Source organism: Gopherus evgoodei, chromosome 2, assembly GCF_007399415.2.
Source record: "Gopherus evgoodei ecotype Sinaloan lineage chromosome 2, rGopEvg1_v1.p, whole genome shotgun sequence".
NCBI classification, from domain to species: domain Eukaryota; kingdom Metazoa; phylum Chordata; order Testudines; family Testudinidae; genus Gopherus; species Gopherus evgoodei.
Window position 1 is genome coordinate 212,794,137 of NC_044323.1, and position 60,948 is coordinate 212,855,084.

Genomic DNA, 60,948 nt, shown 5'->3' on the forward strand with positions numbered 1-60,948 from the left:
ATTATTATATGATTAAAGTGAACTAGAAGAACAACAACTATATCCTTCATTGATAAACAGGGATTGCATTAACATGCAAATGTTAAAAGTTGTATACAATTAATATTTTGGAGATTGTGTTTTATTTTAATGTGTATTTCTGCTGAAGTTTAAAAGTCAAGTGTGACACTGTCAGTTTTAAACAAAACAACACAATGAACTAGTCTCAGATGTAAATTTGTTTTCCCTCACACATTTTGATGAAGACCCCTATGCTTTCTTCCTCCCTCTAAAATTACTACACTATATACTACATAACTAAGACTTTTCTTTTTTGTTATGGCACTGAACAAACCACTCTTTAAAAACACTGAAAATGAGAAAAAATAAGCCAGTCAGTTACAAAAAGTATTGGTTTATGATCAGTGAAAATCATACCTATTTTTTCCTTACAAAGAACCTATATCAAAGACCGATCAAATTCTATTATTGTACAACCAAAAGTTGGGTTTTAAGGCCCCCATTCAGCCCTGCTGAAGTAAAGGGGATTATCTGTATGTCTAAAATTAGTCACCTGAGACCTAAACAGGCAATAATTGAGAATGTTGCAAGTAAGTGTTAGATATAAATCACATCTCTGAACAGTTTAATATTCTGGCATTTCTGAACATATTCTGTCTATATATCTGTTATTTTGTAATCCCACCCAGAGAGGCAAATTTCATGCTTTAGGAAAGAGAGAGACTTCAGGCTTGTGTCCTTAGTATATATTTTTAGCAGATTAAGGACTATTTATTTCTTAGTAATGCTTTAATATTACAAAAGTGCAGGTAGTGGTAATGTCTGCTTTAACAGGTTCAATTTTTTAATTGGTTCTGCTGCAGTGTTGTGTGGTCCTTCAAACTAGGACAATTTGCGTTCTTTTGCTCCACTTCACATTTTTAAATTCTTTGGTTCAATAGTTTTTGCTCTACTTTTTCTTTAGTAGAAATAGCTATTTGTATTTTAGTTTACCAATTTATTTTTAATTATTTAAAATATATCTCTCACTGTATCAGTTATTGATGGAGCTAGCTCATCAGTGATTTGTGGAAAAGTTCTTTCCCTATCTTTAATTTTAGTCAGTGCTTTGAAAAAATATCCGTATCTCATTACATAAGTGTAATGCATTCATATGTAAACTCACACAGAAAAATCTGCCAGATAGAATCTCACTAGTGAGGATAAGTGAGTGTATCATTTGCATAAACTGAGGATTAGTTTATATGCAAAGGCAAATTTACTTCTCTTCCTCTCCACTTTCCTTCATAAATGAAGCTCCTCTTTGTATTTGAGAAACCAAATACAGCCTATTTTAAAAAAAAAACTGAAATGTTGGAGGACTCAGTTTAAACAATATAGATTCAACAATAATCAGTCTAGCATCACTTTTTAATGCCAAAAATTCAATGAAAGTGTGAAATGATTAGTGATTACAAAGTTACAGAAACAACACTATATAAGGATAACTACATTTAAGACAAGTTCATAACATTTAAGAGGTGGGACAGCTCATTCAAAAATATTTACTGTAGAGGTTATGTTAACATTTCAAAATGCAGGCTTATGACACATAGAAGTTTGAGAAATACACAGTTGGCAACATTAAAAGGAAAGTACTTACGATGATCAGCTGTTTGTCATCTTTTCCTGCTTCTCTTAGTTTTTGAATATGCTGCTCTGATGACAGGAAGCTACCGCACCTTGATGCTAATGAATGGTTTGGCAAAGGAACCCTTTAAACAAACATATTTCCTGTCAATAAGGCCCTTCTGACTAGGTATTTTCAAAAATGAATCTATAAATGTAAATCCATTTTAAATAAATTTAAATCTCAAAACAAGGACTAAAAGCATACATGGTTTAGTTTACAATTTTGATATAGTTCAAAACTATACCCAAGATGAACAAAAAAGTGCACTATTTATGATTATCATAAATTATTGTAGCTAGTGGGAAGACATAATTATGAATGACTGGGCAATTTACTTATCACATAACATAACCATTCAATGTAGTATAGACATAGTGGTCTATTTCATCTACAATTCAGAGAGTGAGTGAGTGTGTGTGTGTGTGTGCACGCGCTCTCTCAAGACAGTTACAGTAATTTTCCCTCTGACTTTCACTTTACAAACAAATTATGGTCAGACGTAGCAGCAGTCCAATATCACCAGAAGAGGAGCAGAACAGTTTCAGTCTAGACCACACCATTCCAGTCCCTTAAGGAAGATAATTCCTATCCCCCCACCTTTGAAAAGGACCTGTGCACAGGCTATGTATACACATCCTGTGGCTCTTCTTCTCTCATAAAATGTTTTTAAAGGGGACTTTCCCACTGCATGGAAAAGAGAAGCCAACCTGTCACTGACTATGTCAGAGGCAGATCAAAAGTTCTTCCTAAAAGTTGGCTAAAAGTTCTTCCTGCTCCCACTTTCCTGTTAGTTGTGTTATTTGAGGGAAGCAGAAAAGGGATTGTTACCAACCAACCGACCCACCCTTCCCCACAAAGCTCTAGGGAACTTTTTCCAAAAGGAGACAGCAGGAGAATTTAGAATGAGAGGCTCCTAGAGGTCATTAAACTTTCTCATGCAATAAAAATGTAAATTAAAAAAAACACAACCTCCACACACAGACACATCACAAGCACATCTATTTGGCAATTACTAATCCTAACCTTTTTTGCAAAGCAGAGATCAGACAGAGCAACATAGTTCTCATTAACAAGATGCTAACAGTTGCCACAGTCTATTGCAGTAGATACATTATAAGCTTTTACATACGTTGACTTTTTGCTCTACAAGTTATATCTAAAGAAGTGTTGGCATGCCAGACTTAAGACATGAATTCATGTCTCTTTCACTCGATTCACTATTTCTTCTGACTTGTTAATTACTGGAAATAATTATGTTTAAAAGAGTGATCTTTCCTATTACATCTTTTCTTCTTGGGCCTTCAGTGAAATGACACCAAGTGTGACATCATTTTTGTGTCAATCAGGTCTCAAATAGGATTAGAGGAGCAGTATCTGGGACATGTGTTAAGAAAGCACTTATGAAAACAAAAAGTATCTAAAATAGCAAAGGGAGCACAAATTTATTAGCCAAGAAGTCTTTTTTCAAGCTCGCAACAATATGAACATCCTCTATTTCCAGACAGAAAACTTAGCTAGGTGAAGCTGAAGATAAGACCACACTCATATCAGTAACTAAGAGCAACAATCTTTATTAAAACTCTCTAAACTAAACAAAAGAAAAAAAAAAGTTCAAGATTAAATCTGCAAGAAACTCAAACATTTAGAAGTATTCAGTCAAGATATTTAAACTTACATCTGACTGTATTTTTATGGGGTTTTTTGACAGTGGTATTATTTTTAGATCAAGAAAATTTTCTAAAAAAAAGTTAGTAAGTCCTCAACCTCTGGTTAATTTTGAAAAGCCATTGTATTTGTCCAGCTTGTAGGTGAAAACTGAAAATCTGAACTACAGAGCAGTGTTTTATAATTGGTTTCATGTCTCCATTGAGAACATTTTACTTTATGTCTAATGACACTAAGATCACTGGTTAGGATATGGAATAAGTGTCCATTACTTTGACTCTGTACATTGCCATCTGACACTTAATGAGGTCTGAGTAGACAAGTAACACATTGAAAACAATCAGGAAAGTGCGTATGACAGAGTGGCCAAAACTGGCACAGCCACTATATCATTAAAAGTGAAGCATCCTACTTTGTGTGGTTGCAAATGAGGAAAAAAGTCATGGATAAGAGAGCCTAAATTTCTGATTTTCTCAGGGCCTCACTGTGTAGCTAGATTTAAGGTAGATTGGGGCACAAAATTCAGTGTGCAGGGGACTGGGGTACCACAAAAAACCTAAAACATTTCCATTAAAAAGTCTACTAACTGAAAAACTACAGGAACCTTCCTCTTCTGAATAGGTGAGCCAAATAAACAATTTTAGTCATCATCAATTTTTGAGTCTCAGGTTAGGATCTGGCAAAAAAAAGCAATGCAAAGTGTTAAGTATTTTTTAGCTCTGCTAATTACCACTTTTCAAAAAGGTGTGACTCACATAGCAGCCAGGCTGTATGATCATTTTTTCATCAAAGCTGAAATTAGTGCTTTTTCCATTGACAACCTCCTTAGGTAAACTGGATTACACAGAACTCAGTCTCTTATGGAAAGGATGAGACACCGATTTCCATGTTAAAAAAAGTTTAGGATGGCAGTGGAAAAGAGGGACAAAAAAAATTGGTCTTATAATGGTAACTTTACCTAAGGAGGGGCTACTGTCATTCCATAAATATATTAAAGAATAAAAAGGTACTATACCTCTTCTCACTAGTCTCAGATGTCTGATTTGTGAATAAAGTGCGCACCAACTGCTTGGGAGCCGGACCTGCAGTTAATCAGGTTAATAATGTAATTTCATTATAAAATTTCTCTTAATAGAAAAAGTAAACTTGGCAAAACATGTTAACTTTCACTACAACAAAGAGATATGCAAGACCATGTTATACACACTGTACTTTATTTGTTAAAAACAATATTTAAAAAAAAAGTTATGTAATGAAATGGTGCAAATTCAGTTCAGGATTCAGATATTTCTCTACACTAAATTTTTAAACTTACCTTACATGAAAATTATACATATCAACTGTTGCTGAACATGATTCTCTCACCCAATAGCCAGGGGGAGCAGCAGACAATCTGAATTTTAGTTTCAACCTACTCATGCTGACATCAATTGGATACTGCTGTGTACAGCAGCAGAGCCATAAACAGCCATAAATACGATCTCTGACTTGCTCAGTATTAGGGTAGGGGAAAGAGAGACAGTTAAGAAATGCAATTGCAGGGTGAGGGAGGAATGTTTTTCCTAACCGCCAGCAACAGTAAAGGATCCTAACAATACTGTTACTGCATGTGGCACTTCAAAAAGCTGGAGCTGCACTGAAAAGAAGAATTGCACAAGTATCATATTTTAGTAAACGGCTAGACTTGCTGATGAAACATTGCATAGGGCACAAGGCCAGGCACTATCATAAGGAGATGGAGAGAAGGCAAGAGCCTGGCATGCCATCAGAGAGGAGTAAGATGTATCAGTGATCTAGTAAGGATACTTATTAGTTTAGGACAGAGTTTGATTCTTTGCTTCTTGAACTATGAGAGGCGAGGGGGAGATTTTCACATTACACTGACCAAGACTTGACTACTGAACAGTGCTGACAGGTTCCTGAGAGAGATGAATGCAGCCCTCTTCACACAGATGAACGGTTGCAAATTTGTGGAAATTTGGTGGAGAAGGGGAGGTAAAAAGTAGTAACTCTAGATATGGAGAGTAGGGGAACCCTTTCAGCAACCAGAAGACTCAGATACAAAAAGAGAACACAGAGAATGCAGCTCCTCTTCCAGCAGCCAGAGAAGGCGGAGTTTCAAGTTTATCAGATATCTACTAGCCAGAAGCTGACAGGAAAGATGGAACCATTGAAGAGAGCACAGGGATCAGCATACTAGAAGAAATTCAAGCACCCTTCCTTTTCTTAGCTGCTGCAGGGGAGCAACACTTTTCACCTGAACATTGCTCCACTTTTTGTATCACTTCATGATCAAGTGAATAAGTCTCCTTACTATTAGGTAGCTGGTAAAAATTCCAAGTCCTGTGTGTAGATGAAGGAGAGTGGGAGAGAAAGAATGGGTGATGAGATAAATAAGGAGAATAATGTTGAGAGAGTATATGGAGGGAGAAGTAGTTAAAAGAAAGTAGAGAATACATAGAGAAAAGAAAAGAAAACAGACACTAATGACAACTCACAAGCCATGATCAGTTACTGGAAAAAAAGAGTTGAGTGAATACAGGAAGGAAAAGAAGGTAAAAACAAAAAGCAAAAGATGAAATAAGTCAATTTGATAGACTAGTACTCAATTAACATCTGATTTTACTGACATCATATATTATATCTGATTAATATTTTTTGGTATTCAACTGGCTCTTGTAACTGGCCAAATACTATTCTAATATACTTGATTAATTCCACCAGTAATAATCTAATATAGCCCAAAAAATTAGGTATCAACAAGTGCTGTTGTTATATTACTTTTAAACTGAGCACATAACTTTTATTCTTTTAAATTACTGGGGATGTGGCTCTGGAGGGCATGGTTGCCAGATACCATATTTTTCACTTTGATAGTAGGCTTCGTTCTAGGATTGCAAGGTAAGTTTTCATGCCCTGCTGACACCAATAAATTTTGTAACATTCCTATTTGAAAAGCAAGAAGAGGATTCCTTCATCACCACCATAAACAGACCTCTCAGAGTACACAGAATTTACAGTTTAGATTTTTTACCTTGAGAGTCACTCTCTATCTCCTTTTTGGCTTGCTTAGGTGGTGGTGGTGCTGCTGCAGTACTTTTCACTGGAGTGCTTTCTGGACTTGTATCCAAATGCAAGCTAAAACTCTGAACAACACAACAGAACAGATGATAGATCAAAGTCAAATTGCTCCAAGTTCTGTCCCTATTTCATTAAATATTTTATGAGTAAAACCATTATTGAGTTCCTACAAGATCAGTTTAACACTTTTCGAAATTCTCTTTAAGACTTCGCTTAATAAACTGATAAGCAACCCCATGTATATATCTGTGGCACTATCTAATGTGGCAAAATTTTGTTACATTACACATTCAGTGCATATGGATGCTTATTTGGAAAGAATATGGTTATTATATGTACTCCTATGTTCTTAGAACATTACATTTAAACAAACCTAATCATGAGCATAAGTAGTACTTTGCTCTCCCATTCCCCTTAATGTACATTTTCTGCAAAAGATAGATACGGTATTTTAAATTAATCAGCTATGACATTTTGATTTGTTGTGCTATGCACTTGAGTTACTGGAGAATTTTATTTTTTTTAAACTATTGCCCTTAGTAATACATAACAGATTTGTTTTCCTATTTGACTTAGAGAAGAATCACAAGTCAACTCAATAGCAGATTAAGGTTCCTGTACTGAAATGTTTTAGTTGCACAAAATGTTACTGATAAAGCTACTTACACAAGCACAGACAGCACTGTTAGGTACTAGAATAAATTTAGGGAAGTATCCTCCCACCACATTCCATAAATAAAAAGAATTACCTCATCTAGTGTTGGCTCCGGAACATGTTTTGTCCGATTATCCAACAAGCCGTTTTCAGCAACTTTTTTTGTGGGTTGCTTTGTTTCCGATGTCACATCTTTAGCTCTGACTCTTTCAGAAGAAACTGCTCCCAATTTCTCCTGTACATGAATTGCACTTTTATTTTCACATGGCTTTGTCATTGACAATTTACCTTGGGACTTTGAAAGCTGTATTTCCGCACCCATGGCTTGACTTGATTCTGGAACTTTAATTTTAGTTTCTAACAAATCCAGCTTGGGAACACTTGCAGAGTTAAATTTATTTTGATGTATATTATTAGCTTTCACTAGTTTAATTCTGGTCCACTTAGAGTTTTTGTTTGCAGGACTATTTCTGCCATTCAGAACACATTTGACAGGTATTCCTTTTTTGCTGGGGAAAAAACGCTTGCACTGAGTGCTCTGATTTGGTTCCTTCTGAGTAAGGATTACAGTCTGTGACAGCTGTGTTTCTGCACGTTTTTCTTCTCCTTTTCTATATTCAGTGTTGGGAGAATCTCTTTTCACCTCTACTGTATCTGACTCAATTTCACCTGCAATTTCTTCACAGAGTTCAAGAATGCTTACCCGTTTGGACTTCACAACGTTCTCAGGCTGATTGGCTAGATCTTTTTCATTTACAGGTGGCTGCAAAACTCTCTTTGCTTTTACACTGCTTTTCACATTCTGATGCAGTGGTTGTTTTTCCTTATTTATTGTCACAGAAGTTGGTTGAAGAGAACTTACCATTTCTACTTTTTTATGAACAAGAAATAATCTTGAGCCTTGCAGGCTATGCTGAGAACTGTTGGAATCATTGGTTTTACGGTCCATTTTACATTTTTTCTCTGGAAGAGAGCTGGTTATTCCTACAGTTATTTCTTCATCTCCACTTATAAAATTAGATTTTGTTTTCTTATTTTTCTTTTCTGTTTTCTGCTTAAGAGGTTTAACTGTTTCAATTCTAGTACCCTGAATACATCCTTTTGTTTGAGTGCCCTGTTGCACTTCTGAAGCTTTTCCTTCTTTAATTTCTCTATTACGAAGGGATCTTGCTGATGTATCTGATAACTGCTGCAATCTATGTGATCGCCTGGTTAGCTGCTCATCTGGGATAATGATGTGTCTTGGCGTAGGAATGTCTCGTACTGACTTTTTCTGGCACACTTCCTTATTTTTTGTGGCTTTTGGTTGCTGTTGTGTGTCTTTGACAGCTATTTTAGTGTTTGTGCCTGATGATCTTGTCATCATGTGCATTCCTAATTCAGGTTCACATTTGTTGTCACCGAAAGATTTAATCAATGGTTGTTCAGCATCTTGAGAAGTTGACTTTTTTGCAAGATTCTTTTTAGGATTCTGAACTTGTATCCCTAAATTTTTATCAGTCATTTTTACAGCTCTAGTACTTGTAGAAGAATTACCTTCTGCAGAATTTCCCTTAACAGATTTCATATCCACGTGTATGTTCCTAGTTTCATTTAAAGTTTTTACAGACTGCAAGACAGATTGCCTAATACTTTGAGGTTTCAATGAACTCTTTTTAATATCTAAAGTTGACTTTAATTGCTGTCTCCTGCTTTCAACTGAAACTTTGGTTTGTAAAGCACATTTGTCCTTCCCTTCAGGATCTGTTTTGGAGGAAGCCTTTGTAGATTTCAAGAAAGTAGTATGGTTTATTTTTGGAGATCTGGAGGGTGTTTTTGTAGTAGATACTTTACCTAATGATTTCAGGGAAGATTTTTTCATAGGTACTGTTTTACTGGATCTTTCCTTTAATTGAAGTTCACACTGCTTTGAACATTTCTGCACTAGTTTAGAACGGGAGGACTGCCTAGCACAATTATTGATGTCTTTATTTACCACTGACCTGTTAGGTTTGACCAAGATTTTAAGCATTGCTTTCTTCTGCATTGCACTTTTATTTGGCTTTGATTTATTTATGACATGTTTTGTGGCTGACACCTCTTTTTCTTTCTTTGTTGATGATTTGCTGTTCCTATCTAGCTTCCGACGTTTAGCAGAAGATTCTGCTATTGCTGACTTCCTTTTTTGGGCTGCCATTTCTGCAAAACAACAATTGAACCAAATTTCTACAAATTTTTTCAGCTACTTCTATTGTTAATGTACATTATTAGCCATATTATATAAAAGGAGACATATTGGATTATTAATTTTGTCTATTTACTATCAGTGTGTACTAGTCACAATCAGAAAGCAAAATCTGTTAAGCCATTTTAAGTTTAGTATACTACATTTATTTTACTTACACGTATTTTATAAGAAGCGATCGATGTTTCAGAAAAAGTAACTTATCAAGCTGTGCCAAAAGCATTCCTTACAAATTTGGTTGTAGACAAGGCATTACATGTCACCTATAAAGAATAAAACATTTATGGAGATATTTAGATCCAGTATGTTTGTTTTGTTAACTTTTCCCTTGTATTTCTCAGTCTCTGAATTCAAGCATATAGCTCCTGACCACCTATATTTCATTTTTTCATTCTTTCAAATAATAATTAGCTTTAAAAGTATGAGACTCTCAGGCAAAAGCGACGTGGACTTTATGCAACCCTCCATATTCTGTCTTCGTGACAGAATTTTAAAACAGGACCCTTCATTTGCAGTTGTAGCTCTGCATTCCGTTACCCAAAGCCCCAAGGAGCAGAGGACAGAACAGGGCACTTTTTGGAGCTCCATCAGTACAATATTTAGATGTCACTGTTATGCAACACTATATGCTCTCATATGTATCCCTCACAGAGACTAAGGATGCACTTTTGTACTCCCAACCTCTGAAATGTTATAGCATCAGGCAAATGTTATAGCATCAGACTGTTAGCACTTCTCCCAACTAACTCCATAATTAAAAAAATCAAGTAGCCTCTGAGGACACAGAAGCAGTTATGTGGATAACCTTTACCTCCAAGCCTTTCATCTTTCCCCACATTAATCAGTAGGGAAACAACGATTTCTGCTAGTAAGAAATTTGACTATCAAGTGCCATAGCACACAAACCTACATATAGATACTTGCATTAGCTTGTAAAAAACTATTCTGTTTGCTAACAGATGTAATTTATAGGCCTGATACACCATCTCAAAGTGTTCAAATGTTGATCCTCTTAAGATGAGCGGTATGCCCTGTTCACTGTCTGTGGCAGTTTTAAAGGCTAGTCACAGCAGTCTTGATTTTTTTCCCCTAGCAAAACACAGAGCAGAAAAGAGCTGCCCCCCAGATGAGTTACATGGAGGACAGGTTTGTCAGTGAAACAAAGAGGATCCAACTCATGTGCCACCCTCTTCCACACACACAGATGCTGCAGTTTAACTCCTCCCTTCGTTCTCACTTAAGTCTAGCAGCACTAGGAGCTTCCTGGACATGCAGGCAGGGCCCAGTCTTTGCCCCGAGGAGGTTGCAGTCTAAGGCTGCCCAGAGGTTGGAGGAAGTGGGAGAGTGGATGGGGACTGCCCGTTATAAGTTGATCAACGATCCTGGCTTAGGAAAGTGACGGAAAATACCAGCCTCCCTCACAGTTGGCTCCGAGCTGTAGGGGGATTCAGCGGGACCGGGGACCAAGCTACGAGCGGGCATCACCCGCGCGCTGACACAGAAATGCTTTGCGGCCTGTAGACTTTGCACTCCGCCCCCACGGGGGTGGGGGATGCAAAGCCTGGTCCAAGGGCCCGAGCCTGAGCCTCTCAGTAACAACCAAAACGGGGGTGAGGGCGTCTCCTCATGGACCTCAGGGCGCGGAGACCCGCCGCGGGGGAGTGGCCGTTTGGGGCCGAGGGCAGCGTTCAGGATCGAGAGGGTCGCGCTCCAGGGTCATCTTCCTCCCCCACCAGTCACTGCGCCTGGGAACCAGAAGAGGCGGCAACCGGGACTGGGGGAAGCTGCTCGATCACGAGGGAAGGGCCTGCGGCCGCTCAGCCTCTGGCGGCGGAGGGGGGCCGGGCTGGCGCCCCGCGGTCACTTACCTCAGCGAGTCTCCTCCGGTGCGCGCCCGCAGCGCGAGCCGCGGTTCTGGGGAGCGGGGGCACGTGGCGCGAGTTGGGGGAGGGGCAGGGGCTCGCGTTAGCCGGGTGAGTGGCGCGAGGTCACTGGCGCTCGTGCACCTTTCCCATGTCGCCCAGAAGTCTGCAGCCTCGCTAGAAAGCAGAAGCAAGTGGATGGAATCTCTTCACATCCGGGCACACAGACAATCCTGCTACTGCCCCGCCCCGATTTATGACGGTTACCAGTCTGCGACGCTTGTTGTTGTTGCTCTCTGATCCCGAATCCGGAAACCGCTTCCCGGCACAGCGTAACTTCCGTCGGTGGCTGTTAGACGAGAGCCCTGCTACTGCTAATGAAACGGCTCGGGAGCTGGAAAGAGGAAGGGAGGCCTGGGTGTAGTCAGAGCGGCCCCTGGCGGCCGGAACGGGGGCGATCCAGCCCCCTGTTTGGTTTGGGGCTGTCTGAGAGAGGGCTTTGTCTTATAGGGGCACAGATTACCCCCTACCCTCTGTCCCAATTTTTCACACTTGCCGTCTGGTCACCCTAGTGCCAGTTGCCCTTCTCATAACAGAAAAGGACAGAGCCAAGGATGTTGAAAGGCAGCAATACTAATTCACATCTCAACTCCTTTTCCGTTTACAGGGGCAGAAGTCCGTCCCGCCCCCGTCCACCATGCATGGCCATGCTTTCCAGACCGTGGCACCCACTTGTAGCTCTGGGACTTCCAGTCCTGTCCTCATCACACTTCTTTTGAAAAGTCTTTCCATCCCATCTTGGGTCCCCCTCTCCCTTTCTTGCTGTCCTCTTTAGGGTTGAATTGGTTGGATGTATTCCTGGAGATTTCATCACATGACATAATCTTTAATTAAAGATTACTTTTTAATTCCTGGAACCTCTGGGCCAATCTGGGAGGGTTGGCAATTCTAGTCTTCTTCCTCCTGTGCTTTCTCTCCTGGGCATTCTCCAGTTCTTATCATATAGGCAGCCTGCCTCAAAAATGCCATCTGCAGTCTATCACTGACAGCCCCACCATCTTCCCCCTAATATTTTACCATGTGCATTCTGTCTCCTCTCTGCTTCTCTGCCATTCTCCTTAGTGTGTTATTTTCTTCCACCTTCCATCTCTATAAGACTCAACAATAAGGCAACAGTAATATTTTGTTTTAATTTATTTCTAGTAATAAAGTACTTTCCAAACAGAAGAGATGGCACAAGTCTTGCCCCAAGGAATTCATAATCTAAAGACAGTTGAAAAAGGTGGGTAGGGAGGAAAAGGGACAATATACACACAATTAGATGATATTTATTTCAATTATATGTACTACACATGACATGTAAATTATTCCCAAATTACTATTCTAGTTTGTCATTGCCATTCAGCAAATTTTCTACCAGCAAAGTAATAAGAAGAAAACAAATCAAAGGATACATTTTATTTAATATACATACAGCACGTGATTAACATCTGGAGCTCATAAATGTGATATCACTAGGGTCAAGGGTTTACTAGTGTAACCCTTCTGCCCCTCTGAGTTGGCAGCAACAAGGGCCGGGTTCAGTATCCAGGGGTTCTGTTTCAGTAACACAATGCATAACCGGCTCAAGCCCCCAACCAGTGACCTGGGACACTCACATACCACACCCCCCTGGGCGCCTCTAGGAGGCAATACTTCCCCTCTCGCAAGCACGGAGTCTGAGTGTAGCAAAATCTTTTTAATTAAGGAATCAATGCGGCATCCCATTGGAGAAACACCACAAACAGGGTTATAACACAAACCATAAACAAAAACCCACCTCCAAGTACGTTTGGCACTGTCCTTTTTCCCCTTAGGGTTTTAAGTCCAATCACCCCAAAGTCCAACAACCCAAAAGTCTCTGGTCAATGCCACCCCAGAGTTCAAGAGTTTATCTGTAGAGGTTCCTCCCCCTAGCCTGGGTAGAAAGGGGCACCTTATGTGGTCCGGGGCCAACTGCCCTGCCTCTCCGTGGGTTCTGCTTCCGCCTTCTCCACGAACTGCTCCGCTTTACCAGCCGCTCCTCTCTGCTCCTCCAGCTGTCCTCAGAAACTGCTCCGCTCCACCAGCTGCTCTGCTCCATGAGCTGCTCTAGTTCTCCCTGCAAACTGCTCGGCTCCGCTCGCTCTGTGATCCGCTCCAGCCATCCCCACAACTGCTCCACTCCGCCAGCTGCTCTGTTCCACAGTATAGCTTCAGGCTCCCCTACTAGTTAGCACAGTACTCAGTGCTCTCAGCTCAGTAATTTCAGCTCTTTAGTGATTTCAACTCTTAGTAGGGGAGCCCCAGTGCTAGTGCACCATTAGCCCAAAGTGAGTTCAGCTCAGTAACCTGTATTTAGATTCTTGAGGGAATAAAAAAAAATCAACTCTGACATTCCACAGTGGAGAAAGGAGAGGGTGGAACTGATGCTTCTGGCTCCACAAGGAGACTGCACCACCAGGCACAGATACCTGTCCCCACTCTCTCTCATTTCACTGGGTTTTGGAACCCATGTCCCTTGTCTAGCAAGTACCACCCAACTGAGGTTGAGTCATTTGTCACAAAGCAGTCCCACAGCTCGGCAGTCTGGGATAGGGTAGGCGTGACTATGCAAATACACTCTCTGAAATTCTTTCCACCAGATGTCAGCGTAGAGCTTATCCTGACTCTGCTTACATTAGGATAAAATAAAGATTAGCTGTATAAATATATAATAAGAACATCTACAATACATTAGAAGGAAATGAAAAAGTTAGAAAAGAGATAAACCCTCATGTTCCAGGACTTGTGCCAATCTATATCTTCTCTTAAGGGTAGGCTATGATAGAAGTTGTTCATTTATGACTTTATGCCATTTTCTGTTGAAGTATCTTGTTTTGGATGCTGCAATGGAGACTAAACTAGTGATTTCATGTATCTTTCCCAAACTTTCAGCACTTAGTCTCTATGTATAGAATGGAATTTCTGAGCATTTCCATATAAATCTGTCAGTTTATTAGTAATATTTTTTAAAGTGGGCATTTTGAGAATGTTTTAATTAAATTGTTTAATCCCCTCTAATAAATGGCTTTCTATAATATTTCAACCTCAGGATATTCTATAGTTTATCTATATTCCTCAGCCCTTGCATTTGTACAGTATACTGTTTGGGAAGAAAATTGCTGAATAGAGTTAGCAGTATAGTGATGTTTTACTCTGCTTCTAAATCCTAATTTGTCATTTAGTGACATTGAAATGAAGAATCTACCTTATTTTGTAAGATCCTCTTTCCATGCACGCTTCAGTGAAACACAATTTGTCCTGGACTGATGGAAATTTTCAGTAGCGGCAGCTTTGTAAAATAGCTGATGGCAGGAAATGTTATTTATAACTCCCTATAGAGCTTCTCCTTTAACTCACCGTAATCCAGTATGACTTTACAACTAATGTACCAACATGTGCTCTGCTTCTGTGTTACAATAACCTACAAAATAGCTTCCAGAAGCAGGATACCATAATCATCTGGGAGCTTGTAAACCTCCTGGAAAATGTTAGAAGCATCTCTGCATACTTCATGTTAAAAATGTAAATTCACAGATACATTTTCCCTTCTTTTTATTGTTAACATGAAGTATGCAGAGACGGTAACATCATCTGGGTGAATGTAAGATAACAAACTTTTTTACCTTATGATGGGAAGCCCTAAAGAATGTACCATTGCTATTATATATTAAATCCAAAAGTTTGAATAAAGCTATCAAGGCTGAATCCCGACTCTGGCACTTCAGGTGCAGAGGTGAAGGCCCTCAATGATTTTAAAAATTAATACTTGCCACTCCTGACTTGTATTACACTCCCAAGGTTACAACTTTTCTCTGACCTTGGCTTGGTAAACGCTGCCACCACTCAAATGCAAAAAACTTGAACACAGGAAGGAACACTTGTGAATTCCTCTCTGTGGGGTACCCTCAAGCCCTTTCAGACACACCCCTCCGGGGAAGATCTGAGAAAGAAAACAAAGGAGATTAGCTGTTGCCACCAGTTAATTGAACAACATATACACAAACCTTTTAGGACACCAAAAATCCAATCCTGTTCTTAAAAAAGGTACATTTTATTAAAAAACAGAAAGAAAGAAAGAAAGAAAGAAAGAAAATACATCTGGCACCTAGGCTTTTGCTAGATTTTAAAAGAGCAATTCCAAAAATCAAGCACCCAAAATAGCTTGATGAAGGAGAAAGAGAATAGATTCCTGGCAAACCTGTAGCTCCAAAATGTCTCACCACTATTTCAATCTAAATTTAGTGAAAAATCAAATAAGACTCTGCTTTGATGAGTGGAGGGCAGATACCAGAGGTCAGTGTCCTGGGTCGCTTGTGGAAGTGTTACCCAGGTCAGTGGCATTTTTTAATTAACTATATGGAAGGCTACAGAGTGGTTAAGTGTTGAAATTAGGCTTCTATTCATAACCACATCATCCATCAGTGCTACTATAGCCATTCTCATGCCATGTTGCTTTGGGAAAGGTTCAGGATAGCGATACAGCTCAGGTTGTTAAAGCTGGTTGCCACTAGTCTGCTCCAGTCAATTTCATAATCCTTATGAAAAAGAAATGACTGCCCAAAAGTTCAGTATTTTTAAAGGTACGGAAGGGTCTTCGGGAAATGTGTGAATGTAGATATATTTAGGTTAAGGTTTAATTCCTGCACAGGCTTACACATATGCTTAACTTTAAACATGTGAGTTGTCACATTGATTTCAAACAACTAAAGGATCAGGGCCTAAGTGATATGAGGCAAAGAAAGGAAGGATAATAAATCTGCCATTGATTATGTGATTTACAGTTGCACTATAAGAAGTTTCCTTAGCAAATGTCTTTTAAAGAGGTTTAACACAGAGCTATGAACAACACAATTATGTAAATATAACATGAAGAGCGTTGATTCCATAATTTATTTATTGGTTAAGTGACATGTCGGAGCCTGCTTGTATGTGCACAAATCTTTTGTTCTGAAAATGGATATGAGCACACATAAGGCTTCTAAAAATCATTCATGTATTAACATGTGCAGTTTCATTTGGCTTTTACATTTCATTTTTCTTGTGTTGGCTCTACAAGGGCAGAGTTAAGGTTATATCTGTTATTTGGTTGAGATTCAATGCCTTGTTTAAAAAGTTAAACCTTAAAAAGAGACACACATTTTTTTTAATTGACTAATGTCAATTTTCTGTCAGAGCATCCTTTTTATAGCATGTCCTGAAATTTATTTTATATATTTGCTTACTTGATGAGATGTAGAAGGCTCTTTGTAGCAAGCTAACAGCAATAACACCAAACATGCTCAGGTGTATCGTTTGCTTTGTGCTCTCTTTTCCAATGCCTGTTCAGGCAGGTGGTGAAGCCAGCTTTACAGCCCTTGTGCCAGAAGAACTGCGGACCATTATAGCTCCAAGTATTTGTCAGAGCATCAACAAAACAAGGAAGCATACAAAGTGCTGTCATGTGCACAAAGCAAGAAAACTTAAAAAAACAGATTTCCCTCCCCCACCATTTCTTTCAGTTACTTGTTTTAAGTATTACTTGGGACAATAGCAGAGACAACTTGTTCAGATGAAAATGGGGTTTTAAGGTTGATAGAGTCATAATCTCCTGACTTTCTAATGTATTATTTTTTAAAACTCGTATGTTCTTGAAGGGTAATATAAACTTAAATTATATAATTATGCAATTTGTTATTTGCCACCTTTATATGGAATAGGTATTACATATATAACACTACACAGGATGACATAAATTAGGAAGTACAAAGTGTGTTGAATTTAAAATTACAGTTTATTACAGTATTATATTTCAACAGAACTTTTGGTAATATATAAATACTACAAATTAGCTAACAATGTTAAAAATAAACATGTAAGACAAATATGGTATTGGCATTATAAATAAATAATAATTAATTGATAATAAAAAAACAGCCCTAAATCTGAATATTTTCTTCACAAGGTAAAACAGTAAATGAAATGATCAGTCTAATACTGCAGCAGTCCATGCTTAAACCTAAAGATTACTTTGACGAATCAGTCCTGTTTTATGTTCCTTCTATTTTCATATTTCAGTATTTTTCTCATCAATGCCCTTAGAAATGGATCAACTTGTAATATGCTTTAAAATATAATACATGTAATTTTGAGAGTTAGTTACTAAAACTGTTATATTACAAGTCATCTAAATTGAGTCTCCTAAAAATGAACTGTCTCAAATTAAACCCCTGTTTGCTTAATGGTTTTAGTTAAGTGCAATTTCATATATATAGAGTGTTGTTTTATTTAAGGTCATTCTTGATAAGGCATATTAAAAAACTACAAAAGTGACAACATAATATTTATTTCTTGCTACAAAATTTTAGGCAAAAACTATTTTTTGCACATAGCAATGGATTTCATCCAACTGCTGACTTATTTGCTGTATACACAGTAATTAAAATTTGTGCATTAGGCTGAGCTGCTCTTGTCCGATCATGCCACTCTGCTGAAACAATGGGCTGGACAAGATGCCTCAGAAGAGCTACATGCTGCAGATTTTGTTTCCATGCTCAAACACAGCCTGCACAAACTGCTTGAAGACTCTGTCCATGTAAGTACACTTCCTTGGCCACATCCCTTCTAGAAAACCAATGTGGCCTCCACAAGAAGTAAGAACCAAAGCAACATTTGGATTTTGTTTGGCACTTTCTATGGGTATAGCTGAAAAGAAAAGAAAAGTATAGTAAGTCTCCCATCTCATTATTTATCTCTAACAAATACCATGCATCCTAATCATACAACAGAAATACAGAAGAGGGCACTGCAAAATTGGGATCTTAAGATGTCAAAAGATATCTCACTTTGAATCATTAACTCACCTCATTTGTGCAAATTTCTAGATGATGCACTGATTGATCCTATTCTCACTCACACTGATGTAAATTAAGTGTAACTCCACTGAAGCCAATGCAGATTTACAATGGTGTTAAAACAGCATAAGTGAGAGGAGAATCAGGTCCATAGTGTAACATAAGTGCTTCAATATTTGGCAACCGATAAATGATAGATTGGCAATGAATAGTCCTGTTCTTGTTAGACTACAGTCATTTTAACATTTTGTATTTAATATATTTCTGTAAATAGCCTTGTAAGAATTTGTTTACTTTAGGAATCTGAGTTCAATGCTTATCACAGTGAAAGGCTAGCAGCCATAAAGAGTGAGATGTTCAATGTGCTTATACAACTATGTCAATGCTCAGCATCAGTACAGGGTTATTAGTATCATCATTATTATGTATTATATGTATTACAATAGCACCTAAAGGCCTCAACCAAGATTTGGGCCCCAGCCAAGATTTGGAATCCATTGTACTGTGATCTCAATGGGAATTAGGTGCCTAAATACCTTTTGTCTAGCAAGAGACAGTGTCTGCACAAAAGAGCTTACAGTGTAGACAGGCAAAGAGTGGGAAGGGAAAGAGGCACACAAGAGTGACTTCCCCAAGGTCACACAGCAGGTTAGTGGCCCTCTCTAGGTTAGAGACTGCTAGTAAATGAGTTACTCAGAATTAGATCAGTTGTCTAAAATTAGACTCTAAACTGCAATGATTTGGGCATATGCATACATAGAGATTACAATGAATAATTTTGTCTTTTGATTTCAGTGAATTCAGATGGCCAAAAGTATTTAGAGGTGAATGGCTAGAACATTGATCCACTGGGTAACCTACAAAAGAACCCTTGATAAAAGAAAAATAAAGGTAAATTAAATTCATTTTAACAATATAGAAAGCACATGTATTCACAAAATGACAGATCAATGCAACTGTCTAACTATTCTCACATGGAATAACTATCTGACATGACATGATGTTACTGCAACTTAATGGAATTGTTCATGCTCAGGGTATAGTGCAGGGGTAGGCAAGCTATGACATGTGTGCCGAAGGTAGCACATTAGCTGATTTTCAGTGGCACTCACACTGCCCAGGTCCTGACCACTGCTCTGGGGGGGGCTCTGCATTTTAATTTAATTTTAAATGAAGCTTCTTAAACATTTTGAAACCTTATTTACTTTACATACAACAATAGTTTAGCTATATATTATAGACTTATAGAAAGAGATCTTCTAAAAAGGTTTAAATGTATTACTGGCACGCGAAACCTTCAATTAGAGTGAATAAATGAAGACTCGGCACACCACTTCTGAAAGGTTGCTGACCCCTGATGTAGTGATTAGTTATTTAAAGGAGCTGCGATTGAAAAATGAGTAACTGAGGTTTAATGTGTGTTAAATGTATTTATTTTTTACATAGCAAAAGGCCCTAATTTACAAGGCTTGTGCCTTTAATGTATAACTTCAGTTTTCAAATATGCTTTTTTGCAGGAATGGAAATAATAAAACTACAAAAAATTGTGATTAGGTTCTACAGAAAAATTACATTATATTTTAACAGAAATAAACACATAGGTCTTCTGCCAGACAAAGTATATCTCTTCACCTATCCCTGTCTCGGATGTAAATTAAGCACTGTAAAACAATGGAAGCCCTATTTGCATGTAGAGCTAACAGGAAAAACAGGTTGATTAGGGGATGTGAAACCAACTGGGTGTGGAGCACGTTGGAGAACAAACAACAGGGAAAAGAGTCTTATCTAGGGATGCGCTTCAAAAGGGGCATGTCAAAGATTTACTGGACTATATGAGGAAGGAAAAAGGTGCCCTTTCTGATCCTTCACTGAGAGAGCAAAAAAGACATCACTTTTCACATTCATGAAAATTGGATCCTGGCCATGTGGACTAGTGATGCTGGGAGGTTGCTTTAGGGGAGAAATTGCTTTAGACAAGGATTTAGCCTGTTAGAGTTAACTTTGGACTCTAAGAATCACGTTATCCCTTTTGTTTTACATGTAACTTCTTGTCCTTGCTCACTATGTCTTACATCTTAATCTTTGTAAATAGATTCCAGTGCTTTTGTAAGGGACCTTATCCTGAGTTGTGTCAGTTACCAGAGACAATATATTTCTGGGAGTGTCCAGTGACAGGGGACGGATACTACAGAGTGGGATGCTGGCAGAGGCAGGGACTTGAGAGATGGTGTGCCTCTGTCACTAGCCTGCACAAGAGACCATGAGGTCTGTGGAGACCTGGAAGTCAGTGCTTGTCTGTTGCCAGAGGCTGTTGGTTTCAGGGGGCTGAGCTATAGCAGGCATCAGGCAAGACAGCTTCACACTAAGGACAGTTGTGGTGAGGTGCCTAACAATGCTGAGTACCACTGGGGAGCATCACAGTGCAACCTTTGTTCGAAAGCTATTCTATTCTTATGTCTTCCATCCCTGACAAATTAAGAAAACAAAACGAACCACACACCCTAAAGCACAGAGCAGCATGAATTTTGCTAATTGCCTACTCTCATGTTTTCCATCCCCTTCTTTTGACTCATTTCTCTATTGTCTATCCATGAATCCCTTACTCCCATTTTCTGACTCTTCCCCACTCCCTAATCTTTTTATCCTCTTTTTTTCTTTGGTCTCTCCTGACTTGTTCATTCCATTGAATTGTCTGCAAAAAGGAATGCAAAGTGAAATTGAACAATGATGTCATGTTGTAAGTTTAAACCCCAAAAAAACCAGAGTGAAGAGAGAAAGATAGTTTAGTAAAATTTACACTGTGGTCTGAAGAGGGCACAGATATTAATGGAGTGGAATGGTAAGGACATGCTGACAGGGCACTGAACTGCAAGGTCAAGTCTCAGATGTGGGATAGTACTCTCTCTACCAGCACCTGGCAGACCATTAGAATGAAGAAATTTAGGTCACACTGCATAATATGCCACTGAAAGGCAGTGATCAAAGAAAATGATAATTCAACTAGAGAGTCAAATATGACACTATGATGACTGGCACTACTAGTGTCTGTTTTGTTTTGTTTTGGGACAGATGAAGGTTTTTTGGGCAATTCAAAATAAAAAATAAAATTGGCTATATCATGCCTTTCCTCATACAATGAATTGTCTGGATTACTCTGGGTGAGAAAAACAGCTTGGGGTTGAAAATACTTGATGCAAATTACACTTGCTTTTATTAGTTATATACTCTGAGAACAGTCAAGATTTGTATATATTATTGTATTTTCATACAGCTGCATCAGCCATGCCTGCACTAGGTACTTTAAACTGAAACTGCCATCATGAGGCATGCCTGGAAATAAGAGATACAGCTTCATGTTGTATCAAGATCCCTGTGTACATTTTTCTGATTATGGATCAAGTCCATGGTGTCTTCCACCGTTATGTTTATAAGTGCAAAAGATATCAAAAACTGCATTTACAGATGATGTAAGAGCAAATGGCTGTGCAATTAAAGGAAACAGATGCAGTGTCTGCATTTGTTATGGTCAATCAGCCTTGAACAACTGAAAATGGGGATAAAACCTTCTAAACTGTAATTAGAATGTTAAATGACACAGACTCACGTCTGGTGGATTTGCACCTCATCTAGCAGACAGGTGTAGCCAGCTTCATACAGGGAGTTGTCTGGATACAAGAATAATCCTGGAGTAGCTCTTCTCGCTCTCTGCTAGGCTGAGGTGGTGTTTCTGAGTGGCAGCATTCTAAATTTGATCCTGTCTGGAATTGTGGAGTTCTAAATTTCTGCTACTAATGGGGAGCTGAAGCTTGCATGAAAGGTTGAGAGGAAACCACAGATTTACTGGAAGAAGTGTGAGGAGGCATGCAAAAGAAGCCAATTCCTAAAATCAGTGAAAGCTTGGAGTCCTCCTGCTCAGAGTCGTTCCCAGCTCAGCACAGGTCCCCACAGTCTAGTAGGGGATTAAGCTTCAGAGAGGGAAAAGGGGTAAATAGGTTTTTTATCTCTGCCTTGAAAAACTTCTGCTATCCAATACATCATCACTTTCTAGTAGTCAAGTAAATGACAGCTAAGATACTAAATGCATCAAAATGAGTGTCTGAACAGATTCCTCGCCAGTGGTTTTTATCCCCTCCAATAATATTTCTCTATTTTCTATGCTGTATGAAACATTACCGACCTTTGACAGTAGGAGGAGCAAGGACCAAACAAATGCCCGAACATCCAAGAACTTTACTTAACGGAGAAATGCAGGTTAGAATCAGATTTTAAGGGGAAACACAATCACTACAAAAAATTGTAATGTTCTACAGTATCTTTCAGTTCTGTACAATACCCCCACACCAGGATATGTTTAAGTCTCTATTATTGTTTGTTTAGCACCAACAATGGCTGCCAGACTGCAGGACGTATATAAAAAAAAAAAATCCTTGTGCAGCCCACAGTTCAGTGTGCATTGTGTCCCCCTTCGTGCCAGATTCATAGAGGATATGAACGTGTTACAACTGGCAGTTTTAGCTTACGCTGTAAAAGCTTGTGCTTTAATTCTGGGGGTCTTGGGTTCAGTTCCAAGATGACTCTTGAGTCTGAGACCTCATCTTTAACTGTAGTGGGACGGAGGAAGGAGGTGGTATAGCCCTTACTAGAGGCCCTTGGAAGCATTATGCTGGCAGGAACCAGAAGGAGTAATGAATAGATCATACTACACCAGGGGCACGGGGAAAAAATGATCTCAGTGGTGGTTCCCCCAATACCCATATAACAAATATAGCCTGTGCTTCAAACCACACAGCCCCACAATCAATAGGCAGTGCAAGGGTTTCAGGTCTATGGTCACACCCACATACTCCCAATCAAGAGTGGTGTGTGTTGCTTACCAAAAGTGGTAGCTGCCTGGTCTCCACTTCTTTACACTACCAGTGCAGGAGTTCTAAGAGGGTCAAAAGAAGTCTCTCCTTCCTGAGTATACCTGTACTGAAGCAGCCATAGCTGATTTGCCACAACTTGTTGTGTGATCCTACTTAACATTAAATTCGTGTAACTTTTAACATATTCATGACACACATAATCTCCCTTCAGTTTCTTTAAACTTCGGTTCAGTACTCTAATCTATTTGCACGATCTCCACGGTGTCCTAGATTTTCTTATGAAGATCCAGGTCAATTTACAATGGCAATAGCAAGTTTCCCTGCATCAAATCAACATTTTGTACTTCCAGATGTCAGCAGTCCACTGCAGAAGATTATGTCATTAATTAGCTCTTAGCCCTGGCCAGTTTCTCTTTTACAACTTTACTTTTATTCACTTTCACTCCACGGAAAATATAGCCATCAAGAAGACCACAGGACCAAAGAAATCTTTAACCATGTTGTTAACTGACTTAAGAGGGTCAACAGTAAAAGCCTGATTGCTCTATCCAGTGATCAGGATGAACTATTTTTAAAAATATATTGTGTTTTTACAGCTTAACTGTTATTGGCTGACATTGCTGCCTGTTGGGCAGCTTCATCCTACAGTCAGATTTCTACTAATATTGATATGGGACTTCCTGTATAAGATCACATCATCTGTGTCCCTTCCGCTGTTCTGGACCAATAACAAAGCCATGTCAGCACTTTGGCCCAGGTACCAAATGAGATTTAAGGATTCTGAACTTCCTTCTTATCTTTAATCATCAGAGGGAATCAAATGATATTTGCATTAGGTATTGGACTTCTATATCACAGAAGTCATTGGCAGGGATGGCTATAGAGGAGTTCAAGTACCCTGAAACACGAGCAAATCACAGTATGATGTGTTTTATAGGAGCTGGCTTATAAGAATGCTGGTCAACAAAAGAACTAAGGATTTTTCACCTTGTATTAGTTAGGCCTCTCCAATACCTTCAAAGTTTATCAGAGTGGCAAATGGGAACTAAAAATATCAGTATTGATGTACAGTAGTACTTAAATATATCTCACTCAAATACAGCCTGTTCTTAGATCTATGCAGTTTTCCATCTTACTGATTGCATACATACATACATACATACATACATACATACATACATACATACATACCGGTATAAAGAAAAACATAAAAAAGCCTCAACTTACCATGACCTGGTGAAAAAACATCATCCAGAGAGTTTAGACATAACACTGGAATTCCTATTGACTTCAGCTTGTGACATGGACTAGCATCTACATAGTAATCATCAATTGTACGGTAGCCAAACATGACTGAGGTGAATTGCTTATCAAACTCCCTAATGGTTTTAGCCTGAAATACAGAATTCAAATCAGGAACAACATCAGTATTTGGAAACCAAAACATGAAATCAAAAAGAGAAAACATCTATCCATATACCTTCATGACAAGATTCATATCAAATAATTTCTCTAACATTTGTCGATGTCTGGAAAAAAAAATGAGGGGAGGGGGAAGAAAAAATGATTTTACAGATGTAGAAGTCATCTGCCTTATAAATATATACTCAAATAAATATCATCATAGAGAAAGAACACATTTGTTTTATTTCTCAGACTTATAAATCCATCTGTCCAGGACACTAAGCAATGTGCACTTACTTACAAATACAACCAGAAACTAGAGCTGTCAATTAATCGCAGCTAACTCACGCAATTAACTCAAAAAAAGTAATCGCAATTTAAAAAATTAATTGCAATTAATCACAGTTTTAATCGCATTGTTAAATAATAGACTATCAATTGAAATTTATTTAAATATTTTGGATTTTTTTACATTTTCAAATATTTGATTTCAACACAGAATACAAAGTGTATAGTGCTCACTTTATGTTTATTTTTTATTACAAATATTTGCACTGTAAAAAAGAAACAAAAGAAATAATATTTTTCAATTCATCTCATACAAGTATAGTAGTGCAATCTCTTTATCAGGAAAGTGCAACTTAGGAATGTAGATTTTTTTGTTACATAATTGCACTCAAAAACAAAATGTAAAACTTCAGAGCCTACTCAAGTCCATGCAGTCCGACTTCTTGTTCAGCCAATCATGAAGAAAAACAAGTTTTTTTACATTTATGGGAGTTAATGCTGCCCACTTCTTATTTACAGTGTCACCTGAAAATGAGAACAAGGTGTTCGCATGGCACCTCAGCATTGCTATGTATTTACATGCCAGGTATATTAAACAGTCGTATGCCCCTTCATGCTTTGGCCACCATTCCAGAGGACACGCTTCCATGCTGATGATGCTCGTTAAAAAAATAATGCATTAACTGATTTTGTGACTGAACTCCTTGGGGGAGAATTGTTTGCCTCCTGTTCTCTTTTACCTACATTCTGCCATATCTTTCATGTGATGGCAATCTCAGATGATGACCCAGTATATGTTGTTCATTTTAAGAACACTTTTACTGCAGTTTTGACAAAACGCAAAGAAGGTACCAATGTGAGGTTTCTAAAAGTAGCTACAGCACTCAACCCAAGGTTTAAGAATCTGAAGTGCCTTCCAAAATCTGAAAGGGAAGAGGTATAGAGCATGCTTTCAGAAGTTTTAAAAGAGCAACAGTCCAATGTGGAAACTACAGAACTTGAACAACCAAAAAAGAAAATCAACCTTCTTGGTGGCATCCAACTCAGATGATGAAAATGAACATGCGTCAGTCTGCACTGCTTTGGATTGTTATCACGCAGAACCCAGCATCAGCATGGAAGCATATCCTCTGGAATGGTAGGCGAAGCATGAAGGTGAATTGAAAAATACCATTTCTTTTGTTTCTTTTTTACAGTGCAAATATTTGTAATAAAAAATAAATATAAAGTGAGCACTGTACACTTTGTATTCTGTGTTCTAACTGAAATCAATATATTTGAAAATGTAGAAAACATCCACAAATATTTAAATAAATGGTATTTTATTATTGTTTAACAAAGCGATTAATTATGCGATTAATCACAATTATTTTTTAATCGCACGATTAATCTCGTTTAATTTTTTTAATCGCTTGACAGCCCTACCAGAAACATGGATGAAATCTGCATTAGTCTTTAGAAAGCTGACAAGGATAAAAAGGTGAACTTTGATTTTAGGAACAAAAAAATCAATTCTTTAAGATTACATGTGAGCTACTCTTTCCCCTCCTTTTTGTTTTCAGAGTTGATTTTTTTTAACAAATTCATATCTATGTAGCCATCAAACTAAATGTGTTAATGTTGGTTAGTTTATAAAGAAAATCAAATTGGTGCCATCCATCGAAATCATGAGTAACCTTACAATAATCATTGTGTGCATAATCATCAGTCCCGTAGAAAGGGCCAGCACAAAGCTTATACACCATTTTAAGGGCTTGGCTACACTAGTGCTTTACAGTGCTGCAACTTTCTCGCTCGGGGTGTGAAAAAAACACACACCCCCGAGCACTGCAAGATACAGCACTGTAAAGCATCAGTGTAAACAGTGCCGCAGCACTGGGAGCCACACTCCCAGCGCTGGAAGCTAATCCCCATGAGGAACTGCGACCACACTCGCACTTCAAAGCGTTCCGCGCTCGGGGGGGTGTTTTTTTCACACCCCTGAGCGAGAAAGTTGCAGCACTGTAAAGTGCCAGTGTAGCCAAGGCCTTAGTCCCACTTCAGATTTATTTTGAAGACTGCAATGGTACATAAGCTGGCTCTCTGTACAAGAGTGAATTCCATCCATGAAGAAAATCTTTCAAGTAAGGAGACATTTCCATTTCAGAATCTCCCGAGATTACACACACAAAGGAAAGTATTATGCGAAATGCAGTAATAGCATTCCTTTCCCAGGAGGCCATATATCTGGCTTATATTCCATACTAACATCTTCAACCTTTCTAAATATTTCAGAAGGTGACTCACCTACTAATAGAGGACTGTAAACAAGTAGTCAAGTAGTAGTTAAAGAGAAGCCAATTTAGTGGTTTCTCCAATGATTCTGCAGACTCAAAAACATTCCAACCGGCTGACAAAATTACTGCTGCCATCAAAGGGGTTTCTCGGCCAGTTTGGCCCAGGTAGTTTAAAAGAAGCATGCTACAAAGAATAAAAATAATAATAAAAAAAAATCAAATGGTCAGATCACTCATTTACATATAATCACATGTATAACAATCTGCCAACTTTAAGCCTACACTATTGCAAATTGGTTGTTGCACTACCCTCATCGCCATGGTATCAGCCTTCCAATAGTGCCTTAAGTGATGTTACTAACATCTGTCATGTGTTTCATTTTCTCTCTCATCCTGTCCCCAGGAGGATGAGGGTATGTAGGGTTTGTGTTTTGTTTTGTTTTGTTTTGTTTTGTTTTGTATTGGGTGGGGGCGTATTTTTAATATGTACAAACTGCTAATTGTTTACATTAGAAAAAGGCAAGGTCAATTAAGTGTGCCTTGCTCTGGGAACAGAAAGTTTTGCTCTTGGAGCAGAAAGTGGCAAGTTTTACAATATTTCATTTTTCTTAAAACTCTTGAAAACTGCAATCTACCCAGTGAGACATGTGTGGGCTGGCGACAGTATTTTAGCCTCCACCATTACGTTACACTTGGGAGCATGTATGGTGGGCACAGTTCTTGAATATAAAGGAGATGAAGAGTTATTTAAAATTAGGAAAAAATATAGCCCAGAACCCCCGGCCTAACTAAAGTCTTGCCTTCCTGACTACTGCTACTTAAAGTCTCCATTGCTGCTGTATGCCTGAGATGAAGGAGAGCTCACCGATACCTGACACTGCAGATGCAGAAAGATTAAAAATAAATCAGGAGGATCGGTAGGATAGTACAGGAGAAAAATAGAAGATGGCCTGAAAGCTAGAAAGTCAAAAGTTTCACATTCCTTTGCTGTCTAAGGGCAGATTGTGGCCCACCCTGCCTGCTTTCACAGGGGACTATTGGAGTATAAGGCATCCCTTTCCTCCCCTGCACCAGCTAGTGATGGGTACCAGTGCAGAAGGGAGAACAGTTTCCAGAGGCTGGTACATCCCAACCCTACACATGTTGGCAGGGAGCAAACAGGAAAGAATGAGGAACAAGCAACATGCTGGCACAGCTGTACTGTCCAGCATACCAGAGGATGTAAGCTGTGACTGGGATAAAGCTGATACAGGGTTTGTATCCCCACATCCTTGAAGCAGTGGGAAACTGGGAGGCAACACAGGTACATGCTGCCCCATACACAGAGCTTATGGAAAAACCCACAACTGATTTCTAAGCCAGTAAAAATGTTGATGTGGTAGAACAAGCCACAAATGGAAGTTGGAGAATTTATGTGGTGGGAAAGATATTGAAAAGCTTCATGCTAGAGAAGCAGTGCCCCTTCCAAAACAATACAGACGGAAAGTCAAAGAGAAGTGTACTTTAATTTAAATGTACATCACAGGGAAGTAAAGTTAATGTTTTATTTCCTTCTTAATCAGCCAAAATTAAGTTTCTTCTAGCCCTGCAATCTTCTTATGAAATGTTGTGGGTCGTGTTGCATTTTTAAAAATGTCTGTCAGGATTCTACTTGTATTTTGTTTTTGATTTAGAGCGTTTTTAAAATTATTAAAATAATTAAAAAAGTTCTTTGAGATGAGTATTTTGAATAGCTGCTTCTTATAAGGTCCTGATACTGCAAAGACCTATGCATGTGCTTAGCTTTAAGCAGCTAAGTAGTCCCATTCACTACGAAGATGCTTAAATTTAAGCATGTGAGTAATCCCAAAGGAGTCAGTTTGGGACTACTCAATTGCTTAAAATTAAGCATGTGCATAAGTCTTTGCAAGATCAGAGCCTAGAGAAGGTAACAAGACAAAATAGAGCATGAATCTATTATATGATTCAAACATAAAAGACACAATGAAAACCAGTTAAGATTACTAAGGAACCATGGCAAACTTAAAATCACAACAACCCCAGGGAATGCAGAGTAAATCCATATACATACATTCATCATCTTCTCATATATGCAAGCCAACAGACAGTCACAAACACAGATTGGTGGTTCCCCTTCCAAATTGAGCCTATTCAACCACAATCAACCAGGTTACACCCACCTACCTCGATTCTGCCATTTGCAATAATCTATGGGGAAAAACTGTGTTTCCTACATATGCAACAATACAAATCCAATACACATGCAAATGAAACATTCCCAAACATACTTCAGTGGTACAATGAAATTATGCATAGCAAAATATTGATAGTTCACCATTCTAATGAGGGTGATCAGACAGCAAATGTGAAAAATTGAGACAGAGGGCTGGGGGTAATAGGAGCCTATATAAGAAAAAGACCCAAAAATCGAGACTGTCCCTATAAAATCAAGTCATCTGGTCACCCTAATTCTAATACTAAAAACCAACAACTGGTTAAGGTGTCTAAAGGGGAACAGCGCCAGATTAAAAATCCAGACCTGGAAGGAAGTAAAGATTAGTCCCACAGGCACATTGAAGCAGGTAAATCGATTCCACAGAATTATTCATTATGCAACCAAATGAGCTACACTATGAAATGAGGAGTCCAGAAAAATCTCAGTCATAGTTTTTTGTGATAGCTCTTATTTTGTATTTATAACAATAACCACAAAAACCCCGTGCAATGGTCCAAATCTTGGTTCCATTGAAGGCAATAGCAAAACTCAATTGGACCAAGATTTGGGCTAATAGGATTTAAAAACTTCAAAGTTACTTATTTACCTCATTATCAATAACTATGTCCACTGAACAAATCTGTAGTTATCCAATAACTTGCAAAGGTCAGTATGGCTTAGTAGGTAAATGCTAATACAGATAGCCACATTGTATCCATCCTCAGCACAACCCATAAGAAAGGAACAGAGGGAGTAGGAATTTCAGTCCTGAACTCACAGAATTCCCAATGAAAGTTTCCCCGCCCTGGAACTCCTTAATAAAGAGACTCTCTGGGTGTTTCCCTTCCTACCTTGCAGCACAATTTTCCAAGAAGTTGTGCTGGCACTGCACATTGTCCATTCCAATTGTGCTGTACTTTCCTTCTCTGGATAGGGGCCAGCACTGAGTGAGTGTTAATAATACTGCTTTTAACAGCATTAACTCACTGGTTTTGTTGACAGTGTTACTTCCTGCTTCTGAATCATACATCTCTGAAGCCCACCCTTCCTCTAACAAACCCTAACTATAAAGTGAGAAGCCCTGCTAAAGTGGAGTTAACTCCTAGGGCTCCCATAGGCTGCTAGGCAGGGAAAGGAACATAATACATTGGCTCCACTTCCTCTATTTTTTGGCTCTATTTTATTTCGTATCTGCTTTCCTTCATCCTTCAGAGCAGATGGAAGTAGAGTTGCTATAATGAGGAAGTTTAGGAAATACTGATTTGTGACATTTTAATAAGTGCCTGTGTACTCTGCAACAAGATGGACCAAAGTTCTGCAACCAGACCCCCAACTTCTGGGGCACACTCAGGGCTTGCCTAAATTACCCTCAGGATTCACATGCACTGATCGATCCAGTGGGGGTCGATTTATCGCATCTAGTGAAGATGCGATAAATCCACCGCCGAGCGCTCTCCCGTTGACTCTGGTACTCCACCAAAGCGAAAGGCGCAAACGGAGTTGACAGGGGAGCATCAGCAGTCGACTCACCAGTGAAGACACCGCGGTGAATAGATCTAAGTACGTCAATTTCAGCTACGTTATTCACGTAGACCAGGCCTCAGAGAAAATCGGCAGAACTTTAAAACAAACTTTTAAATAGAGGCTTTATTTAATTAGATCTGATGCTGAAAAATGAAATCAGCATAGGATCCCCACTTATTTATTTTGATATCACCTTCAGTTTATTTTACATTACCCCACACTTTCAGTTTTTCTACAGACCAATACCTAACTGCATGGTGGCAGTTGTCAAGGAGAAGCCGGAGTTTTGACAGCTCAGTACTTTTGGTATCTGGGGAGGTGCAGCTCCACTTTGGGATTTTGCAATAAACGCATTGGGCCTGATCCACCATCCACTGAAGTAAGTGGAAAGCTTTCCTTTGATTTCAATGGGCTTTGGATCAGGCCTACTAGTTGGATGTTTATGATAAAATGATCAGCAGTGAAATAGTTAACACTTTGTATTGTCCTGTTTAGGTTTCATAATCAATAATCCAGTGTGATGAATGAACAGTTCACACCTCTCAGAGCTACTGTTTCAGGCTGTCTGAAAACACAGAAAGATATCATTAAATTGGCTATATTCAATTCACATTTTAAAGATTTTCAGTGCAATCATGGGCTTGTCTAGACAAATATAAAATGTATTTCTAAAGGTGCTATTTAACATGCTAGCACATTTGAAAATCATAGTGTAGACAGGTCAAATCATTGTTAACATCTTAGCAAGTCAAAGTGAACTCAAGGCTCCCCTTTATCTATACTAGCAATGGGAATTAAAACTGCAACTTGCTCTGTCTATCCTGAGGTTTTAAAATGTGTTAGTTAAAGATGGTTTTCAAAACAAACCTTTTATCTTATTCTGGACAAGCCTCATGAAGTATAGGAACACTATTTTCTAAAAAGTGAAATAATGGATTTTAGAGCATAATTTTATAACCAGGGTGATTTCCATGGCAAATTCCACAATCACAAAACAATTAATGGAGACCTGCCTATATGGATAAAACTTCAATTTTACACCCATGGGTTTCAAATAAGATTTAATACATTTGCAAAATCTGTTTGTGGGGGCTGAGAAATCAAATTCAGCCATGTAGATAAGCACCCATCCCGTTGAATCATGCAACCTGCTGAACAGAAGCCTTAATTAGGATCTTTGTTGGTTTTTGTAACTGTATTAACTATTTTAACTCCATTTCATTCCAGAAAACATTACACTGCACTAAACTAGCCAAACAGCAGCACTCTTAGTTCATGATTGGTAAACTAAAGGGATTTCTGTTATATAAATTCTTACCCTCCCATAGAAACACCTGCTGCCATAAATGGAGCTGAGGCATGCATGTTGTGTATATGATGAATAACAGCTTCCAAATCCTCTGTGTTAGCAGCACAGTAAGTCCTTGGTGTCTGTAACAAGCCACAAGGAAAAACACTAGCATAAACATTTGCATCATCCTTAAGGACAAACGAAAGTGGAAGCTGGATGGTTAACATAACATGATAAACTTAACATTCCCCATCAAACTACAGTAAGATGAACCTACATAAATTTGGGAAAGAAGTGGCAGTAGGAGTCATATTTCTGAGCACAACTAACAGCTTAGAGGTATGCTCAACATCTGCAATTGTCCAAAAATTAATTGGATAAATTCTGGACATAGAGTCTATGGCTGAAATTTGTTCAAAAATTGATAGGTATCATTGCTAGTTAAAAATCTATGAGAAAGTAAAGCACATCATGAAGACTGCAATGTGTAGAAAGGAAAGTGGCCTACAAGAACTCTCTAAAATGTGTGTAATGCCCATTTCTTCATCTTAATCCACATGTAAATGTGCTAGCAAATATTCAGTAGAATTAAATTTACATATAGAACTTTTAAAAAACTAGTCCATATTTAGGTACTACAAAAAATCTTGTTTAAAATAGCTTTAGTACAAATGCTATTAAAATCTCTTTTAGGCTAGGCTGTCCCTTTGAGCAGTTTCCAATTCTAATGTACGGCAGAAATGAAGAAATGAAGAAAGCATTATAACTTCTGATATCTTAGTTTGTTGGAGAAGCTTAACATACAAAAATATTTAAAGCTGGTTACACCGAAAGGCTTCCAAACAAGAGATCTGTTCATTAAAGCTCTGATTTAGGAAAGCACTTCCGGATGTGTGTTCTCCAGTCCTGTTCAGGACAACACTTAAACATGAGCTAACTTTAAGCATTTTTTCAAGTTCTGAATAGGAATATTTTCTTGATCTGGGGCCTGGAGAGACTCCTACTGCCTTCAACGAGAGTTTCACCTAGTCCTTATTGTCCCATCGCCCCTCCACTTACCCAAAGAATAAACAAGACTTTATAGTTTTACCTTCCCAGGTTGTGGAAGGCAGTACAAGTGGAGGCATCTACCCTCAGACACAATAAGAACCTAATAAAATAGCCACTCCCACCCACACATTCGGTTGTAACCTGTGTATTTCACATATGCAAAACAAAGATTTTTAACTGTATACTGGTTATTAAAGATGCCAGGGAAAAATCCTGATCCCACTGAGACCAGTGACAAAACTCCCCTTGACTTCAACAGGATCAGGATTCCACCTCAGGTATTTAAAATATCGTATAAGATGTTTTAGTTTTGCTCATTCAGAATCTCATGAACCTGAGACAACAATGTATTTTCAGCTTTTTTTTTAAACTGCTTTCAGTTAAACAGCCTGGAAATTTGTGGCTGGTTTTAACATGTTTACTTAGACAAAATTAATTAATTTTAATTTACCTAACAACAATATAAAAATACTGATGTTAAAAATAAAATATAAAAGGGGCGGGGGGAAGCTGGGACTGAGATAATTAAAATGGCATGAGTTACCACTTACTTTTATTACAACTAATTAATTATAAACTGAATGTGAATGTATTTTATTTCAATTAAAAAGGCAAGTCTGCAGAGAGAAAAGTAAATTATTTTCATTAAGGAGGGTACAATGTTTTTCATAAGAAAGTATGCTTGACTTAAATACTGTAAAAACAGAGAGATACTGGACTTATATTACATTTAGTTCCTGTAACCCTAGTGCATTTCTATGTGCTGTATAAGGATATTTTAAAACAATAAAATAAATGCATCTGTTACTTTTTCAGCTGAAATGCCTGTGCTCATCTAACATTATCATTTCAACACAGTAATTCAATCTAATAGATTAACATTCAACAGAACACCAATGACAGTAGTATTTTTTAAGTCCCGATCCTTTAAGTAGGCATTGTTTGATGGAAATTTAAAGTTAAAGCTCTCTCTAAAGACAAGAACAAAAACTATTTTCATTACTACATTTTATTATGTTGTCTGATTATGCTTCAGACTCATTAGTTGGGGATTTTATATAAATATGTCGGGGAAAAAACCTGCAGAAAAAATGTTATAACTTCAGCTGTTTTAGTCCATAGTAAGATCTTATAAAATATGTTAAGCCGATTATACTGAAATAAACACAAAGCATTGAAACGAGATCTTTTCACTTACTGAATCTGAAATTCATCAACAAGGACTTTGTGTGTCACAAAACAGCTTTGTAGATACATCTCCAAAAGTATGCAGAAAAGTGACTCAACATGGCAGTGTTTTCACTGAAACATTTTAATGGGTTAAGAGAAAGCAAAATGGGCATTTTTAAGTTGTTTTAAAAATCAATGGATTAAAAAATGCAAACCACAACAATACACAGTATTGTGCACACTCATAACAGCTGCAGAACTTGCCAACAAAATATATATGTAGAAACAAAGCTTATTCAGCAATTTTTCAGCACATCTTGAGCCTAGCTGCAAAAAGTACTTAGTTTTAAGATTTCAGTAATTTATCACTAGTTTCTAAAATAATATACTGTGTAAATCCTGAAAACAACCTCTGCTAGTAACTCATCTTGTATTGTAATTGTTGGGGGAAAAATAAAAGTAGGCTTATTTTTAAAAAAATAAGAAAACAAAATGTTTCAGATAAAACTGGTTCATTCATACAATAATGCATAATGGTGGGTCAGTTAATAACGGCAACGTTTTGTAAAATTTTATCCAGGTCCAGTTAAAATTCATACAGACACTTTGGTTTAAAGAACTGCCACTGCTTATTTCTGATTTATGTGTTAAAACATTAGTAAATATTGCAATGGATAAATTACAAATGTACATTTAGATATTATAGTATTTTTAGAGAAGGAAATACAAAAGATATTAATTTTGTTGGTAGAGATATTAAATTATTCAAATCTTTCTAAAATGAAAGATATCAGTTTAATACACTACATCTTTATTGTGCAGATTATAGTACATTTATTGCTGCAAAAGTCATGTTATCCTCCAGAAAAGTAGCTATTACAAAGCATTTTTATTGATGACATCCAACCATCCAAAATTCAGAAAATGACAGTATGATTTCTGAACTTTAAATGTCTATGGTTTGCTATTTATCAAGAAACATGGAGCCCCTACAAGTAAAGTAGATGCCATATAAGAAATGAATATATTTCTTTTTCATCTTTTAAAAGATGAATATATGCCAGTTATAAAATCAAGAACTAAGGACCTGACCCAAAACTTACAGAAGTCAATGGGAATTTTTCCATTGATTTCCAGGGCTTTTGATCTGGCCCTAACTGACCAACCACATTTTAGCATATTTCAGTATAAGAACTTAGGTTAAAAATCGAAGATGGGCGCTATTCTAATCTGAATAAATATAATTAGAGATGTGCATTCAGACAACTACAGGCTATATTCTATTTGTTAGTTTTCCACATCAAGTGTGGTCATCTTAGATTAGAATCCAGCCTTAAGAATTAACACTGATGACTTCAATATGAGCTGTCTATACAATGAAAGTTCTTTTTTTTTTTTAAATTATCCTTACCAAGAGAGTCTCACCAGCAGTTCCTCGGTTGTTAAAAACCACACATCTAAAAATTGAGAAAGTAAATCTGAATATATACATTGTTTATTGTATAGGCATGTACAAACATTATCTTAGAATTACACTTTTATTTTTAAAGGTCATTTAAAAATAAAAATGTAATGAAAATACATAAAGAAATGTGTTTCAATAAGAAGTCTAAACTTATTTACTAAATATGTGAAGTTCTTATCCTGCAATCTGACCTGCTTGGATGGACCCTTACACCTAGGGTGACCAGATGTCCTGTTTTTAAAGGGACAGTCCCAGTTTTTGGGACTTTTTCTTATATAGGTGCCTATTACCCCCCACCCCCGGCCCCTTTTTTTTCACAGTTGCTCTCTGGTCACCCTACTTATGCCTGCATAGAGATTCACTGAAGTCAATTGGGTTGTATATGGACACATGTCTGCCCATGAAGATCAAGTTGCAGGGATCAGAGTCAGTCTATCTAATGCTTATTTGGTAGTAGACATGAGCCAGAGTTTTGTATGGGTTGTTAGGGAGGGGAGTTTTCAGTCGGTGTAGCATGGACCTCTCTCTATTTGATCCTAGTGATAGTGGCAAAACTTTTTGGTAGTAAGAATTACCTTGATTTAAAGCTTTTTAGTTTTCTTGATAAATCTTATTGTTCTATTTGTCCAAACATCCCAGAGTTTTGTATGGGTTGTTAGGGAGGGGAGTTTTCAGTCGGTGTAGCATGGACCTCTCTCTATTTGATCCTAGTGATAGTGGCAAAACTTTTTGGTAGTAAGAATTACCTTGATTTAAAGCTTTTTAGTTTTCTTGATAAATCTTATTGTTCTATTTGTCCTCTCTACTCTACTCTAAAAACTTTTTGTTTTTTAAAAGATTAATTAAATGAAAAAAGATTGACTTAGTTTTCTTTTAATTCTAGTGATTTTATTGCTTAAAATTAATTTAAAAAACCTCACCCTATTCTGTTGTGATCTGACCTAAACTTTTTTTTTAAAAAGCTGTATTCTTCCACTCTTGGGTGCCCTGCTGTGTAAACATTTGTCATGAATACATATAAATACGTCTATTTAAAAAAAAAAAAGGTACCCAAGTTTTAGGTTTCGGGGAGGGGGTTCCTAAGTTATTTTACAATTTTTTAAAAAGCAATACAGGTATCTGAGCCTCCATGTGGAGACTGAGTAGCCAAACATAAATTGTCATACCTGAGCATTTGCAGAAGTCAATATACTTAGTGCCAGAACTCAGTCTGCAGTGACAAAACTCAATAGTCTTGAAATAGGGATTCTGGAGTAATTGTAACGCCAACAGCCCCCAGTCATTGGCAGGCAGGATTGAACCTGAGATCTCTGGAGCAAAGGCCTGGTCCACACTACGCAGTGAAACCGATTTTAACAGCATTAAATCGATTTAACGCTGTACCCGTCCACACTACAATGCACTTTATATCGATTTAAAGGGCTCTTTAAATCGATTTCTGTACTCCTCCCCAACGAGAGGAGTAACGCTAAAATCGATATTAACATATCGATTTAGAGTTAGTGTGGCCGCAAATCGAAGTTATTGTTACTGTTATTATTGGTTAGCTACCCACAGTGCAACGCTCTGGAAATCGATGCTAGCCTCGGACCATGGATGCACACCGCCAAATTAATGTGCCTAGTGTGGCCGCGTGCAATCGATTTTATAATATCTGTTTTATAAAACCGGTTTATGTTAATTCGAAATTACCCTATAGTGTAGACGTACCCTTAGTGCATGAGCCTCTACTACAAGAGCTAAAAGCCAACTGCCTCTTAGCCAAGGCTGTAGAGCAAACTCATTAATCTCTCTCTCTTTTAAGTGGTCTTGGTGCCACTAGATGGACAGAACGCCACACCCATAAGGTGTCTGGGTTACATAATCACAATGGTACACCAGGTTATTTCATCCTAAAGCAGAACAGCAGCAAAGTTATTGCACCTATGAGCCCTAGTTATGATCCAATTCACTTCCCTGATCCAACTCTTCCTCAAAGCCTGAATAAGTGGCAGAACAGACCATGGGTGACAAAATCTATCCCTTAACCATCAGTTTCAGGGCTGGAATGCTGCCCCTCTGCACATAGTAGATAGGGGCTTGTGGTCACTGAATCAGTATAGATTCAGCAGTCCATGTCAGAGCTGGCACCTAGCCATCCCCCAACAGTCCCCTCCATATTCGCCTGTTTTGAGCTCAACACAACAGCCCTCCTCTTGAAGGAACAGAGGAAAGGTTACAAAAATAATTAATAAGACACATTTATAAAGAATTTGGGGAATCATTTTCCATTCCCTTGCACCTTGTGTGGTAATTTACACCTGAGCAAAGTATGCAGCAAAGCTGCTGCCCTGACATCTTGCATTTTTCACACACTTTGCACCAGGTGGAGGGCAGTAGAGAAATAGGCCCATACAGTGCTCTATACAATTTTTATTTATTGTTATCAAATATTATCCTATGTCATTGATTTCTGTAGATATCAGTTGCTCTAGTAGACATCTTATACACACACACATACATACAGTTTTAGTTGAACAAGCAAAACGCTAAAGTTAGGAGTACCTATATCCCAGCATTTCACTCTGTTGGATCATGTGAAGAATGTAGGATTCCTTGCTTGTTCCTGTGAGGCCAGGCAGTAATAGGATAGTAGGTCTTGTGCTGGCATCCGGAAAACATATGCTGTCATCATTATCAAACCAATCCAGTGAAATCTGTCCTCCATCTGGAGTTTTAATAAGCTCACTAAAAGGAACAGTTCAAGAGACAATACTGATTAGGGTTTGTTTTAAATGTACCATGAAAGCTATTTACAGTTCAGAAAATATTACTTGTGGAATTTATATCCTTAATCTTATTTTAGTATTAAAAATATTAGATAGCAAAATTCGTGGGTAATTATAATTCATTAAGGGCCAGACCTTCAGGTGTGTATGTCAGTATATTTCCACTGCGGAGCTATGCTGATTTCCACCAGCTGAGGATCAAGTCCTTTGTGAATTACTGGTGAAATCCTGGTCCCATTGAAGTCAACGGGAGTTTTGCCATTGCCTTCTACAGAGATTCCAATAACATGCTCATCACTGTCGCATGAATGCCATCCAGTAAGACATTAAGCAATGTGACTAACTTCTGTCACATGCTTTTTTACTCTCATCATCTCCTTGGGGGAGAAATGTGTGCAGTGGGTTTTGTTTTGGTATGTTAAGGCGGTTTTGTGTGTGTGTATATTTTATTGACACAAACACATGTTGCTTAAATGAGGCCAGGTTGTCACCTATGTCAGTGGTTCTCAACCTATTTACCATTGTGGGCCACATATGCGGCCCACAATGTATTATGTGGGCCGCATCCAATACTACCTGTATGGCCCTGAGGATGTCACATGGGCTACAGCTCTGTGCTGACTGGGCTGTAAGTGCCACGGGGCCACAGGTTGAGAACCCCTGCCCTATGTCTACAGATTTTGCTAGTCAGTACTTTTAAAACTCATCGTTTTAAGATTGCAACAAACTTGATAATAAGCCAAGAAACCAAGCAAGTCTTAAACCATCAGATCAAGTTCTGAGTCAGTTTTATAAGCATATTGTACTTTCCCTGTCATCTAGCAACTTTCTGATGAAGAAAGTGAACAAAACACTCATATGCTCTATGAATGACCATAATGAGGCCTGTCTTGCATATAACTTTTCTTTCCTCAGCAATACAAGTACAACACTAGTAGCACTTGCTGAATCACATATTTTAAAGTGAATAAGCCAGATCCTGGGCCCTGCTAAGTCTGCTTTGCACTGCTTCAGCAATGAGAAGCAGACTTAAAAGTTGCTCTAAGTGGCCAGTGAGGATTCTTCTTGCATGAGGCAAAGCTCGAGTGGCACAAAATCAGTGTTCCCAGATCTATGCCACCTTCCTCACGGACCCGGGAAAAGAGGAAATGTTGTGGGGCAGGGAAAGGGGGCCTGGCCAAAGCAGTGCCGTCCTCCAGCCATCCTAGCTGTCCTTTAGAATAGCCTTTGGGGAGTTTTTGCATGCTGAAGCTACTCTACGTTGCACAAGGGGCTGAAGTAGCATCTGCCAGTGGGCCCAAGTTCAGGGGAATTGTAAAGGTGACATAAAACCACTTTTCCCTCACCCTCAGGGCCTGTGCCAAATACAACTTTGAAGGATCTGAAGATTGAGCCCCATGTGTGTGTAAGGGAGATTATTAGAGAAGGAGCAATAAATATAAATACCTATTCATGTCCTAAATCAAGCATCCAAGAACAAAGGATAAACCTGGGGGCAAGATTTATCCCTGGACTGGAACTCAGAAGCGTTGTACATACTTACCAAAGAGTTGAATTTGGCTCTGGTGGGGAGTTAAAAGGAAAACTAAAGGAACAGTTTTTGAACTGGGAAAAAGAGTAACAGTATGCTGTCCCCCTCCCCCATGGTATGGTATATACTAACTAAAACATATAGATCTATCTAGGTTATTATACCACAAGCATTACTGTGGTATCTGAGTTCTGGTGGTTCCTAAATTAGTATTTACATGAAATACTAACAGCAGTGACAATGCAAATTAATAACTTGCAAGAAAGAGGCACTCACTTCCTGTACTGCACTGGGAGTCTTGAGGTTATGAAGGGACGCAAGAGGGTCTGCACCCGGCCCTCCCAGCACCATACTGTGGGGTAGTAAGTTTCTGTCACTACAGGACAATGTTCTTGGAGAAAGCGGCTGAAGCTCTCACTGCCAGTCACCAACTGAGGTTTCTAGGGAGAGAGACCACAGTCAGGTATGCAGCATCCATGAACAAAACTCAGGCAAGGCTGTTTCATTCTCTACCAGAGAGCTAATTTATTTTTGTAATTAATTTTGCTTTCATTTTAAAAACGTAAGTACATCAAAAAGCACCAGCAAAAAGCAAAGAACAACGCTATTGATTCTAAACATAATGGATTCATGAGATGTTTCTAAAACAGATTATTAAAGTATTTATACTCTCATGAAAAATAGTTTATGCTGGCACAATGCCTTCCTGCAAAGGATGGAAAGCACTTAGCAAACATGACCTATGTCTCAAAACAAGCTTGTGTAATAGGCAGATATTATTACCCGTATTTCACAGATGGGGAAATAAAGAAACACAAAGCTTAACCAACACACCCTTTGTACAGGAAGTTTGAGGTCTGTAGGAGCGCTAGTGTTGACAAGTTGCTAGTATTTTAAACACAATGTTACTTAGTCCTCTCTAGCTTCTCGGCAGTAGTGCAACAGTGGGAAATTTGAAGAAAAATGCTAGACACAGCCTAAAGCCTAGCCAGCAACAGGACCAAATTCTCCTGGCACCCAGTCTTTTTCCTTAACCACAAGGCCATCCTTCTTTTGGTGGAAAAGTCTCTGTGTATATTCCCAGTAATCATATACACTGTTTTCTGTACTTTCTCAACAGATGAAACATCAGGCCAAATCCTTACCTGGTGTAAATTACATCAGATGAAGATCTGGCTCATTGCATCCAAATTATTTGAGTCTGTGATGTGGGGTCCACCTCACACAAGCCCTGACCATGTTAATGTGGGACTGGTAGGTCAATTAACCTTAGATGCTGTATCTCAAGAGGAACCAGAGCTTGATAGGGCCTAGTAGCAGACAAAGCCCAGCTGGGAGCAGATCTGGGCTAACAGTATAAAGTCAGGAAGTGAGAGTAGGAAGGGAGGAGGTCTGTAGTCACTCTCTAGAGCAGTTCTTCCCAAACTTTAACAACTTGTGACCCTCTTTCACAAAAATATCAGATCTCGTGAACCTCCTCCTAAAATGAATATTTACAGGGATTTTCTCCCTTACCTGAGTATAAATTATAGAAACAGTGACCTTGGAAATAATTTGGGTTTTTTTATGACACACTAATTACACACTATTTATTATTACATTATTATCTATCATTACATTCATAATTTTATTACATTATGAAAACGGCAACACTCTTCCAAGATTTCACTTTTGTAGCTCATATCACTTTGATTAAGCCTCCTACATGTTTCATCAAGAAGTACCAGACGTGAAACAGCATGAAGGTATTTAAGAAGCTAATGCAAATAAAGAGTTCCTCCCACAAGCATTCGGTTCTTGAGCAGTCCAGGCAAACAATGCACGACTACAACAAAGCTTAAACTTGTTCTGCCAGGAAATCATGGTCACGGGGCTCGGACTGCCGGCCCCAGCGCCCGGGGTCCCTGGGGATAGCTCTGTCCGCCATTATAGAATTTTTTTCCGAGAACCCCGATAACATTTTGTGAACCCCAGTTTGGAAACCATTGCTCCAGAAGGAAAGGGAGTTAGCCAGGTGCAAGGAGGAGAGCTGGTGGGAAGGTAAGCCCTGAGGTCCCGTCCTGGACTAGGCAGTCTCACAAGAAGTCTAGAGGGGGTGAAGTAGCCACAGGGAAGCTCTGCTGATAAACCCAGAGACAGGCAAGGCGATACAGAGGCGGGGTAGGAAAGAGGAGGGAAACAACAACTGAGACTGAGCAGGTCTGGATGCTAGTCAGAGGGTCCCTGGACTGGATTAGCAGGAGGGCCTGGCTTCCCCTACTAGCCACTGGGAAGTGGTGCAGGACCTAGAGGTGCAATGGAAGACCCTCTGAGGTGGTGTCCTAACAGCTTGTCTGGTGTGACTGTGTTACCCTGGAGCAGGGATAGAGACTATAAAGTGACCTGGTCAGAAGACTAGTTAAAAGGGAGCACCCCAATTCAGACAGAGGGCTGACCAATAGAAGTGCCAGATGAGGTAAAAAAATAAAAACCAGACCCAGCCACAATGAGGTGCACCTGTGCTGAGTGAACCCCTTCAAAGTTAATTATTTGTGAAATACAGGGAGGGAAACATAGAAGTGTCTGAGCTGCATGTCAAAGTATGCATTTCTAACTAATGACAATGCAGGGAACAGAAAAATTGTACAGAGGAGAAAGATAAATTACTTTCTTTGGCACAATGTTAGTAAATGTTTAGAGTCAGACAACAGATGGTTTAGAAAGGGGAGAATTTTCTTACTTTCTCCTTCCAACACTCCTTGTACCCAAATTCTGTTTACTGAAACTGATAAAAGGGTGCTGTCAGGATAATTTTCTCACCATCCCCCTGCCCACCTCCAGAAAAATTGGATATGAAAAAATAGACTTAATAAATTAACTAAAAATCCCATACATCAGTACAAATGAGCATTCCCCCGGCAGTGTGTGCAACCCAAACAAAGGAGCCCCCTTCTAGTATAGGCGACAGTGACATTGACTGGAAGCCGCCTAGAAAGTGAAATCAGTCCGGTTTTGCTTTTATTTGTCCAAAGGTGAAAGAAACTTCAGATGCGAGGAAAGGGGGCGAGTGCTGTAGTGTCTGAGGTTTGCAAACTCCTCTTGGCTTTAGCGAGCTAGCAGTAATTTGTATCAGAGCCAAGGACGTTTGCCTTTTTAAAAGAGCGTTTGAACCTGACGGTGACCCTAGTGTAACGCTGTCAGAGCATCCTCTGTTCTCTACCCCCAGAACCATCCTACTGCCTGTCTCCACTCACCTTGGCGATGCTACTGAGGTAATAGCAGGCGAAGGCGGCGCTGAAGCCCAGCACCAGGGACAAGCCCACACTGGAACCGAAGAGCCCCACCGGCACCTGGATCTCCAGGTAAAGAGACAGCTCCCGGGTCAGGACCTGCAAATCGGTCTCCAGCAGCCTCATGGTAGCAAAGGCGGCTCCGGGCGGCGGGATGCGGCACACGCACGGGGAGGGGGAAGCGCCCGGCGATGCAGGGCTGGGGACCGGCGCATACACCCTAGGGAAGCACGCGGGGAAGGAGCCCGGCAGCTGACTCCGTTCCTGCTGCTTCCCCGGGATCCAGACGGTGCCGAAACTGCCGCAGCCAGCGGAACGTTCCGGGGCAGCCCCAGCAGCAGCGGAGCTTCCTCTTCTCGCGGCTGCCCGCCCCTGTCCCTCCCCTCGGATTGTCCAAAGCCGGGCCCGTGAGCTCGGGCGGAGATTACCACGGGGGGGGGGGGGGCGGACGAGACAGCTTTGACAAGGCGCAAGAGCCACACCCGGGTAGGGGGCTAGAGAGACAGAGATGTGGCGGTGGGTGGGGGGTGGGGAGATCTGCATGCAAGAGGGTCCTGCCGCCCTCTAGTTGGTGATGGGGGTGGGGGAATCAGGCTTGTTGCAGGGTGGGCTCAAGGCCATGCTTCCAAAGCGCTTTGGCTCACTACCAGGTGGGAGCGATGGTGTAGCAAGGGCTCCCCTGCATGTCACATGTCCATCCATGCTTTGATAACTCTCAGGGAGCGGCCATTGGCCCCTCAGATACTGAGGTGTGCACAGGAAGAGTGATCTGGGCAGGATGAGTTTATTCTATGGCCCATTGTGAAAGTTTAGTGTCCTTGATGGGCCATCAATACATAGCTGTCTTGCACCTATCTGCTGTGACCCAGGAATATAACACATGTATAAGATACCTGTAAATAGCCAATATTCATAACTTCAGAAACAAAGATGACACATGCATATAAACAGGATGATCACAATTAACAAATCGTAACTTTTCCATTGACACCTTGTGATATACTTTGTACAAGATTAGTTGCAATTGCATTACAGTTGTAGGAACAATGATAAAAATGGTCGTATTCAATCATACAGCACCACACATGCTGAGCCAGCTCTCTGCAGACAATAGTTTGTGAATCACTGCTCTTGCAGAATAAGTCCATTCAAGGCCAAGGCTTCTACCTTCTCGCTTTCATGGCCAGTGTCTCATTTTCATTCAGTCACTTTGTGAACCACAGTTCTTCAGGCAGATCTAAAGTGCCTCCCTTTCAGTGAGAACAGAGACCCAGGCAAAGTTGGAATTTAAAATTAATGTGTCAGTTGTCAAAATACCAAAAAAAAAAAAAAAAAAATATATATATATATATATATATATATATATATATATATATATATATATATATATATATATATATATATATTATTTAAGCATGTGCATATTCAGACAGTAATGGTAACTCGTAATCTCTCACTTATACAGGGCCATACATTGGCAAGAGGACTGAACTGATTTTGTAAGATTTAAAAACATGAATCTTCATGGGGCACTTCATGTTGAATGTGTGTCAAAATGTGTGTTAACTACTTATGCTAAACAATCTATTCCTTCTTTTTAGCTGTGACACAGTGAGTATGATCACACTGCAATTAAAAACCTGTGGCTGATCTGTGCCAGCTGACTTGAACTTGTGGGGCTCAGGCTAAGGGACTGTTTAATTGCAGAACAGATGTTTGGACTTGGACTCTAGGACCCTGCAAAGTGGGGTAGGTGTGCCAGTAGCTATTCTTCCTACAATGTTTCTTTGTATGTAAAAAGCAACAGAGTCCCGTGGCACCTTATAGACTAACAGATGTATTAGAGCATAAGCTTTCGTGGGTGAATACCCACTTCATCAGACACATGTAATGGACATTTCCAGAGGCAGGTATAAATATGCAGGCCAGAATCAGTCTGGCGATAACGAGGTTAGTTCAGTCAGGGAGGATGAGGCCCTCTTCTAGCAGTTGAGGTGTGAACACCAAGGGAGGAGAAACTGCTTTTGTAGTTGGCTAGCCATACCTCAACTGCTAGAAGAGAGCCTCATCTTCCCTTGTTGCTTTTTACAGATCCAGACTAACACGACTACTCCTCTGATCTCTGTATGTAGCCACATTAAGTCTTCTATAAAAAGCAATGAGTCCTGTGGCACCTTAAAGACCAGCAGATGTATTGGAGCATAAGCTTTCATGGGTGAATGCGTCTGATGAAGAGGGTATTCACCTACGAAAGCTTATGCTCCAATACATCTGTTAGTCTTTAAGGACTCATTGCTTTTTACAGATCCATACTAATACGACTACCCCTCTGATACTTAAGTCTTCTAGTAATTCTCTGATATCTTCTCAGAGATAAGTAAAACATGATTTTGTTCCTGTGTACCCAATTCCAAGAGACACTGGAGTTGTAAATGAGGGCGGAGTGGAATCTGGTGTGAAATTTGTTTATAGCTTTTTCAAAGGAGTAGAGTCCAAAATTCCAAAGATATTTGCTACATTTACAATGCTCTTTGCCCTCCATTCCTTAGATATCTTATTGGATCAAACTAGCTTTAATGTATTGAGAGGGAAGCCACAGATTTTTATTTGATTTTGTATGCTTGTCTCTAAACCAGTTTATTCAAACAGATTACTCAACCTATTGTTTATCTAGTCTTCTTTGTAACTAGTTGCTTTGTAAAAGTAATTAAAAGAGACCTCACTCGGGTGCTCTGCTATTTTTGCTGCAAAGTGGTTATGCCATGATGGGGGGCTTTAGGGAGAATTATTGGGTTTTTGGATTAAAGAAGGTCTCCAGTTACAAAAATAATGATCTTGTGGGTGGAGGGAGCCTTGCTAATTCCTTTAGTACTAGTTTATTTTTTCAGAGGAAAATCAGGTGGCTATTGGAGCTGAGACACCGTCTTGAAGAAAGAGGCTGGTGGGGAGCAGCAGTCTGAGAAGAGAGAGCTGGAACAGTGACAGGAGAATCAGGGTGTCTGGAGTGACAGCCTAAGTAGGGGGGGAATTTGAGAGGCAGCTTTGGCATGATCTGTACTCATAGCTGCCAATGGACAGGCCAACTGGCCGCAGCGGGTAATTGAAGAGGCTTATGGGAAGAATTGTTGCAAATGAAGAAGTGAGAAGAGTCTAGTGAGGAAGAGGGACTGAGGAAGAAGAGCAAGAGACTGCCCAAAAAAAGAACCTGAGAGCAAATGGTTTGCAGCACGATAGGAATTTTGCAAGTTCTTTGCTCTCACTGCAATTCTGAATGGGCCACCAAATTGCTGTGTAAGTATGAAATGCTTAAAGGGAAAATTAGGCTTATGCACTCTATTTCTTTGTGAAGAAGTTCTGAAAGTTTTTAACTTTAAATTAAAAGAGGGTGCTTTTCTGCTTGTCCTTCAAGTCTTGTTTACCCTGGAAGACACTCAGGGTATGTCTACATGGGGATAAAAATCCCTATGACACAGCTGGCCTGGGTCAGCTGACTTGGGCTTATGATGCTCAGGCTCTGGGGCTGAAAAATTGCTGTGTAGATATTTGGGCTTGGGCTGGAGCCTGAGCTCTGGGACCTTGCAAAGGTAGAGGACAAATTACATTCAGCGTCATGTGAGCTAATTTTCATTAAACCTAGCTTAGGCCACTGTTTAATCATTTTAGGTGACATGATGCTGAACATAATTGTTCACAACCATGTTAAAACATGGTACAATTCTGTAGCATATTCCAGGCTGCTATCAGCCATGTTTGCGTGAAATGCCCCACTCTATTAGTAAATGTTGATCTTTCCGAGAAGGCTTGTGTTTGCTACTTCCTGAGACAAATGCTAAGCTGCAGAAATGCTAAAATATTCCTCAGTACTGTGGAACTTGCTGCAAAATCCATTGTTTGCCACAGGAATGTGATCAAAATGTCATTTCTAGCCCTTATAGTTCTGAAGATTCCTCCAAATGGTGACCTGAGTACAAACCAATACAGTGGTGCCTTCCAGAGTTTACAGACAGCATGAAACAATAATTCAGAGACGTGTGAACTCCCCCATGAATTTGATAATTCTGAAACCCAAAGATCACAATTTGTGGTCTACTGACAATGTGGGACAGCATAAAATAAACTAAATTAGTATAAAAATAAACTACTGTATTGGGTATATTTCTCATATTCATCTCTAATCCAGTTAAAACTGCCATTTAAAAAGCTTATCTGAAACTGCCATAGAACTGTGACAATTTTTACCAGACTGGCACAGAATCTAGGGACTTTCCGATAGAATGTGGGTTAAGTTTGCTGTGGAGTACATAGACCCTTGTCTATAGCTACAGTTGAGGTAATACTTCCATTTGAACTCCCCTATTTTCATTCCCTTATAAATATCTCAATTTTTTGTCTGAAAAGTTGCATGCTTAAATTAAGCACAGAAACAAAACATTTTATAGTGTTTTTTACTACTTTTAGTTATTTAAAAACCATCTCAAAGCAAACAGTGAAATGCTGGCTTCATTGAAGTCAATGGTAGCTTGGCCATTGACATCGGTGGAGTCAGGATTTCACACAAGGAGATTTTTTTCCACCTAAAAAATGGTTTAGATTTCCTTTTGCATGATAGCTATGAAAACTACTTATAAAACTTTTTGTGTAATCTTGAATGAGGTGTGTGTGTGTATATATATGTATGTTAAGAGTATGCACTGTATATAACTCATCAAAAATTCAGCAACATGCACTAAGGCAGGGGTCGGAAACCTACGGTACATGTGCCAAAGGTGGCGTGTGAGCCAATTTTTGATGGCACACGGGGTGGGCTAAGCCTCTGAGCCTGCTGCCACTCTGGGGTTCCCGCTGCTGGCCCCCTGCCAGCGGGGTCCCACCGCCGGTCCCACTCAGCACCTGCTGCTGACCTGGGGGAAGGAACCTCAGGCTGGCAGCAGGCTCAGACCCCGGCTGGCAGGAGCTGGCGGCCGAAACCCCCAGCGCTGGGTCGGGCTGAGCGGCTCAGTCGCTGCTCTGGGGTTCTGGCTGCTGGGTCCTTGCCAGCCGGCATCCCACACTCCCAAGTCCCAGTCAGGACCTGTTGCTGGCCTGGGTGAAGGAACCCCAGGCTGGCAGCAGGCTGAGACCCCGTCTGGCAGGAGCCAGCAGCCAAAACCCCAGAGCGGCGGCAGCGGGCTGAGCCACTCAGTCACTGCTCTGGGTTTCTGGCTGCTGGCCCCTTGCCAACCGGGGTCCCCACCGCAGCCCCACTCACCTTGTTCTGGCTGGAGTTCCAACGCAGGCCCCCTGCCAGACAGGGTCTAGGCCTCCGGCCCTGCTCATCCCTACCAGTCGCCAGCTCCACTCACCTCAGCTGCTGATCTGGGGTTCCAGCCGGTTAACAAGTGATCACTCAGAAGCCTGTGTGCAGCATAAAGTATCCAAATATGTGCCAGACATTGGAAAACTCAGCAAGGAAAAGCAAGGGCAAGGATCACACTAAACTGATAAGAGCTGCATTTTAATTTAATTTTAAATAAAGCTTCTGAAAGTAGTTTGGTTATATATTATAGACTTATAGAGAGACCTAAAAAACGTTAAAATGTATTACTGGCACGCGAAGCCTCAAATTAGAGTGTATATGTGAAGACTCGGCACACCACTGCCGAAAGGTTGCCGATCCCTGCACTAAGGTATGTGTCTTAAGGCATTTGTAGGAGCATTTTTCATAAATGCATATCCAAATAACCACACCTGGTATGTATGAAATCTAATACTCTTATCTATTAAAACTTGCATTAATGTAATGTCAAGATTGAGACTTCAATTGCTTATGTTAAAACATTAAAAAATTAAGATTATTGTGTATGCTTGGATTACTCAAAGTTTATCATTACTTTAACAGATAATTTCATAGCAACTAAGCCATTGTTTATTAGATATTATTTAGCATTTATATAGGCCCTGATCCAGAAAAGCCCTTATGCACATACTTAACTTTGAGCACATGGCAATAGCAGTCTTCAGGCACTTTAAGTACATGCTTAAATACCTTGCTGTACCTGGCCACTGATCTTACATCTTCAAAGCACTTCAGGAACACAAACTAATAGATCCTGACTTTACCCCTTTGAGTTATATAGGTACAAATTACTATCACTTTTAGAGATGAGGAAACAGATACAGAGAAGAACTGAGTTCCTGGATGCCAGTCCCCTGACTGGATCACTAGACCATGCTTCTCTTTAATTTAAGGAACTGCACTTTTTCATGTATAAGCATAGATGCACATGTGTTGTATGAAAATGTAACAAAACCCTATTGCCTAATATTTGAAAGCATTTAATAGGTACATAACTTTTAACTCTACTGAAATACGTTGTGCACAGAGAACTTGTATGGCAGCACAGGGAATAAAGTAATTTACAAAAAGCTATTTATATAGAGAAAGCTGTTGTATGTGCTATTGTATATATATATGGCATCGGGTGGACTGGGCCCCAAGAGGGAACTGGTTCAGGCCACTTGAACCTCATTAATAGACTCTGGAGAGGGCAGCTGGTCTCTGTAAAGAGCCAGGGAGGAACAGGAACCAGGAAGAAGAAGTTGTAGCAGAATGAAGCTGCCGAGAGTTAGTAGGCTCCTCCAGGCTGCAGTGCATAGAAAGTTTCATGAGAGTCTCAGACTTCAGGGACAAAAAAATTCCCACCAGGTAGGTCTGGGAGGTCTAGGCCTGCCAAAAGCAGGGAAGAACCAGAGTGAAGCTGGAACTTGAATTAGATTACCTCCTGGGAGAAACCCCAGGACTGAGGTTGAGATGGCAGGGGGAAAAGACTTTAGCCATGGAGGACTGGGAGTCGCCTACCAAAAGCAAGGGAAGACCACAGGCAGGAAGGCCTGGCAGTGATGCACGGGAGAGGAGGCTTCTCTCCAGGGAGAAGCCCCGGGACTGAGTGTGTAGAATTGGTTATAAATAAATTAGGCCCCAAAGGGAATGTTCTATAGACTCTGGACTGGCAGAGTTTATTTATGGAGCCCTGAAGAAGAGGGTAGCTGATGCAGGGTATGGCAGAACCACCCCTGGCTATGAGGAGGTGCTGGGAGGCAACTGACCCTGTTGCATTGCACTAGATTGTTAGAGGATCCTTAGCTCTGACTTTTTGTCTGTCTTGTGACTTAAAATTTCAGCCTTCACACTTCATTAAGATTTTTCTCCTCAGCATATAATATAGATCAGCCTAGTAAATGGTTATAAAATCCACTCGGCCTGTGAGAGGATCCCAATTTTTGGATTCTAAAGATGTGCCTGCCTTAGGTGGGAGCCCAAACTCCCAAGTCTACTCCAGAACAGGATCTACGAATTCATTATTCTTCCCCTCAATCTGGCCCACTTTGCATCATTTTCTGTTGCCTATTTAAAGAGCACAGCTGCAGCTGCCATCTTGTTTGTGTGTGTGTGTGTGTGTAAGAGAGAGAGATGGGTTTTCAGGAGGCATAGCTAAGATGAATAGCTCTCTAGAGGTAGAGTTTCAAAGTGAATAGAGAGAAAACCATTCTAAGAGTCTCATGAGCCATGGTTGCCTGCCTTAATGGTCCCTGTGATCTTGTCTTCACTAGCATTTTTTGTACAATCTCCCACTATTGCACTGGAATGGCAAAGGTGGGAACACTTGTGTAGACAGGCTGGTGTTTTAGGCCCGAATTATCTGTGTAACTTTAAAAATGTCAGTGGCACTAAGCATATGCTTAAACATCCTGCTAAACGGGGATCCTAGTCACTTTTTAATTGAGATAAGATTAGATGACTTGGTGGTTAAAATGCTTAGAGCCTGTCTACATTAGCACTCCCACTTCTGGAAGTGCAAAAGTGAGAGATTTAAGGAAAATTATGTAGACAAGGACTCAGAATTTGTCCATATTAATTACATTGCATTTTGTGGCCACCTGCTATGGCCAGAAAAATAGCAGCTCCTTTATGGCCATTATCAACTGACTGTACTGTAAGTGATTGTGATTTTAGTTTGTGTGGAAAAGAACAGGATTAGCCAGGCAGAGTGTTGGTATTCTTATGCTGAGCTTTGAAAAGGTTTGTCCTTGCCACTGACTGAGATACTGTTCCTTTACAGTAAGATAAATGAATTTTGCCATATAATTTAGCACTTATGAAGTGCTTTTAATTAATAGATTTTGGTACTTCACAAAGGTAGAAAAGCATTATTAGTCCCCATTTCCTGGGGAAGCTGAGGCAGACAGTGTCTACATGACTTGTCCAATGTCTTATGCAGCAGGGAATGGAAACCAAGTCTCCTGACTTCATGCATGATCTATCTTTAAGTGAAATGCTCTGGCTGCGTGGTTCTCTTTGTCTTCCTAATTACAGCACAAGTATGCTACTTATTCCATAAGTACAATGGCATGGAACCTCATCTTTCCCCATTTTCTTTTTCTTGTAGAGAGTCTGCCGTCTAATTCAGCAAAAGGCAGAAGTGAATTGGGAATTCAGGGTTACACACTCAGGACAAAGGACTGCAACTTTAAACTTGTCTCTTGGCAAACCATGTTTAGTCCTTTCCCTAATCACTGAGGAAGAATGAGATTAGCCTGTTGTTCGCTGGGGATCATGTCACACATTTCATTTTGACACCCACCTCTGAATGATTAGCCCCATCACTACTATGATGGCATACAGTCTGCTGTCTTTTGCCATAATTTCAGCCAGCTAAAAATCCTGCTCCCTCCAGGTCCCTAAGAATTTAATCTTGCTCTGCAGCAGAAGGAGATGGTGTCCCAGTATCTTCTCCCCTGCCCAATGGTTGTCTTTGCTGAATAAAAGGAGAAGTTAGACTTCTTGGAGGAGGAATCAAAGGTATGGGAAGTGGATGAAATGTTTGTTGTACTGAAAAACTTTAAACGAAGACATCAGTAATATGTTGTTTTTTTATAAAGCATAGTGTGTTTTATGAGAATTTGTTTAAATTCACCAACCGTTTTAAAAAATTTCATGCACATTGCCAGTGGTGCTAATTGTTGCTGAAATGTTTTATGAAAACTGGGAAGAAATTAAAGTGCATTATTAATTATCAAGCCGGTAAAATAAAATGTAATGAAGAGGGTGAAACTGAAACAAAGTGCAACTAATTGTTAAATATATACATACACCTTTATCTCAATATAACATGACCCAATATAACATGCATTCGGATATAACGTGGTAAAGCAGTGCTCTGGGGGACGGGAGGGGTTCTGCACACTCCGGCGGATCAAAACAAGTTCAATATAATGCGGTTTCACCTATAACGCGGTAAGATTTTTTGGCTCTCGAGGACAGAGTTATATCGGGGTAGAGGTGTATCATAGCTTTAATGAATGACTGTATATGGCCACAGGAAGACAGCAAAGCCTGAGGAATGATAAGGGTATGCTGTATTTTAAACCAGATAGAGTAAATGTGTCCTACAGAGGAAGCCCATGACTGCCCTACAGCTGGTTGCAATTTTTAGTGTCCATTTCTGATTAAACATTTTTTAGTTGATCAAAAAACCTAAATTTTAGCTGGGCAAAATTTTCCATGTGAACCATCAAAAACTTGCCGTGGGTTGGTTGTTGTTTTTTTGCGTGTGGACATTTCAACCCTCACCCTCAAACAAAAAAATTGGTAGAGAGTCTTTGGCTAAAATAATTTTGTTTTGTATCAGTTGTTGTCATAGGAATTTATTTCCCCTAACCAGCTCTAGGCTCCCCATAATTCTTAAAATAGAGATGGGGCCTGAGGAGACTGCAGGTCCCAGTTTGCAATGTTCCACTTTGATCCAAGTAGCCAGGATATTTGGACTAAGAGCATCATATGTAGGGGTATATTTTATTACCCCCTCTGACCTGAGCAGCTAGTCAGAATTCAAGGCCCCAGGGATGTTAAAGTCTGGCATTACAAGGAACATACAAACTCCTGCTTCTCTGAATGCAGAAGGAATCAAAGGCAAAAGGACTAGTTCCTTAGTTTATAGACCCAAGATGCTTCTCAGGCAATGCCCCAACCCGGAACCTCTACAGATTTTTCACAAGGTCATCCCATGGTTACAGGTTTCTGCTTAGTTTTCTTCAGGCTTTCTCTGTGTGTCTTCCCTCACATATACTTATCTAAAACAATACTTGGCAACTTTCCCTACCTCCCCAGGCCACATTATCCAAAACTCCTGGGCAGTTCTTAGGTGGAGATTGTGATTAATTTATCCTTAGCTATGTTAAGTCGGGGGTACATTGACATCAGTCAATCTCAGGGACTCAACCAATAAGAAGGTTTCATCCAGCTCGTAACATTTCTATAGGCTGCATTTGTGTATTTAAGACAGGACAGCTACAATCTATTCCATTTTTTGTCTTCAGCTCTTGAATAGTTGTGTCTGCAGCTCTTGGTGTGACGAAGTTTGGGCATTTCTGCTTTAAATAGATAGTAGTAACTGACTGCAATGATACTAGTTGTGTAACCAAGGACTACTCAAGTAAATGTGTTTGAAGGATCAGGCTCAGTGCTTCTAAAAATGTAATAACTGTTTTTATAGGTGTTCCTTAAAACTGAAGTGTGTCTAGAACTTAATTGGGAGACTAGACACACTTTCTTTGTAAAGTGTAACACACAAGGCTAGAGTCTTACAATCCACACATACATAGCCCCAGAAAGCAGAATAATAAAACCTAAAAGCAACATCTGCATTAAACAGTGTTTTTTAAAGGGCACTGCTTTTCTGTGGAAGGTTCACTGGATAAGGTAGGCCTCAAAATGAAGTCTTGATTTGAAAAAAGAATCAAAAGTTTTAGCCTTTCAGTTAGTCATATAATCCTATCCCAAAATCAGTATACCATGAGAGTATGTCATACACTGTATGGTATAAATTATATTTGGGAGCTTCCCCAGATGTTAGTCTTTGTCCGAGTACATATACATTTATAAATCTTTCAGCAAACTCAGCCAAATGCAAAATCTTTCACTTAGTGGGGGAATTCACAGTTGCATTGCAGCCACTTTACAATGGTTGTGTTGCTAAGGAGCCCTGGTGGAAGAGACGAGATTTGGGATCCAAAGAGGGAGGTCATGTGCTTCTTGAAGATCCTGGGGAATCACTGACATTTGGGGGCTGCCACTGAACCTGCCTTCACAGGAGGAAGCCTGGAGAGCTTGTCCCCTGCAGTTTTTCCAGAAGTGTTTTTTCTCCCCACATAATAGTGACTAGTGTGTGCCATCTACTGGGTGTAATCTGAACTGTCCAACTAACTGCCAAAGAGGATTCTGCTCTAGTTACAGTAAGGCCACGTCCAGACTAGGAATTAAAATCGATTTTAGATACGCAACTTCAGCTACGAGAATAACGTAGCTGAAGTCGAATTTCTAAAATCGAGGTACTCACCAGTCTGGACGGCGCTGCATCGATGTCCGCGGCTCTCCGTGTCGATTCCGGAACTCCGTTCGGATTGATGGAGTTCCGGAATCGATGTAAGCGCGCTCGGGGATCGATACACCGCGTCCAGACGAGACGCGATATATCGATCTCCGAGCAATCGATTTTAACCCGCCGATGCCGCGGGTTAGTCTGGACGAGGGCTAAGAACTGGTGGTTATGGAGTGGGAGGATCTGAATTCTATCCCCAAAGTCACTGTGGCTTTATATGTAGAAATGTGTCAACCAGAAAGTTCTAGGTGGTCACAAGCTTTGTGGTGGCCACATTATAGTTACTAATTAACTGGATTTAAAAAAAATATTATTTTTTTAGTCTCATCCATGACATTATTTATTCGGTATACTTGTGTGTCACTCAATATATAAGTATTAAATTACCTGCCCCCTAGAGCTTACTGTCTTAACTGGAAAGGTGACATCAACAAATGATCAACAAACTATGGGGTTTAGTGTAGCTTTAAGAAGACTCAACAGAGGAAGGGGAAGGGAATAGTTTTTGGGAGAACATTTTTTTTTAAACTGATCACTTAGTAGTTCTGTTTCATATTTTTCTTTCTTTGATACCAGCTGGAGGAGAGATCATTAGAACAGAGATTAGTAGTAGAATGCTAACCAAAAGAAGTGAATTTTGAGGAGGGGTTAGAAGATTACTTGGCTCACTGAGAGATGGGGGCTATTCAAGAAAGAAAGAAGGGAAAAGTGGGGGGCACAGCCAGATATGAAAAGTAAATAAAAGAGAACAAGAGCAAAGATGGGAGCATGGCGGAGGTGTACATATGACCTTGAATATAAAGATGAAAAATCTGAATTTGATGCAACAAGAAACAGAAAGTGACTGAAGTGACATTTTCATAGATATTTGAAAATCAGCATTTTGTTTAGTGTGAGAAGAGAGGCAATGAAGCCATAATGGAGTAGGTTGAAGAGGCTTTTATTCTGTTTCCAGTTAAAAGTATTGACTCCTGCTTTTTACAGGATAAGCACATTGGCGTAGTTTCAGTTGTTTGTTGTCTCTCATAACTGGTCCCTTAAATGAAACTGACCCCTGCCCTCCTGTCCCAGTCCAAGTGCATGGTTGATTGGTGAAATGGGGAGGGCAGGGCTGCCTTTGGGACTTACAAATGAGAGCGAGCCCAAATGCAAGGGAAAGTCCAGAACTTAGAGTCTAGAGAGAGGGTCAGAGTTCAGAAACAGAGCTGGGCTGGGAGCTTCAGGGAGCAGATGCCCTGAAGAAGGTAATGGTGAGAGTACCCTACTTGAGCAGTGGAGCCAAATCAGGCTGGGAGAAGGCAGTCAAGAGGTCACCTACAAATTTCCCCAGGCCAGAGAGCCATGGCCAGAGAGGGCAGAAGGCTGAGAGCAGCAGAGAGAAATGCCTGCTAGCTCTCTCAGCCAGCGAGATGAAGCTAGAGATCCCAAGGGGCTGAAAGCTGGGGGATAATGATGAGATCGGGATGAGCCTGCTAATGTCTCCTGGCAAGAGCTAGCAACAATCCTGAGAATGAAGCAGGGCCAAGATGCATCCCAGCTAGCAGGGATGGGGTGAGATGTGGTGGGAGATGCAGCACTGCATCTGAGAGTCTAGGTGGGATGAGATATTGGGACTGTACCAGAGAGCTGGGGCAGTGAGAAATGGCAGAGCTATATTTGGTTTGTTTTTAGACTGTTGGGCCTTGAATGTAGTGTTTGGATATTGCTGGGAAATTGTGGACTATGGTTGTGGGACTCTTGTAATTAACCTATCAATGGGTTATTTATGTTTGGAAAGCTTGTATGGAGTTACTGAGGCCTCTGGAAGAGGGAAATAGAGGCTGGGTCTGCTGGCAGGGTCACCCTGAGGCCATGAGGGGGCACCCTGTAAGCCACTGCCCTGTGATTGGTCTCTATCTAGGTGTGTTCTCTTGTCCTCAGGATTGTTGAGACATCATCATGCTTGTTACCGCTCAGGGCTTTCCTCACACAGCCTCTACACCTGTCATATCTAATTATGTGTTATAAATAGCTCATTCCTTGAAACCATAATTTGTCCATATATTTTGCAGCTTAATCTTGTTAACCCAAGAATTGTATTAAAAACAAAACATCCCACCACATCAGTTTTTTGTTAACACGAGTATTTGTCTTTTCAGAACCAAGATTTGGAAGGACACTATGTATTTAAAAGCATTGAACTCCTCTCACTCAGGCACAAGGAAGACCTCCTCAACCGTTTTAGCCAAAGGGTAGTAAAAAGTATATGCTTTAGATCATCCTCAGCAAGAAACACCAGCTGTACATTTGCTGATAATGAATATCTAAAAAGTAGAATCAATGAGATGAGAAAATTATGACCCTAGGGCCATCAATGGATCCTCATAAAATCAAAGACCCACAATTGGAAAGAGAAAATGTTCTGGTAAGTTGCCATTCATGACTCTTATGAATTTATGTACCATTGAATGGCTGCAAAATGCCCCATTGTAATGTAGTAAGCTCTGTACAAGCAAAATTCACTCTCAGCATTAAGACATCCAAGCAGTCTAAGAATGACACACCTTCCTGGCATGATATGTGTTAATCTTTTGAGGCTTCCACTGCAGAAGTGGAACTCAAACTCTGTGGTAGGGAATGGATGCACAGGGGGCATATTTTCACATTAAAGAAGCTATTCCTTATGAGTAAATACTTTGGAGTCTTAGTATGGTGGAGGAAACAGTGAGTAATGGGATTGATGCTATAGTCGTTTAGAAGTTTTGTATCACTGCTGTGCTATACTGTGAGAACGCTGTATGCAAGAAAAGTCAGGAAATGTTTTCATGAGCTCTTCTACCGCTGGCTTGTAAAGGAAGTACAGAAAGGGAAATAATAACCTAGTTATGAGGGAAGCGCAGCTACCTTTTAGCAGTTATTTTTTCTCTTCTGACTAATCACTTCTCTTTCAAATCCTGCCTAGGATGCTTATTACTCAGCATAGCACATCCTTGTAAGGACAGATAAGAACAATGATAATATCAGTCAGTCTTTTTTTAGTTTTATCCTCTGTCATTCACAATATGATTTCTTATTAGAACAGAAGGGGAAAACATTATTTAAGATGGGTAAACATCAACTTGGCATGTGTGGAATTAACCCAAGAATAATCTTTAGAGTGAAATATGTGTGTGTGTAGATTAATTAAGAGCCATATTCTAGATCTTTGTGCAAAGTCTGGGTTTTGTGCAGAGGAACTTCATGGGAAGCCAGAGTTGGGTTTCCCCCCAGTGTTGGAACCATTAGCATAGCTACTATGGTAGCTTCTGGGTTGCAGTAGTGCCTGCTGCATCCCCACCTACCTTGGGGCTTACAGAGGCACTAGCTCCATTGCCTTCTCTGTCCTACCACTCCTCCAACACACACACAGTTCCATCTTCTGCGCTGCTGGGCTTGGTCTTACACTGGGTGTGTGTGTGTGTGGGGGGATGCGTTGATCTAAGATACGCAACTTCAGCTACGAGAATAGCGTAGCTGAAGTCGACGTATCTTAGATCGACTTAGAATCACTTACTTCGTGTCCTCGCAGAGCGGGATTGACAGCCGCCACTCCCCCGTTGACTTTGCCTCCACCTCTCACCAAGCTGAAGTTCAGCAGTCGACGAGAGAGCGATCAGGGATTGATTTATTGTGTCTACACTACATGCGATAAATCGATCCCCAATAGACTGATCACTACCCGTCGATCTGGCGGGTAGTGTAGATGTACCCTTGTAGAGCTAGATCTCCATAGTGAGCATGGAATATGTAGAATACTGTCAGACCACACCTCAGTCTACTTTGACTGCATAATGGAGCTGCAGGGTTCCATTGCCTTTGGAGATTTGGCCCTAAATATGCATGGAAATTCTGATAGGTGTTCAACATTAAGGCTGTGGTGAAGTGTTTCTGCTATTTGGAAGCACGAGGTCCTCTGGCAAACAAAGCTAGTGAACTTGTTATCCAGTCATGCGCTTCGTTGCCTATTAGACTTGTCATAAAATGTGAGTAAAAAAAAAGAATGGATCCACCAAGCTCAGGAGATGTAAACATTTCCTGAGCTTGTAATCAAGCAGATGTGAAAAAATTAATCTTCGCATAGTGATGATCTCATGTAATCTTAATCTTTTCTCTGTTTTAATCTTGCTTTGAACATGAGTTTCATGGTGTGGAGGGCAAATGTGAGATCGAAGCCATTAAATGTCTGGAAGAAACCCTCACAAGGGGGAAGCAATATGTTTTGTATTTCTGACCCCAATATTGTGATACAAATAGCTACACAAAAGGCAATTCCTATATTTGTGTGTTGTGATATTAAAGGAGAGTGGGTCTTCATAGCCTACATTTCCTTAATGGAGTTTGTCAACCTCATCCAATTAAATCTGTAGTTCCCAAGCCCCATTTCTGATGTAGCTACACTTGACTCTCTCTATCACCAGCATTCCTTACATTACATCTTGCACAGGTGTCTTCTCCTTTTCTCTGCCTCTCTCTCAAAGCTATTATTTCTCCTTCTCTCTCTGTCTTTGCAGTTCTTTCGCCTTTTTTTCCAGCTCTGTCTCTGTTCTCTTTTACCTTCTTTCCCTCTCTTCCATTCACCTCTGATCTCTCCACTTATTTCATTTTCCTAGTTTCACTCTGCTTTTTCTCTTTCTCAGAGCACAGTTGACAACATGTAAACATTTTTGCCAGGAACAGTCCTTCTTAATAAGTAGGGTTCTGCTGCCATTAATCAACACCCCCCTCCCCCCCCGCAGCCAATGGTGGGCATGTTGAGGAATTTTAGGTTATTTTATTTTTAGAAGGTGAGAATCAAATTGCCCCAGGCAGTTGGCTGATTTGAAAAATCATCCCTTGAAAACAATGTTGTTCCCTCCCACAGCTCACCATTCTCCAGACAGAGAGAGAGTCTGAGCTGCCGGTGGCAGCCGGCAGCCCAGGGTGTCCCCCGGGTTAGGACGCCTCCGCAGCAGCTGGCACCCCAGGGTGTTCCCCGGGTCAGGGCGCCGCTGCGGCAGCTGGCAGCCCAGGGGGTTCCCCGGGTCAGGATGCCGCCGCGGCAGCCGGCAGCCCAGGGGGTCCCCCCGGTCAGGGCGCCGTTGCCGGCAGCCCAGGGCTTCCTTTGGGTCAGCGCACCAGCACGGCCGCCCAGAGAGGGGGACAAGAGGGGCAATTTGCCCCAGGCCCCGCAGGGGCCCCCACGAGAGTTTTTCGAGGCCCCTGGAGCGGGGTCCTTCCCTCGCTCTGGGAGCCCCGGAAAATTCTTGCAGGGCCTGGGCCCCTGGAGCTTCTTCTGCTACCGGTCCTCGCTGGCGGGGGGTCCTTCCGCTCTGGGGCGGAAGGACCCCCCACCGGTGAATTACCGCTGAAGCGGGACCCGCTGCCGACATGCAGCCTGGTCTTTGGCATTAATTCGGCGGCAAGGGGCCCTTCCGCTCTGGGACCAGTCGCCGAAGTGCTCCGGAGACCCGCGGCGGGGGCCCTCCTCCACAGAATTACTGCTGAAGACCCAGCTGCACTTCGGCAGCTGGTCCCGCTTCGGCGGTAATTCGGTGGGGGGGGCCCCGCGGCGGGTCTCCGGGGCACTTCGGTGGCAGGTCCCGGAACGGAATGGCCCCCCGCCGCCGAATTACCGCTAAAGCCCCCAGGCCCCCGGAATCCTCTGGGCTGCCCTGGCGCGCCGCTGGCAACCCAGGGAGGTCCCCTGGGTCAGCACGCCGCTGCCGGCAGCTGCCAGCCCAGGGGTTCCACTGCAATCCTGCTTGGAGAGGATGCGGAGCAGAGGTGAGCTGGGGTGGGGAGGTACCGCAGGGCTCCTCAGGCCAGGGGGTGGGGAGCTGCCACGGGGAGCTGCCACGGGGGTGGGCGGCACACTTCAGGGCGAGGGGGGGGCAGGGAGCTGCTGCAGGGCTGTGGGGGGGCGCAAGGTGGAAGTTTCGCCTAGGGCTCGAAACTTCCTTGCATCGGCCCTGCCTACCCTCTTCCCCTGCTCCTCCCTCCAGTGCCCATATCTGAAATGCCTTCCATGCAGTGGCTGAAATGAGTATAGCTGTAGAGGTAGATGCTGGCAGGGTCAAAGCTGGCTGCCATGGTCCCAAAACCATGTGAATCCTCTTCTAACAAAATGGGGGGAAGCTTAAAAATATGCAGTAGCAGAGGTGTGCATGGCACCACTATTATTGGCTGGAGGCCCCGCTTTGGGAACGAGGCTTTTTACTACCCACAGCACATGAAAAGCTCCACAGAGAGCAGTGGATAATACTGCATCAAAGGCAGGGCCGGCCTTAGGATTTATGGTGCCCTAGGCGAGATTATTAAACTGGTGCCCCTGTGCCTGATCTGCTCTTAGCAACACAAACATAAGCT

The 60,948-nt window shown here is 40.5% G+C and overlaps 2 protein-coding genes and 1 long non-coding RNA gene across 9 annotated transcripts in view; 1 reads left to right on the forward strand and 2 right to left on the reverse strand.

The window, feature by feature from the left end:
- ESCO1 (establishment of sister chromatid cohesion N-acetyltransferase 1) overlaps positions 1–11,489 on the reverse strand; it is a 56,280-nt gene extending 44,791 nt beyond the window's left edge. For 3 of the 7 annotated variants that reach the window (XR_003999109.1, XM_030552892.1, XM_030552895.1), the window contains exons 1-6: positions 11,166–11,487; positions 9,456–9,560; positions 7,168–9,251; positions 6,372–6,483; positions 4,353–4,419; positions 1,643–1,754 (exon numbers count right to left, since the gene is read on the reverse strand). Coding sequence is in view for 6 of the 7 variants with exons in the window: in XM_030552892.1 (XP_030408752.1) it covers positions 1,643–1,754; positions 4,353–4,419; positions 6,372–6,483; positions 7,168–9,249 (2,373 nt within the window). In the remaining variant the exon portion in view is untranslated. Of the gene's footprint in view, positions 1,329–1,642; positions 1,755–4,352; positions 4,420–6,371; positions 6,484–7,167; positions 9,252–9,455; positions 9,561–11,165 lie in introns of all 7 variants that reach the window. The other 4 variants (XM_030552894.1, XM_030552896.1, XM_030552898.1 and 1 more) reach the window with 3 other exon arrangements.
- Positions 11,490–17,705: 6,216 nt separating this feature from the next.
- Positions 17,706–43,641, reverse strand: ABHD3 (abhydrolase domain containing 3). Its single transcript, XM_030552899.1, has 9 exons — positions 43,133–43,641; positions 40,176–40,339; positions 38,145–38,327; positions 35,547–35,592; positions 31,943–32,055; positions 26,896–27,069; positions 24,398–24,446; positions 24,145–24,310; positions 17,706–17,903 (listed from the first exon to the last, which is right to left on the reverse strand). The coding sequence occupies exons 1-9, from the start codon at positions 43,292–43,294 to the stop codon at positions 17,725–17,727; spliced, it is 1,236 nt and encodes a 411-aa protein (XP_030408759.1). The 5' UTR covers positions 43,295–43,641; the 3' UTR covers positions 17,706–17,724.
- LOC115646715 lies at positions 17,706–59,580 on the forward strand. The gene is made up of 5 exons (XR_003999110.1): positions 17,706–17,793; positions 18,848–18,943; positions 43,105–43,240; positions 51,595–52,007; positions 56,724–59,580. It is a non-coding gene; the product is annotated as an uncharacterized LOC115646715 (long non-coding RNA).
- Positions 59,581–60,948: the final 1,368 nt, after the last annotated feature.

What these genes read in the sequence shown, in the direction of transcription:
- ABHD3 (XM_030552899.1), bottom strand. Translation starts at nt 43,294, where the DNA reads ATGAGGCTGCTGGAGACCGATTTGCAGGTCCTGACCCGGGAGCTGTCT. An exon ending in ACCTCAGTAGCATCGCCAAG is followed by an intron (nt 40,340 to 43,132) that starts GTGAGTGGAGAC and finishes CTCTCTCCCTAG; the next exon opens with AAACCTCAGTTGGTGACTGG. An exon ending in GCAGGTGTTTCTATGGGAGG is followed by an intron (nt 27,070 to 31,942) that starts GTAAGAATTTAT and finishes TATTCTTTGTAG; the next exon opens with CATGCTTCTTTTAAACTACC.